Source organism: Molossus molossus, unplaced genomic scaffold, assembly GCF_014108415.1.
Source record: "Molossus molossus isolate mMolMol1 unplaced genomic scaffold, mMolMol1.p scaffold_m16_p_4, whole genome shotgun sequence".
NCBI classification, from domain to species: domain Eukaryota; kingdom Metazoa; phylum Chordata; class Mammalia; order Chiroptera; family Molossidae; genus Molossus; species Molossus molossus.
Window position 1 is genome coordinate 49,477,098 of NW_023425377.1, and position 72,089 is coordinate 49,549,186.

The 72,089-nt window shown below is 41.1% G+C and overlaps 1 protein-coding gene and 1 pseudogene across 1 annotated transcript; both read right to left on the reverse strand.

Annotated features, from left to right (window-relative positions):
• Positions 1–7,452: 7,452 nt before the first annotated feature.
• On the reverse strand, positions 7,453–48,873 carry BTNL9 (butyrophilin like 9). The gene is made up of 11 exons (XM_036240082.1): positions 48,740–48,873; positions 44,537–44,665; positions 41,686–42,033; positions 40,104–40,385; positions 33,213–33,344; positions 33,062–33,094; positions 32,762–32,782; positions 31,860–31,880; positions 31,598–31,624; positions 9,826–9,852; positions 7,453–8,956 (listed from the first exon to the last, which is right to left on the reverse strand). Exons 2-11 carry the CDS (start codon positions 44,622–44,624, stop codon positions 8,337–8,339), a joined length of 1,599 nt encoding a protein of 532 aa, XP_036095975.1. The 5' UTR covers positions 44,625–44,665; positions 48,740–48,873; the 3' UTR covers positions 7,453–8,336.
• Positions 42,597–43,507, reverse strand: LOC118615284 (annotated as a pseudogene).
• Positions 48,874–72,089: the final 23,216 nt, after the last annotated feature.

The following is a 72,089-nucleotide window of genomic DNA, read 5'->3' on the forward strand; positions in this document are numbered from 1 at the left end:
GTGTTGCTGGAAAAGACAAAGACAATAAGAGTTCCTCAGCCTGATGTAGACTGTGGCAGCTAGTATGTAAGGGTCCACTGGCTGGAGGAGGAGCCCCCAAGTCTCATCAGTATGGAGGTTCCTGAGCCTTAGCCCCTGTGGGACAGAGTTCCAGGCCAGGACTTTGGAAGCAGGTACAGTCACCAGCTTAAATGCTGCCTGGAGTGAGGGTGGCACTGCCATTGGAGCCTGGGAAGGAGGCAAGCAGAGTGGTGGGAGTGGTGATGAAGGCCTGGCTCAGAGCCTCAGAAGAAAAACCAAAGATGATGTCTCCTATGCTTGAGAAAGGCTGGGAGGACACCAGCATTATTAAGTTTGCGATAATTCTTTTAAATTGTTTAAGAAAATACTTGCTTTAATGTTTAAGAATCAGAATAGTTACATTCGGAACACTTTCTGAGTCAGTTCTTTGTGGATCTTAGAAACTAGTATGAAGTCTGAGGGGAGGCTTCATTCTGGAAAGTGTATCTTTTACAACACTTTCAAAGTGAAAAACATTTTTAGATACAAATTTTGTTTCACATGAACACACACTGATGAGCTGAGGCATTCTAGTTTCTTCAAGAGGAAAAGCAAGCATATTGTCCTTTGAAACACCTGCTGGATCTTCTGATGCTGTGTGTGCATATGAACCTGCTTTTATACATAATTATGCTTTAATTTTTAAATAATTTTTCACTTTATGGAGTTGACTTGCATTGGCCATAAGCTATAAATAAAAGAAATAAATATGTGAAATAAGTGGCAAAAAAAGGGAGCTGATTTCCTTTTAGGAGTAGGGGATGGAAGGAGATTGGAGTCAGTTGAAGGCCTGAGTTGGTAGGGGTAGTGAAACATTCATGCCAAGAGGCAATTTCCTGCCCTCTATGGAGAGGAGGCTGGAGCTATTTGTCACTACCCTAAGTCAACCTTAAAAGAATCAAATGTAACTTTGAGGGATGCCTTCAAGAAGAAGAGCTTGGCTTATCCTTTGAGACTACATGGAGGGACCTGGAAAGTATCATCCTAAGTGAAATAAGCTAAACAGAGAAAGACAAGTATTATATGATCTCACTTATTTGTGGAATATAATGAACATAACAATCTGAGGAATGGGGTAGTCCCAGAGATGTGGAGGTGGGGTACAGACTGACAATCCCCAGAAGAGGGGATGGTAGGGGAGAGATAAACCACAGAACTTATATGCATGTATGCAGGAACAGTGAACATGGACAACAAACTGGGGACAGGGCAGGGAGGGAGGGGGAGGAGGAAATCAGTGGGGGAAAAAGGAGAAACATCTGTAACAAAAATTAATTAATAAAAAAAAAATGAAGCCCTGGCCGGTTTGGCTCAGTGGTTGGAGCGTCGGCCTGCGGTTCAGAGAGACCCGGGTTTGGTTCCCGCTAAGGGCACGTACCTCGGTTGCAGTTTGTCCCGGCCCTGGTTGGTCGTGTGGGTGTGCGGGTGGCAGCCCCTCGATGTGTCCCTTCACATCGATGTTTCTCTCTCTCTCTCTCTCTCCCTCCCACTCTATCTGAACAAAAAATGGAAAAATGTCCTCGGGTGAGGATAAAAAAAAAAAAAAAATGAAGAGGAGCTTGGTATCTTGTTTGATAAGATTGTTGATCAGGCCCTGGCTGGCTTGGCTCAGCAGTTAGAGCATTGGCCCACAGACCAGAGAGTCCTGGGTTCAGTTCCCACTAAGGGCACGAACCTTGGTTGCAGTTTGTCCCCAACCCCAGTTGAGGTCATGTGGGTGGCAACCAGTCAATGTGTCTCTTTCACATCAATGTTTCGTCCCTCTCTCCCTCCTGCTCTGTCTGAAGATAAACACAAAAATGTCCTTGGGTGAGGATAAGAATTTTTTTAAAAGACTGTTGATCTGCCCAGAGAAAGAGAAAACTGGGAAATGTGGCCCTTGGAGAGAGCCCACCCAACCCTCTACTCAACAAGGCACAGACTCAAGGTGGGAGTTTCCTGGAGGTCAAAGATTATCTGAAAAGCTGGCCATACAGAGCCACTTTTCTGTACCCTTCCCAAGTGCACTATCTGTGGGTGAGGGGCTGGGCATCACAGAAGCATTGGGCATCCTGTGGAACAGATGGAGTAGAGGTGACATGTTCAGCCAACACTGGGGGAACTGAGCAGTGGGGAGGTAATGGCTACATCTCTCCTTGTATCAGTGCAGAGGGAACAGAAAGAGCTTATCAGAGGACGATGAGGTTTCCAGAGACAGAATTATCCCCTCTTCACTGCAGGTCTCCAGCCTGCTGGGGGTTGAAATGGAATATGAGATAAGAGTTTACAAACTGGACAGATCATTTAACAATGAACGTTATATGAACACTATGGGCTCTACCCAAGAAGCAATTGAGGAACATGAAAGGATTCTTGAGAAGTAATCAAAGGCAGTGATTTGAACACTCTAAAATAAAAAATAAAAACATATCATATCACTACCCTTGAGTATTAAGATGGTTCAGTCAGATGATTTTTACTGTATATTTTAAAAGGATTTTCTTGTTATTTTTTCCCATTGACATGAGGCAAAAAGTAAAGCAGCATTGACTCACTTTTTTAACTACAAGAGCAATTCATACACCCTGTAAAAATTGATGTACACCATAAAAATTGATGGTGACATAGTACCCCATACTATGAACAGACCTTATTTTATTTATTTGTTCTCCTAGTGGCAAGTAGTTAATTTCCAACCTCTGCTTTCACACTGATGCAGCGAACATCCTCTGTATCTTCAGGTGCTCATGTGAACACCTGAAAGACAGATTCCTGGATGTGGAACTGTTGGGTCAGAGGACATTCATATTTAGAAACTGGTAGACATTACCAAAATTTACCTCAAAATGGCTGGACCAATTTATAAGCCCATCTACAATGTGTGAGAATGCCTGCTCCATATGGATCTTTGTCTTCCATGTAAGATTCCTGTGGGGGCAACGGTAACTTGATTTGTCACCTCCTCAAGGTTAAGGTCCTCTCTCAGCTCTGATAGCCTTTGTGCTTTAGTTGTCCCCAGGCTACCTCAAGCAGAAGCCTCACAACCAGACATACCGAAAGTGTGTTTGTACACTGGATTGGGATCCATACCTAAGTGCTGAGCTCACTTGTCACAGTTCTGAGAGATAGCTGCATGGAAAATGTGAACAGTGGGAAAAACTAAATATATCATGTACTGTTTTTTTTTTTTTTTTTTAACTTGTCAGAGGGTCATGGGGCAGAGCTGGAAAGAGACAAGTGACTATTTGTAATGGTCCAGCCTCCCGGGTGGCCTCCAGCACAGCCTTTATGACGTACAAAATAAGTAGTAGAATGTTTTGTTTTTTTTTTATCCTCACTTGAAGACATTTTTTTTTGTTTGTTTTGGATTTATCTTCAGATAATATCGATGTGAGAGAGACACATCGTGTGGTTGCCACCCACATGACCCCAACCAGGGCCGGAGACAAGGTACGTGCTCCTAGCGGGAACTGAACCCAGGCTTCTCTGGTCCATGGGCCAATGCTCTAACCGCTAGGCCAAACCAGCCAGGGCAGTAGTAAAATGTTAATGTACCAATCAGCAACCTGAGTTAGAGGCTTGGGTGCTGTTCCCTCCTCAGCTCTTGTCAATTTTGCAAGAAAGATTTCAGACAAGAGACAGAAGTGTTGAAGCAAAGCAAGCAAATTTATTAAGAATACACTTAGCAAAAAGTACAAGTGGGCAACTCAGTCTGAGCTTGCACCTGGTTGGAGTTCAAGGGATTTTATATCCTTACACCACGGGGTTTCAAAGCTCCCCTGCTGGAAATCTTGGGTAGAAGACTAGGTTTTAGATTCCTTCTACATTGTTGTGGCTTGTCTTGGAATGATTGTACATACATCTGGTCATCTTGTTTGGCAGGTCCTAAGATGGCTGACTTCTTTGTTTAGTGGATGAGATAAACTCCCTTTATTCTCCCCTTAACCTCCTCATGCTCTAGCAGCTATCTTCTGCCTAACACCCCGCAACTGGTATCTGTCCTTGGGTTTAGCTGGCACAAATGACATTAATTGTGTCTTTGTTTTCTATTTTCCCAGGCCAGGGTGATTTAAGCTATGTAATCTCTGGTTAAGGAGAAGAGGTATAAACCATTTGCTCTCAAGTATTCTTGGTTGAGGAAGATAAAAGTCTTGCTTTCACAAGCTGGTTGCAAGCTGCCCAAACTGTTTGGCCTTAATTTTCTTCTGTTTTTCCATTCCACTTACCCAGGAAATTTTCTCGCTTCTTACTACCCTGACATATTAAGATCCCATCTAACCTTAAGGTTGGGCTTCCTAATATTTAAAATGCACTGATGGAACAATTGGTTATTTTAAAGTAATTTAATGTTGCCTTTTGTATCAGCTATATGCTTGCTTTTCCTATTTAATACATAACAATGATATTAAGGGAATAGATAATAGTTGCATATAGTCAAGGAACATATATTTTTTTTAACACTCATCCGAGAACATTTTTCCATTTTTTTGTTGTTGTTGTTCAGCTAGAGTTGGAGGGAGAGAGAGAGAGAGAGAAACATCAATGTGAAAGTGACACATCGAGTGGTTGCCACCCGCACGACCCAACCAGGGCCGGGGACAAACTGCAACCGAGGTACATGCCCCCAGTGGGAACCGAACCCCGGTCTCTCTGGACTGCAGGCCGACACTCTAACCGCTGAGCCAAACTGGCAGGGCAAGGGACATATTTTTAATGATATAAACACATTTGTTGAGTAGGACTCCCAAATATTTGCATACTAATGTTTATAGAAAATAAAACTTCCTTTCTGAATATTATAAGTGGCATGTTAATAAAGCTAAAATTGTATCATAGCAGATGACTGAGCATATTTTTATAAGCTCCAAATGTACTCATTTGATTTGTTATAGAAACAAATCATCATAGATGGCCAAATGCTCTGTGTAGAATTGAGTAAAACAATGGTGTGCGGGACCTGAGGTCTCACAAGAACCCAGCATGCATATCTCTTCCCAACTCGATCAGTGATGTCACACTTGCAGCTTGAAATCAGCCACCATGGGAGTATTTACAACATGGAAATCAACAATTGTTACAGATATTTTCCCAGAAAGCTAGGTATTAAACATTTATCAGATATCACTGCATTTATTTATCATTCTCTTTCTATATTACTATATTCTTTAATGATCCATTTGAAAATAACGTACACACATGTCTTATTGCCCCTTAGTACTTAAGTGTCTGTTTTCTTAAAATAAGAACATTTATTTTACATCAAAATCAGGAAACTAACATTTATCCAATATCACTATGTGACCTGTGGCCATTTTTCAAAAGTTTCTTTTCCTCCAAATGATATCTTATATAGACACAGGACCCTATCCAGGGTCACCTATGGTGTTTCATTGTCATTGTCGCTTTACTCTCCTTCAATCTGAAACAATTCCTTAGTATTGTCTTGGCTTTCATGACCTTGACATTTTTAAAGTCTCAGCCAGTTTGACTGATATTTCCTCATGATTTGTGGATTTTGAGGGCAGGAATATGTTAAAAGTGATGCTGTTATGTTCTTTTCACTGCATTGTATCAGGAGGTATGTGGTATAAATTTGTCATACCTTGTAATGTTAACTTTTGTCACTTGGTTAAGATGGTGTCTGCCAGCTTCCTTCACTATAAAGTTGATTGATAAGTGTTTTGTACTTCTAAATTAATTCAGGGATGAGCAAAAGTTGGTTTACAGTTGTGAATACATGAAACAGAGTTTATTCTTGTGTTATTGTTTATTAATTATTGCCTTTACTATACAAACAACTGTAAACTGACTTTTGCCCTCCCCTGTAAGCAGTTAGTATTTTGTAGGGGAAATACTGTGAGATCTCAATTGTAGGGTATAGCTTTCTCTCCCCCCCCCCCATTTATTTAATTATTCATACATTTATTTATGTATGTCAGTATAGATATACAAACTCTTGGGTTATTATTTTACTCAATCTTTAACTGACCTTAACTACTTTGATATTCAAATTTGGTCAATGGGAGTACTTTCAAGCTGACTTTTCTGTACAACTGACATCTTCTTGTCATTCTTTGAGCACTTCCTTCTGGTAAAAGATATTTTAGACCCATTCCAAACCCACCAAATTATTAACTCAATTCTGACACTATTTACCTAGAGATAGAATCAGATCCCATTGGTTAAGAGCTCAGTCCTACAAGACTGCCCTGTATTTCACACATCAATTGCAAATCCAGGTTGTAACTGTGTTTCTAACCAACTGGCATTAAATCAGAGGTTCCCACAACACTCTACTTGGGTTTGATGAATTTACTAGAGCAGGTTACAGAGCTCAGGAAAAACAGCTTATTTACTAGATTCTTGGTTTATTATAAAAGTATGTAACTCAGGAATAGCCAGATAAAAACCATAAATGGGGCAATGTGTATGGAAAGGGGTACAGATATTCCATTCTCTTAGTGCCACTTTCCCTGAATCCCCAAGTGGTCACCAACCTGGAAGCTCTGGAACCCAGTCCTTTTGGATTTTTATGGAGGCTTTATTACATTTGCAAGATTGATTAAATCATTGGCCACTGGCAATAGAACTCAATCTACAATCCCTCCCTGAGGCTGAGATGAGGGTGGGGCTAAGTTACATCTCTCTAATGACTAGTTGGTTCCCCAAGCAGCCAGACCAGATCCTCAGGGGCTTTCCAAAAGTCATAGCATTAACTAACATGAACTCTGGTGTATTTGAGAGGGGCTTGTTAAAATTATCAAAAGATACCCTTATTATGCTTATCACTTAGAAATTCTAAGGGTTTTGGGATCTTTGTGCCAGAATCTTGGTAAAAGACTGTAAATATATATTTACAAACACAAACAGGTGTGATATTGTGAATATATATGTGTGTGTGTATATATTCACAAACAGGTGTGATATTGTGTGTATATATATATACACATACACACACACACACATATATATATATATATATATTTTTTTTTTACAATATCACACCTGTTTGTGTTTTCCCTGCCCCCGACCCAGAGTCCATTATTTCTCCAAGGAACCTTGGTTCCTTTTAGTGGAAAATAGTATATACACACACACATACACAAAAAATATAAATAAACAAGTTCTGAGTGCTAGATGTGCTCATTGGTACTGGGATGCTATTGTTTCTTTCTTTTCTTTTTTTTTTTTTTATCCTTCACCCGAGGATATTTTTCCATTTTTTGTACAGATAGAGTGGGAGGGAGAGAGAGGAAGGGAGAGAGAGAGAGAAACATCAACGTGAAGGGACACATCGAGTGGCTGCCACCCGCACGACCAACCAGGGCCGGGGACAAACTGCAACCGAAGTACGTGCCCTTAGCGGGAACCAAACCCGGGTCTCTCCGGACCACAGGCTGACGCTCTAACCGCTGAGCCAAACTAGCCAGGGCGGGATGCTATTGTTTCTAAGTCCTCAAAGCAGAGCCAGGAACAATATGTATGCTCACACCTCCATTCATCCTATCTATCACATTTGTGTGTTCCATCTATCTATACATAGTAAAAACCATGAGCTCACAGAGTCATTCTTTCACTCTCTCCTTTCCCCTTTCTGTTTTTTATATTTTCTTTCTCTGAGAAACCCGACTCTCAACTCATTTGGTGAAATTTATTTGCTCAACTCCTTGTTGAGCAATTCTTGTCATTATTCTCTTTAATGTTCAAATTGTCCCACAATTGGTCAATGGAGCCTCCTCATCTTAGCTCCTATGTCGTTTTGCTGTGTCCCCATCAGGTTTTGAGCATGTTTGTACTTTAAGGCACAAAATAGTCCAGATTCACTTTGTGCTTTCTCAGTCCCAGCCCTGTAATCAGCCATTTCCCAAGTTCATTTAAGTGGGAATTGACATTTACAACTGGAATTTGAGCTCTAGGTGAATTCATTTCTTACGAACTAAAAAATACATACAAAAACATATATAAATATGCAAATTAACTGACACCTCTAATCCAATCACGTGTATACCTTCTTTCCCCTTCCCAGATCCCTTTCCTCTTTTACAGTGAGCATCCTGGGTCCCGGCAACATCAATATATTTTTACTCATTTGCTCAATCCTATAATACACACAGCTTTGGAATTGACTCTTTTTCTTAAAGAAGATTACAAACACACACATACACATCTACACACGCCAAGTCCCTCTCTCCGTTTCTTTTCTGCTGTACTGAGTCGCCTTTGCTGGCATTTTGGTGATGCTTCCTCCACTCCCAAGGAAGCTGCGTAGGACCTAGCCTTGTGGCCAGGAGAGTGCCTCACCACAGGTCCACTGCGGAGTCCGAGGGCTCATAAGGTTGTGCCCAGGTGTCACCGTCATCTTCTTCAGGGATGCGTGTCCCTCGAACTGGCAACGGGCAGATGGTGAGAGGATCCGAGTGTTCACTACCATCAGGGGCTCTGGGCCTGAAGTATGCACAGAGCGGTCCCGTGAAAGTGTCGGTGAAGGTAAAGATGTGGGTGCCGTCTGACACATTGAAAAAGGCCAGCTTTCCTGCTTCGTAGTCCAGGAAGATGCCCACGCGCCTGGGTGGCACACGCAGGGAGAGTGCCACACGCTGTGGCTCCAGGACAAAGTACTCGCAGCCATTCCACAGCCCCATCACCCAGTAGCCAGTAGCCGGGCTCAGGCGCACTGGCCCTGCACGTGCCACCCCCTCCAGACAGGCGCCCAGGAACCAGCGGCTGCGCCGGCCCACGTCGACCTCCCAGTAGTGGCGGCCAGCACGGAAGCGCTCATTGCTCAGCACACACGTCTGCTCAGGGAACCCCTGTAGGTCTCCCAGTACCACTGGAGCCTCACGGGAGGACACTCTCTTGCCATGCTGGGAGACCTCCAGACTGGGGTGTGCCGAGGCGGAATCCAGAGTCACATCCACTGTGCAAAGGCACTGGGTTAGTGCTTGAGAGGATGGTTCTGGGCCCTACCTTTCTCCTCCCCTGGACAGGTCAACATCTAGTTCTTGAGAAATTGGTGGAATATTTATTCGCACCCTCAACTCAAAATACCCTGAGACTGAAGTGGTGTGAAAGTCACCCTGGAGCATTTGAATGTGATAAGAGGAATCAATCCTATTTCTTTCCTGAATTAGACGTTTCCTGAATTTTATACTGGGTGCCATGGAGAGGAGAGCTAGCAAACAAGGAAGGCTCCTGGGAATAGAGGAGGACTCACTGCCTTCAAGTCTTGGTCAAGGGGAAGGAGCCTAAGGCTGGTGCTAGTTCCTGCTGGTCTCACCACCAGCGTGAACTAGAGAGCATGACAGAACTCTAGGCCTTGGTTTTAAAGCAATTTTAGGATTTTAAAACTGAAGGAGATCTAAGATCATCTAGTCTAGTGCCCTGTACTCCAGCACCATAGCTGCCAAAACACACTCATTTGATGGATGGTTAACTCAAAGGATCCCTTCTGTCAGATATCTGAAGATTCCTTACAAACTATGTATTCGCTCCTACAAACAGCCTTCTGCAGATGGAAAGACCCAGTAAAACCAAGAAAGATATATGCATGTGGGGACATGTATGTGGACATGAATGTATGCATTACATGTATGCACACAAGCATGCATATGTGCATATGCAGGTGTGTGTGTCATGTTCTATGTGTGCAAGTGGACTTGTGTGTCTTTGTGTGCAGGCTCATACTGGCTTCTAGAAAACCCTTCCTCTAATCTCAGATCTCTCCACCTCCCTCTATTTAAGATCCAGTCAACTTAAGTCACATCACAGTTCCTTGGTTTCAGTTACCTGCATATTTTTGGGCTGCTCTCCATTCTGAAAACAAACAGAGAGGACAATGAGGCTCAGAGAGCTGAGTCAGTAACCCTGGAACCTTGAGAGAGGTTCAAGATACATGAGGGACATAGTAACACTGAATAACCCCATTCCCACCATAACAGCTGGTTTAGGTCCAGACTGGCCTGAATCTACTACAGTATATTCCAGGGTATTCAGGATTGAGTAAGGGGGTGGTGTCAGTGCTGGGTTATTATACCAAAGCTGTGTGAAGGCTGAAGTTGTGCTAGGAATGGCAGGAGAACAGAGCATGTAGGCAAAAAGAACTAATACAAGCACCATGGGTGTCCTGAGGATGGAGAGAATGCCTCAATCTCTGAATGGCAAGCTCAGTCCCCAGGAGGCCCAGCAGAAGTTGGCTTCTGTCCTAACATGTCCTCTCGATAACCTGTCTTGCCTCCTTTCTTAATGTGAGCCATTCTAAGTAGATTTCCGGTCCATTTGCTCTTGTTCTGTTTTGCAACAGAAAAATCACCAAGTCACAAAATAGCAAAAACAATAGAAGACATTTTCAGAGCTCCATAAATTTACAGCAGGGCTTTTCAACCCTAGTTTTGCATGAAAATAACCAATAGAACTTTATAAACATATAGCTCTTGCATAGAATTCCTTAATTTTATAAAGATGCTGATTCTTCCTAAATTTAAATTCAAAGCAATCCTATGCAAAAGTACTTTTGGATTTTTTAAAAGAACTTCATAAATTTATTCTAAAATTTATATTTTAAAAGGGTTCATTAACTTTAAAAAGGAAGTGCAAAAGGAGAGCTTGTACTTTGAAGTACTGTCAAAGCAATAGTAGTAGAAACAATGACATAATAGGTGGCCAATAGACAGACCCATCTAAACATGGGAACCAAGTATGCACTAAAGGTGACACCCACATAAATGGGGAAATCAAAGATGATGTAGTAAATGGCATTGAAAAAATCGACTATCTATATGGAGAAAAATCACTGGATTATCATTTAATATCACATGTAACAGCAAAATTCAGATGGATTAAAGAACTATACATATAAAGAGAAAAAAGAAAGTATAAGAGAATTTTTGTGACTTAAATGTGAGGAAAGACTAACTACTTCAACAAAACACTAAACCATAGGTAAACAAGCCATAGGTAAAAATGTGATGAATTAGAGGGATTTCCAAGATGGTGGCAGATTAAGTGGAAGTTGCACTGACCTTCTCCAAGGACAAACCTGGAATTGAAACTAAAATACAAAAAAAAAAAAAAAAAAAATCATCCTGAATAACCAACTGAAAACTAGCAGGAGAGAACCATTATAACCAAGAACATAAAGAAGAGCCCACATTAAGACTGGCAGGAAATGTGGAGGCATGAAGAGGGCTGGCTGGGCTCCCATAGGCAGCAACTTTGTGCTGGAGAAAAATCTCAGCTGTGGGGGTTCCCCTTGAGAAGTCTTGGGTTTAAACCACAAGCTTGGCTCCCCAGCCCAGAGTAATGGAACTGGGAAAGGTGCCCACATAACATCTGGCTCTGAAAAGCACTGGGTGTTCTGTCCAGCAAGGAGAGATGGCTAGGAACACAGACACCTTCTTAAAGGAGCAATGCACTAAATTTCATTTGCAGCCACTCACCTTGGGCTCTGGCAGAGGCAGGGCAGAGTGGACTAGAGATGTGTGAGGAGAGTCTGGAGTTGGTGGTGCTGAGGAGAGAGCTGGGAAGGCAGCCACCAGGATCTCTGTGCTAAATTATTTCCCCACACTGCAGAAGCCATCTTTCTCAGGCAGACTTTTCTCATCGATGCAGCTTTAGCCACAGTTTGTGGCTTAGCAATTGCTCCCCCCCATTGGAAATTTTGTCACCCCACCCTGTGGAGTTTACAACATGTTGAGGACTACAACTTGAGGCTCATTAAGTGACTAAGACTAACAGTAAACCTACAGGCAGAGGCAGATCTCTGGATGATTTGAGTCCTTGCCTGACCTGCTCCTCTGCCTGGGGCTAATAAAAGCAGACCTTGGTGTTTTTCCATACACACTTAGCCCCAGCAGAGGGAACCACAAGCTGCAGATTGCTGACAGCTCCAGAATAATCAAAGCCAGTCACAAACAACGTCTGACACTGGCCTGCACCACAGACCCTCCAAAAGACCTAAAATCAATAAATCCAATGGCCAGCTTCAGTCATCAACAGAGCATAATCCAATAAGTTTCACAAGCAGTATAGTCACAGGGAGATATTGGCAGTCTCCAAACTCTGCTAAGGCAAATTGTGCTTCATGTGATAAGCACCTGCACAGCAGCCTGCACACTGTGTTGGGGGTTGAGCCTCACTGTCAGCCAGCCTAAGGGCAAATACCAGGGACAGATGAGCCAATAGTAATCAAGACACAAATACAACAGGAGGCCCACACCAAGCACACAAGAGATATTATTAGAGCACCTAGGTCTAGTGATTAAGGAGACTGTGCCACTGGGTCCTACGAGTAACCTACTACATAAGGCCACCCTATCATGACTGGGAGTCATAGCAGATCTACCCAATACAAAGAAAAAATCCACAAAGGCAGCCAAAATAGGGAGACAAATAAACAAACCCCACATGAAAAAAAACAAGAGAAATCTCCATAAAAAGAGCTAAATAAAATGAAGACAAGCAGTTTATCAGATATAGAATTTAGAGTAATGATTATAAGGATACCCAACAGCATGAAATAAAGATATAGAAACTATGAAAACAACCAGTCAGAAATGAAGAGTGACATAGCAGAAATAAAGAATATACTGGAAGGAATAAAGAGAAGATAGAGGAAGCTGAGAATAAGATCAGCAAATTAGAATACAGAGCAGAAAAAACATCACTCAATTAGAGTACCAAAAACAACAACAACAAAAAAACAATTTTAATAAACAGAGGACAGTTTATAGGAACTGTGGGACAACATCAAATGTAACAAATTCCACATGACAGGAATACCAGAAGAAAAAAAAAAAATGAGCAAGGAATAGAGAATCTGTTTGAAGAAATAATGGCTAAAAACTTCCTTAAAATGCAAAAAATTAAAGACAAGAGAATCTTAAAGGCAGCAAGAGAAAAGCAATGTGTTACCTACAAAGGAGCTCTCATAAGGCTGTCAGAAGATTTTTCAACAAAAACACTATAGGCCAGAAGGGAATGGCAAGGTAATGAAAAGCAAGGATCTGAAACCAAGAGAGAAAGGCTTTCATTCAAAAGAGAAGGTGAAATAAAGAGCTTCCTAGACTAAAGGGGGGAAAAAAGCTAAAGAAATTTATTGCCACCAAACCAGCATTGCAAGAAATGTTAAAGGGACTGCTGTAGTCAGAAGAAGAAATAAAGAGAGACATAGGCATAATGAATAGAAATGGCCATATAAGTACCTATCAATAATAACCTTCAATCTAAATGAATTAAATGCTCCCATCAAAAGACATAGGTAGCTGAATGGATATGATATGAAAACATAACCCATATATGTGCTGTCTACAAAAGACCCACATCAGAACAGAAGACTCATACATGATGAAAGTGAAAGAATGGGGAAAAAAAAATTCCATGCAAATGGAAATAAAAAACAAAACAAAACTAAGATAGCCATACTTTTATCTGACAAAATAGACTTTAAAATAAAGGTCACAACAAGAGACAAAGAAGGTCACTACATACTACTAAAAGATCAATCCAACAAGAGAATATAACCCTGGTAAACATATATGCACCCACCATAGGTGCACCCAAATATATTTTAAAACATCTGGAGAAATTTAAGAGACATCAACAGCAATATAATCATACAAAGCAATAGTTTAACACCCCACTGACATTACTGGACAGATCACCTAGACAAAAAAATCAACAAGGAAACAACGACAATAAATTACACACTAGAGAAGATGGATTTAATTGACATTTACAGAACATTACATCCCAAAGCTACAGAATGTACATTCTTCTCAAGAGCACATGGGATATTCTCAAAGGTAGACTACATGTTAAGAGACAAACTAAGTCTCAATAAGTTAAAGAAGATTGAAATCATATCATGCAAGCACCTTCTCAGATACAATGGCATGAAACTAGAAGTCAATTGCAATAAAAACACTACAAAACATTCAAACACATGGAGACTACATAGCATGTGATTAAACAATGAATGGGTTACCAATGAGATCAAAGAAGAGATAAAAAAAAAAAAAACCTCTTTGGATACAAATGAAACTGAACACACAACAACTTAAAATCTACTGGACACAGTGAAAGCAGTCTTGAGAGGGAAGTTTATAGCACTACAGGCTTACCTTGGGAAACAATAAATAGCACTAATAAACTATCTACCTTTTACAACTTAACGAATTATAAAGAGAGCAATAAGAAAAGCCCAGAGTAAATAGGAGGAAAGAAATAATAAAGATTATAGCAGAAATAAATAGCATAGACATTATAACAGCAATACAAAAAATCAAAAGCTGGTTCTTTGAAAAGAAAAACAAGGTTGATGAACCTTTAGCAAGAATCATCAAGAAACAAAATGAGAGGACCTAAATAAATTAAATCAGAAACAAAAGATGTGAATTAACAACTGACACCACAGAAACACAAAGTGTTGTAAGAAAATACTATGAAAAACTATATGCCAACAAATTGGACAACCAGGCAAAATGGACAAATTCCTAGAAACATGCAGTCTTTCAAATCTCAATGAGGAAGATTCAGAAAACCTGAACAGATCAATAACAACTAATGAAATTGAAGTAGTAATCAAACTCCCAGCAAACAAATGCTCTGGTCTGGATGGCTTCACACAGGAGTTTTACCAAACATTCAAAGAAGAACTAACACCTAACCTCTTCAAACTATTCACAAAATATAAGACAAATGAAGATTTCCAAGCTCAGTTTATGAGGCCATAACCAGATAATTCCAAACCCAGATAAAGACATTACAAAGAGAGAACATCTGTTTGGGAGAAAGCTCCCCCTCCAGCTCTCTCCCCGATGCCAAACAGCTCAGTTCTCTACTGTATGTCTCAGGTGCCTTTCAAGCTGACTCCCTCATGCTAGAACCTGGAGGGAGCAAGCCTGAGCAGGAAAAGGCATATGGTGACATAGTGAATGAAAGCTACACAGACCACCTCACAAAGCTACAGGACCAAACTGTAATAAACTAAAATAAAGACAGAACATGAAGAAAAACCAACTGAAGAGCAGCTAGAAGAGAGCCAGTATAACCAAGGACATAGAGAGGATGCTAAATTGAGCCTGCTGCCAGCAACAAATCGAGGCTCATCAAGTAACTGAGACTAATAGCCTCCAGGCAAATAGCTAGAGGATAACTGAACCTTTCCTTGGCTTCCAAATCTACCAAGGAAAGTAAGATTTGACAGTGGTGTTTAACGTGGGTCCTCCCAAACCCATCCAAATTCAGTAGAGGGAGCCACAACCAGCAGAACACCAACACCTACAGGGAAAATTGGGCAGGATCCAAAACCCACTGAGACCGCCAAAATGGTAAAACAAAGAAACAAATACTAAATGAAACAACAAGATCATTTTGCAGGAGATGAAATAGATGACATAGAATTAAGCAAAATATCAGAGGGAGAGTTCAGAGTAATAATCATGAGGAAAATCAACATCATAGGTAAAGATATAGAAACATTGAAAGCCAACCAATGGGAAATGAAGAATGACATAGCAGAAATAAAGAATACGTTGGAAGGAATAACAGCAGAGTAGAAGAAACTGAGATAAGATCACTGAATTAAAAGACAGAGTAGAAAAAATCACCCAATCAGAAAACCAAAATGAAGAAACAAGATGACAGCCTAAGAGAACTGTGGGACAACATGAAACATAACAATATCTGCATCATAGGTGTGCCATAAGCTGAATAAAATAAGTGAGGGTTAGAGAAACACCACAGAGCAGAAGGATATGGCATGAAGCAATCAAAGTAATGGGAAAAAAGGATCTCAACCCAAGACTGCTCTATCCAGCATGGCTATCATTCAAATTAGAAGGTGAAATGAAAAGCTTCCCGGACAAAAAAAAAGGCTAAGGGAATATATTAGCATGAAACCACCACTGCAAGAAATGTTAAAAGGACAGCTGTAATAAGCAGAAGAAATAGGAAGAGAAACATAACCAGAATAAACAAAAATGGCAATAAAGAAGTACATATCGATAATAATCATACATGTAAATGAATTAGACACTCTGATCATGACACAGAGTAGCTGAATGGATAAGAAAGTTTGACTGATATATATATTGTTTACAAGAGACCCACCTCACAACAAAAGACTCACATGGGTTGAAAGTAAAGGGATAAAAAATTTTTTTTCAAAGCAAAAGGAAAGGGAAAAAAGCTGGGGTAGCAATACTCACATCTGATAAAATAGATTTCAAAATGAGGGCCACATCTAGAGACAAAAAAGTCCACTATATAATATTAAAAAGGTCTATCCAATAGGAGGATATAACTTGGAAACCATATATGCACCTTATATAAAGCACCAAAATCCAATAAAAAAATTCTGGAGGACTTCAAAGAAGAAATTGACAGCACTACAATACAAAGACAGTTTTATTCCCTATATAAGTAGGGGACTGCAACACCCTGCTGCCATCACTGGATAGATCCTCTAGACAAAAAAATTAACAAGGAAACAGAAACTCTAAATGATGCACTAGATCAAATGGATTTAATAGATATCTACAGAGAATTACAACCCAAAACAGCAGAATTACATTCTCCTCAAGTGCACATGGGACATTTTTTATAGATCACATGTTAGGACACAAACTAAGTCTCTACAAGTTCAAGAACATTAAAATCATATCAAGCATCTTATCAGATAACAATGGCATGAAACTAGAAATCAATTACAGCAAAAACATTCAAGCATGTGGAGGCTAAATAGCATGTTATTGAACAATGAATGGGTTACCAAGGAGATCAAGGAAGAAATTAAAAACTTCCTGGAAACAAATAAAACTGAACACACAACAACACAAAATTTATGGGATGCAGGGAGAGCAGTCCTGAGAGGGAAGTTCATAGCCCTACAGGTTTACCTCAAGAAAGAAGAAAAATTCTAATTGATTTTCTAACCCTACAACTTGAAGATCTAGAAAGTAAAATTTATATATATATATATATATATATATATATATATATATATATATAATAATAGGGAATAAAACTGTCTTTGCTCACAAAAACAATTCAAAGGATCAATGAAACAAAGAGCTGTTTCTTTGAAAAGGTAAACAAGATTATGGGACCCTTAGTCAACTTGCCAAGAAACAAAAAAAGAGGACCCAATTAAATACAATCAGAAATGAAAGACAAGTAACAACTGACACCACAGAAATACAAAAGATCATTTAAAAAATTTTATGAACAGTCTGGCCAGTGAGGCTCAGTGGTTGAGCATCAATCCATGCACCAAGAGGTCACCAGTTTGATTCCTGGTCAGGGCAAATGCCTAGATTGTGAGCCCAATAACCAGTGGTGGGTATGCATGAGGTGGCCAGTAGATATTCTCTCATTGATGTTTGTATCTCTCCCTCTTCCTTCATCTCTCTCTAAAATTAATGAAGAAGATAATAAAATAAATATTATGAACAATTACATGCCAACAAATTGGACAATCCAGGTGAAATGGACAAATTTCTAAAAACACATAGTCTCCCAAAACTGAACTGACAAGAAATAGAAAACTTGAACAGACAATAACAATTAAGAAAATTGAAGATGTAATCAAGAAACTCCCAGCAAACAAAAGCACAGGGCTGGACACTTCATGGGGAAGTTTTATCAAACATTCGAAAAAGATCTAACACCCATTCCTCTCAAACTATTCCAAAAAATCCAAGAGGAGGGAAGACTTCCAAACTAGTTTTATGAGGTCAGTATAATTTTAATTCCAAAACCAGATAAAAACACTACAAAGAAAGGAAACTACAGGCTAATTTTCCTGATGAACACAGATGCCAAAATACATAACAAAATATTAGCAAATTGGATGCAGCAATACATCAGAAAAATTGTTCACCATGACCAAGGGGGATTCATTTTTGGGATGCAAGGATGGTATAATATTCACAAATCAATAAATGTAATATACCACATAAACAAAATGAAAGATAAAAACCATATGATCATATCAATAGATGCTGAAAAAGCATTTGACAAAATCCAGCACTCATTTCTGATAAAAATGCTCAGCAATGTGGGAATAGAGGAACCATATCTTGGCCATATAATGAAGGCCATATATAAAAACCTACAACCAACATCATACTCAATGGGCAAAATCTAAAAGCATTTTCCTTAAGAACAGGAACAAAACAGGGATGCCCACTTCCACATAATACTGGAAGTCTTAGCCACAGCAATTAGACAAGAAGGGAAAATAAAAGGAATCCAAATTGGAAAGAAGGAAGTGTAATTGACATTATTTGCAGATGACATGGCATTTACATAGAAAACTCTAAAGATTTCATCAAAAATCTACTAGAGCTAATAAATGAATTTGTCAAAGTAGCAGGATACAAAATTAACATTAAAAAATTGACAGCATTTCTATACACCAATAATGAACTCACAGGAAGCTAAACTAAAAAAGCCATTCCTCCCCCAAAAAACAAAGATACCTAGGAATAAACTTAACCAAAGAAGTAAAAGACATGTTCTCAGAAAACTACAGGGTATTAAAAAAAGAAATAGAGGAAGATATAAAAAAGTGGAAGCATATACCTTGTTTATGGATTGTAAGATTTAACATCATTATAATGTCCATACTGAAAAATAAGTGAATGGAAGCTACACAGACCATCTCCCAGGACCAAACTGAAATTACAACTAAAATAAAGACAAATCGCCAGGAAAAAGCAACAGAGAAGCAGCTGGAGATGACCCATATAACCACAGACAGGGAAAGAGGACATTGAATTGAGCCTGAACGGTCTGCGGAGACATGAGAGGGCGGGCTGGGAACCCACAGACAAGAGCTGTTTTAGCTGTGAGCAGCTCCCTTGGGGATAAAAATCCCAAGCCAGCTTCACAGTGCAGAGGGTTGGGACAGAGCACTAAATTAGCTACAGCTACTCACCTTGGGTGCTGGCACAGGGAAAAAAGACTGGACTGGAACTGTGTGGGGACACTCAAGATCTGGAGGGCACTCAGAGTTTTTGTTGAGTCACGGCCACACAGGACAGTATGCATCTTGCTCCTTCCTGAAACTCTAGGGAGAAGCAGCAGCCTCTTTCAGAAATTTAACCCCACCCAGCTGGGCCAAAGGAATGCAAATTTGTTTGCATTTGAGGCTCATTAACAACCAGAATCTGCTCCACCCTCAAGAAATCCTAATACGCTGAACAACTGAGGGAGTTTTTCATTCAGCTGAGGGCTACAACCCAAGGCTCATCAAGTAACTGAGTCCAATAGCCTCCAGGCAAAAAGCTAGAGGATAACTGAACCTTTCCTGGGCTTGCAAATCTACCCAGGAAAGTAAGACTTGACAATGGTGTTTAACGTGGGTCCCCCCACACTCATCCAAACCCAGTAGAGAGAGCCACAAACAGCAGAACACCAACACCCAAAGGGAAAATTTAGCAGGCTCCAAAACCCACTGAGATAGCCAAGATGGTGAAACAAAGAAACAAATCCCAAATGAAAGAACAAAAGAACTGTACTAAGATGAGATAAATGAAATGCAGTGGAACAAGTTATCAGAGGTAGAATTCAGAGCTATGATCTTGAGGAAGCTCAACAGCATTAATAAGGACATCAACATCATGGGTAAAGATAGAGAAACATTGAAAACCAACCAATTGGTAATGAAAAACCACCAAGAAGAAATGAAGAATGACATAGCAGAAATAAAGAATACATTGGAAGGACTAAACAGCACAGTAGAGAAGATAGCGGCGGGTAGGACCAGAGGAAGGATGAGTGTGTGAGAGAGTGTGAGTGGATATGAAGGTGGATGACCAAACCCGGGCAATGCAGAGCCACGGAACAGAAAGTTTCTGTGTTGTGGACGCAAGTAGCCAGCTACAGCGGTAAGCGGCCCTTCAGGGCGCTTCTCCCTGCACTGCGGGGAGGTCCCACCATTTTGGAAGATGCCAGGTCTTCCCTGGGAGGAGGCAGTGGGAGTGGCTAGGGCCCAGCAACCTGAGCTCACAAGCACACCTGGCACCGTGGGACCAGTGGACACTCTGTGTCAACACAGACCAGTGTACAGTAGTGGAGCTCCTAAAGTGCTGGTCGCAGAAGCCACAGACAGCTCGGAGCCCAGCACGATCCCCCATAATAGCAGCCTGATCAGAGTCGAGATATACCCCCAGCAACAGAGGCTGGGGAGCAGACATTCATCTCCAGGCAACAGAAGCACAGACCAGCAGCTGAGACCTATCCCGCAAAACTACAGCAAAAGCTGAGCAGGAGTTGAGCCCCATGGGGCAGCAGCACCCCCCAGTCACCAGCGGCAGGACCTGGGGCTCCACAGAGGTCTGTGCAGTTCATTAGCCCACAAGAGCAGTGGGAATCCAGAGTCCCAGAGAGACTAGTGTGATATAGCTGCCCACCCGTGGGAACTACAGGGTGAGAGGTACCAGAGACGCCTGTGCGACCCAGCAGGGACTGTATGATCCAGTTACATGCAGGACCTGCAGGGTGCCAAAGCACTAGAGATGCCTGTGCAACCCAAAAGACTGTGCGATCTAGTTACCACGGGACCTGCGGGGTACTGAAACACCAGAGAGGCATGTGTGACCCAGCAGGGACTGTGTGATTTAGTTACCCATAAAACCTGTGGGGTGCTGAAGCACTAGAGAGGCCTCTGTGACCCAGCAAGGACTGTGCCATCCAGTTACCAGCAAGACCTGCAGGGTGCTGAAGCACCAAAGAGGCCTCTGAGACCCAGCAGCCCATAACATAGGCATAGAGCCAGGTCCCCAAAGGGATCCAGCTACATGCAGGACCTGCAGGGTGCAGGGGCACAAGAAAGGCCTGGGTGACACAGCTGCACACAATATAGGCTTAGAGGGTGCTAAAATGGAGGCAGAGTGAATAGAACATATGTAGATGATCTCCCAGGACCAAAAGGGAATTACAACTAAAATAAAGACAAATACTCGGAAAAAAGCAACAGAAAAGCATCAGGACAGGACCATATAACCAAGGACACTGGTAGGATCCACGGAGGTGTGAGAGGGTGGCAGGCTGGGAGCCCACAGACAGCAGCAGTCTTAGCTATGAACAGTGCCCTTGGGGAATAAAGACCAAGCCCACTCCACAGCCCAGAGAACTGGGACAGAGCACTAAAATAGCCACAGCCACTCACCTGGGTGCTACAGCAGAGGGAGGGCAGACTGAGCTGGAACTCTGTGGGGGCACCCAAGATTTGGAGGGCACTCAGAGTTGTTGCTGAGTTGCAGCCACAAAGGCCAGTGGCCAGTGTGCTCCTTCCCAGAGTGGTGGGGAAAAGCAGCAGCCCCACTCTCAGAGATTCAGCCTTTCCCAGGTGAGGCAAAGAAATGCAAATTGAGGCTCATTAACAACCAGCATTTATCCCACCCTCTGGAAATCCTCGTATGCAGAACATCAGAGCTACATTCCAAGGCACTGAGTAACTGAGATGACTAACCATCAGGAAACAGCTAGAGGACAACAGAACCTTTCCTGTGCTTGCAAATCCACTCAGGAAAGTAAGACTTAATAGTGGTGTTTAATGTGGACCCACCCAGGCTCAATCAAACCCAGTAGAGGGAGCCACAAACAGAAAACCAACACCCACAGAGAAAATTTTGCAGGCTCAAAAACCCATTGAGATAGCCAAAATGGTGAAAAAAAGAATCAAATTCCAAATGAAAGAACAAGAGAACTCTATCATAGATGAGATCAATGAAATGCAGTTAAGCAAATTATCAGAGGTAGAGTTCAGAGCCATGATATTGAGGAAGCTCAACAGCATGAGTAAGGACATCAGCACCATGAGTAAAGATATAGAAACACTGAAAACCAACCATGCGGAAATGAGGAATGACATAGCAGAAATTAAGAACACATTGGGCCCTGGCCTTTTTGGATAAGCGCTTGCAGCGTGTGCCTGCGATCCAGAGAGACCTGGATTCAGTTACTGCTTAGGGCATGTACCTCAGCTGCAGTTTGTCCCCGGCCCTGGCGAAGTCGTGTGGGTGGCAGCAACTCAATGTGTTTCTTTCACATCAGTGTTTCTCTCTCCCTCCTTCTCCCTCTCCCTCTGAGTATTTGAACAAAAATGGAAAAATGTCCTCAGTGAGGATTAAAAAAAAAAAAAAAAAAAAAAAAAAAGAACACATTGAAAGGACTAACGAGCAGAGTAGAGGAAGCTGAGGACCACATCAGTGAATTAGAAGACAGGGTAGAAAAAAAATCAACCAATCAGAAAACCAGAAGGAAAAAACAATGAAAAAACAGGAAGACAGCTTAAGAGAACTGTGCGTCAACTGAAAATGTACTAACATTTGCATCATAGGAGTCCCCAAAGAGAAAGAAAATGGGCAAGGGTTAGAGAATATATTTGAAGAAATAGTGAAAGAAAACTTTCTTAACTTGGTGAAGGAAGATGGCATTCAAGTTCAAGAAGAACAGAGAACCCCAAGTAAGAAGAACCCAAACAGGCCCACACCAAGACATATAGGAATTAAAATGCCAAAAATTAAAGACAAAGAGAGAATCCTAAAGGCAGCAAGAGATAAGCCACAGGTTACCTACAAAGGAAACCTCTTAAGGCTCTCAGCCGACTTCTCAGCAGAAACACTACAGGCCAGAAGGGAGTGGCATGAAGTAATCAAGGTCATGAAAAACAAGGATCTGAATCCAAGACTACTCTATCCAGCAAGACTATCATTCAAAATAGAAAGTCAAATAATGAGCTTCCCAGACGAAAAAAAAAAAAGGCTAATGAAATATATTAGCACCAAACCAGCACTGCAAGATATGTTAAAGAACTGCTGTAATTAGTAGAAGAAATAGGAAGAAAAATATAACACTAAACAAAAATGGCAATAAATAAGTACTTATCAATTGTCACCTTAAATGTCAATGGTTTTAATGCTCCAATAAAAAGACAGAGTAGCTGCCTGAATAAGAAAGCATGACTCACATATATGTTGTTTACAAGAGACCCACCTCACAACAAAAGACTCACATAGATTGAAAATGAAGAAATGGAAAAAAATCTTTCAAGCAAATGAAAAGAAAAAAAAAAAAAAAAGCTGGCGTAGCAATACTAATATGTGATAAAGTAGATTTCAAAATGAAGGCCATAACTAGAGACAAAGAAGGCCACTATATAATATTGAAAGGATCTATCCAACAGGAAGACATAACCCTGGTAAACATATATGCACCTAATATAGGAGCACCAACATATATTAAGAATATTATGGAAGACTTCAAAGGAGAAATCAACAGCAATACAATCATTGCAGGGACTTCAAGACCTCACTGACCTTACTAGATAGATCTTCTGAACAAAAAAATTAACAAGGAACCACAGGCTCTAAATGAAGTGCTTTCAAATGGATATAATAGATATCTACAGAGAATTATACCCCAAAACTGCAGAATTCACATTATTCTCAAGTGCACTTGGGACATTCTCAAAGATAGACCACAGGTTAGGGCACAACTAACTCTCTACAAGTTCAAGAAGATTGAAATTATATCAAGCATCTTCTCAGATCACAATGGGATGCCACTAAAAATCAATTGCACCAAGAACATGCAAAGACATTTGAAAACATAAAGGCTAAATAGCATGGTATTAAGGAATGAATGGGTTACCAAGTAGGTCAAGAAAGAAATTAAAAACTTCCTGGAAACAATGAAAATGAACACACAACAACACAAAATCTATGGGATGCAGCGAAAGCAGTTCTGAGAGGGAAGTTCATAGCACTACAGGCCTACCTCAAGAAACAAGAAAAATTTCTAATAGACTATCTAACCTCACAACTTAAAGAACTAGAAAGCAAATAAAAAGAAAACCCCAGAGAAAGTATAAGGAAGGAAATAATAAAGATCAGAGCAAAAATAAATGACATGGAGACCAAAAAAAAAAAAAAAACACAACAATTTAAAGGATCAATTAAACAAAGAGCTGGTTCTTTAAAAAGATAAATAAGATTGATGGATCCTTAGCTAGACTCACCAAGAAACAAAGGGAGAGAAGCCAAATACACAAAATCAGAAATGAAAGAGAAGAAATAATAACTGACACCACAAAAATACTGAGGATTGTTAACAAATATTATGAACAATAATACGGCAATAAGTTTGATTATGTAAGCAAAATGGATGAATTTCTAGAAACAGATAGTCTCCCAAAACTGGACTGGGAAGAGATAGAAAACTTGAACAAACCAATAACAACAAAAGAAATTGAAGATGTAATCAAGACTCTCCCAGCAAACAAAAGTCCAGAACAGAATAACTTCACAGAGGAATTTTACCAAACATTCAAAGAAGAACCAATATCCATTCTCCTCAAACTATTTCAAAAAATTCAAAGAGAAGGAAGACTTTTGAACTCATTTTATGAGGCCAGCATAATTCTATTACCAAAACCAGAAAGAGACACTACAAAGAAAGAAAACTACAGGCCAATATACCTGATGAACATAGATGCCGAACTCCTAAATAAAATAGTAGCAAATCGAATCACGCAATAAATCAAATAAACTATTCACCATGATAAAGTGGGATTTATTCCAGGGATGCAAAGCTGGTACAATATTTGCAAATCAATAAATGTGATACACCACATAAATAAAATGAAAAATAAAAACCACATGATAATATAAATAGATGACGAAAAAGCCTTCGACAAAATCCAGCATCCATTTCTGATGAAAATGCTCAGCAATGTAGGACTAGAGGGATCATATCTCGATATAATAAAGGTCATGTATGAAAGACCTACAGCCAACATCATACTCAATGGACAAAAACTAAACTCATATCCCTTAAGAACAAGAACAAGACAAGGATGCCCACTTTCACCATTCTTATGTAACATAGCACTAGAAGTCTTAGCCACAGCAATCAGACATGAAGAATACAAAAAAGGGATCCAAACTGGAAAGAAGGAAGTGAAACTGTCATTATTCACAGATGACATGATACTATATGTAGAAAACCCCAAAGACTCCATGAAAAATTTACTAGACTTAATAAATGAATTTGGCAAAGTAGCAGGATACAAAATTAACGTCAAGAAATTGATGGCATTCTTATACACCAATGATGAACTCACAGAAAGAGAAACTAAGTAAACAATCCATTTACCACTGTGGCAGAAATCTTAAGATACCTAGGAGTAAACTTAACCAAAGAAATGATCTATTCGCAGAAAACTACAGGTCATTGAAAAAAGAAATAGAGGAAGATATAAAAAAGTGGAAGCACATACCTTGTTCATGGATTGGCAGAATTAACATCATTAAAATGTCCATACTACCCAAAGCAATCTAGAGATTCAATGCAATCCCCATCAAAATACCGACATACTTCACAGAACTAGAACAAATACTTCAAAAGTTCATATGGAACCAAAAAAGACTTCGAATAGCCACAGCAATCTTGAAAAAGAAGAACAAAGTAGGAGGGATCACATTACCAGATTTCAGCTTATACTACAAAGGCACTGTAATCAAAACAGCCTGGTACTGGCACAAGAACAGGCATATAGACCAGTGGAACAGAATAGAAAATCCAGAAATGGAACCAAGGCAATATGCTCAATTAATATTTGACAAAGCGGGCAAGAGCATACAGTGGAGTAAAGACAGCCTCTTTAATAAATGGTGTTGGGAAAATTGGACAGCTACATGCAAAAAAATGAAACTAGACCATCAACTTACATGCTACACAAGAATACACTCAAAATGGATAAAAGATTTAAATGTGACTCATGAATCCATAAAAATCCTAGAAGAAACTGTAGGCAACAATATTTCAGAAATCATATGCAGCAGAATTTTCACTGATACATCACCTAAGGCAACTAAAACAAAGGAGAAAATGAACACATAGGACTACATCAAACTGAAAATCAACAAATCATCAACAAACCATCGACAAATCATCAAACAAGTGTTGGCAAGGGTGTGGAGAAAACGGGACTCTAGTATACTGCTAGTGGGAATGCAGACTGGTGCAGCCACTATGGAAAACACTATGGTGTTACCTCAAAAAATTTAAAATTGAACTGCCATTTGACCCAGTGATCCCACCTTTAGGAATATACCCTAAGAGGCCTGAAACACCAATCAGAAAGAATATACGTACCCCCATGTTTGTAGCAGCACTATTTATAACAGCTAATATCTGGAAACAGCCCAAATACCATCAGTAGATGAATGGATAAAAAAGTCATGGTACATATACACAATGGAGTAATATGCAGCTGTAAGAAAGAAAGATCTCTTGTCCTTTGAGCAGACATGGTGGGACCTGAAAAGTGTCATCCTAAGTGAAACAAGCCAAACAGAGAAAGACAAGTATCATATGATCTCACTTATTTGTGAAATACAATGAACATACCAGTGCGAGGAATGGAGTAGTCCCAGAGATGTGGAAGTGGGGTGGAGACTGAAAATCCCCAGAGTAGGGGGTGTTGGGGGAGAAATAAACTCGAGAACTTATATGCATGTGTGCCTTAACAATGGACATGAACAACAAAGCTGGGGAAATGGCATGGAGCGCTAGGGAGGGGTGAATTAGTGGGGGGAAAAGGAGAAACATCTGTAACAAAAAGAAATTAATTAAGTATAAAAAAAAATTGGAAAGGAGAAAGTGAAACTGTCATTATTTGCAGGTGACATGATATTGTACATAGAAAATCCCAGAGACTCCATCAAAAATCTACTAGACATAATAAATGTATTTGGCAAAGTAGCAGGATACAAAATTAATGTCAAGAAATCAACGGCATCTTATACACCAATGATAAACTTACAGAAAGGGAAACTTAAAGACAATCCCATTTACCATTGCAGCAAAAATATTAAGATACCTAGGAATAAACTTAACGAAATATGTAAAGGACCTATTTTCAGAAAACTACAGGACATTGAAAAAAAAAATAAAGGAAGATATAAAAACGTGGAAGCATATACCTTGTTCATGGACTGGAAGAATTAATATCATTAAAATGTCTATACTACCCAAAGCAATATATAGATTCAGTGGAATCCCCATCAAAATACCAATGATATATTTTACAGAACTAGAACACATACTTGAAAAGTTTATATGGAATAAAAAAAGAAATCTTGAAAAAGAAGGACAAAGTAGGTGGGATCACAATACCACATATCAGGTTATATTACAAAGCTAGTCTAATCAAAACAGCCTCGTACTGGCATAAGAACTGGCATATAGATCAATCGAACAGTATGGAGAACCCAGGAATTGACCTAAGACATTATGCTCAATTAATATTTCATAAAGGTGTCAAGAGCATATGAACAAGAGCAATGAACAAGGTGGCTGATGAATGAAATAGACCCAGAGATGTAGAAAGGAGTATGATTCAGACTGACAAACCTCAGGGTAGGGGGGTTAGGGGGATGGAGGTGATGAACCAAAAAACTTATATGCATGTATGCATAACCAATGGACATAGATAACAATGCAGGGGGGTGGGGTGCAAGAATGGGAAATAGGGTGTTTAGGGGGGAAAAGGAGAAACATCTATAACAAATATAAATTAATAAAAATTGAAAAAAAAATGTCTATACTACCCAAAGCAAACTATAGATTCAATTTAATCCCCATTAAAACGCCAAAGACATATTTCATAGAACTAGAACAAAAATTCCAAAAGTGTATATGGAACCAAAAATGACCCCAAACAGCCACAACAATCCTGAATAGGAAGAACAAAATAGGAGGGATCACAATATCAGATATTAGGTTATACTGCAAAGCCATTGTAATCAAAACAGCCTGGTAGTGTCACAAAAACAGGCATATAGATCAATGAAACAGAACAGAGAACCCAGAAATGAACCCAAGATATTATGCTCAATTAATATTTGACAAAGGTGGCAAGAGCATACAATGGAGTAAAGACAGCCTCTTTAAAAATGTTGGAAAAATTTGACCGCTACATTAAAAAAATGAAGCTAGACCACCAACTTACACCATACATAAGAATAAACTCAAAATGGATAAAAGACTTAAATGTGACTCATAAATTCTTAAAAATCCTAGAAGAAAATGTAGGCAACAAAATTTCAGACATCACACACAGCAGAATTTTCACCAATACAATGCCTAAGGTAAGAGAAACAAAAGAAAAAATTAATAAATGGGACTACATAAAATAAAAAGTTTCTGCACAACAAAAGAAACAAGCATCAAAATGGAAAGGGAACCCACTATATGGGACAGCAAAATTGCCAATGATGCATCAGATAAAGGATTAATTTCCAAAATATATTGAGTACTCATACAACTCAACAAGAGGAAGACAAAAAATCCAATTACAAAATAGGCAGCAAACCTAGACACCTCATCAAATAAGACATGCAAATCACAAAGATACATATGAAAAATGCGCATCATCACTAATCATTAGAGAGATGACAATGCATAATCATCTCACACCTGCCAGAGTGGCTACTATTAACTAATCAACAAATGACTAGTACTGCCAAGGACGTGGAGAAAAGGTTACCCTAGTACACTGTTGGTGAGAATGAAGACTGGTGCAGCCACTATGGAAAACAGTATGGAGTTTCCTCAAAAAACTAAAAATGAAACTGCCTTTGACCCAATGATCCCACTTCTAGCATTATATCCTAAAGAAGCATGAAAGACTATCAGAAAGAATATATGCACCCTTATGTTCATAGCAGCATTATTTATAACAGTTAAGTTCTGGAAACAGCCCAAGTGGCCATCAGTAGATGAGTGGCTAAAAAAGTGTGGTACATTTACACAATGGAATACTATGCAGCTGTAAAAAAAAAAAAAGAAAGCTCTCCTACCCTTTGAGACAGCATGAAGGACCTTGGAGACTATTATGCTAAGTGAAATAAGCCAGTCAATGAATGACAAGTATCATATGATCTCACTTACATGTGAAATATAATGAACAAAATAAATTGACAAACAAAATAGATCTGGAAACATGGAAGTAGGGAACAGACTGATGAACCTCAGAAAGAAGGGGAGGGAGATAAACTAAAGAACTTATATGCATAATCCGTGGACACAGAAAATAGTGCAGTGAAGGTGGGAGGGTAGCGAGAGTGGGAGAAGGGGGTCAGTGAGGGAAAAATTTGGTATATCTGTAATACTTTCAACATTAAAGATACATTTTTTCGTTTTTTTTTTTTTTTTTCCTCACCCGAGGACATTTTTCGATATTTTGTTCAGACAGAGTGAGAGGGAGAGAGAGAGAAACATCGACGTGAAAGCGACACATCGAGTGGTTGCCACCCACACGACCCAACCAGGGCCGGGGACAAACTGCAACCAAGGTACGTGCCCTTAGCGGGAACCGAACCCGGGTCTCTCCGGACCGCAGGCCAACGCTCTAACCGCTGAGCCAAACCGGCCAGGGCAAAGATACATTTTTTAAAAGATAAAAAGAATGTGATGAATTAGATTTTATCAAAAGTAATGACTTATTTCAATAAGAGGCACAATGGATAAAGCTAACAGCAGGTAATATATTAGGAAAGTGAATTAAATTCACAATATCAAATACCAATGAGGAATCTTTACATATGTGTGTGTGTGTGTGTGTGTGTGTGTGTGTATGTGTATCCTGTAGTCAACAAGAAAAAGATAGCAAACCTATGTGAGAAAATGGGCAAAGGGACATGAATAGGCAATGTTCAGAAGAGGAATCCTCAACAGCCAACTAGCATATAAGAGATGCCTTAGTGTTCAGAGAAGTGCAGACTGAAAGAATCGTGAGAATCACTCCTCCCCACTAACTGGCAAACTTAGAAAGCTAGCTCACATGGAATGTGGGCACGTGGAGCTTTCATGCACTGCCAATGGCAGGATGATGGTGCTGCCTCCAGGGATTCCTCTGTCCCACTTAGTGACATACTCCCATGGATCATCAATTTCCTTTATGGGTATACATCCCAGTGAAATCTCCAGATTTCTGGGGATTTCAGGACCAGAAGGTGACATGCTTGTGTTGTTGTTTGTGGTGGTGTGGAGTTAGAGACAGGCTGGCAGCCTACTTCAGGAGGGTGGCTGGCTAAAATAAAGGGGTTGGCAGCAAGAAGTAGAAACGGACCAAACACACATGTGGCAGCAGGATGGATATTAAACCACAGTGATGAGAAAAGCCAGTAATAGCATGAAACTGTAAAAGTACTTTACATAAACTAAAATGCATGTGCACAAAACCGAAATTCACATTTTGGAAGAATACATATAATATAAGATAGATTTTAGACTAGATGCTTGATGGGGGAATGGAGGGTGATACAGGGAGAAATGTTTACATATAGGGTAACATGCCCACCCCAGACCCACAAGTCAGAGTCTTTGAAGGTGGGCACCAGGAGCCTCGGGGATTCTTATTTGCAGTTAGGATTGGCACCAATGGTTTACAGTATGCTTACACCTCAGGACAATATAAAAATTATAAAAAAGACAAAGAACCCAATTAAAAAATGGGCAGAGGAGCTGAATAGACACCTCTCCAAACAGGACATACAAATGTCCAAGAAACATATGAAGAAATGCTCAACATCACTAATCATCAGAGAGATGCAAATTAAAACAACAATGAGGTATCGCTTCACACCTGTCAGAATGGCCGCCATCAACAAATCATCAAACAAGTGTTGACGAGGGTGTGGAGAAAAGGAAACTCTAGTACACTGCTGGTGGGAATGCAGACTGGTGCTGCCACTATGGAAAACACTATGGTGTTACCTCAAAACATTTAAAATTGAACTGCCATTTGACCCAGTGATTCCACTTCTAGGAATATACCCTAAGAAGCCCGAAACACAAATCAGAAAGAATATTATGTACCCCCATGTTTATAGCAGCACTATTTACAATAGCTAGGATCTGGAAACAGCCCAAGTGTCCATCAGTAGACGAGTGGATTAAAAAGCTGTGGTACATATACACAATGGAATACTATGCAGTTGTAAGAAAGAAAGATCTCTTATCCTTTGAGACAACATGGAGGGACCTAGAAAGTATTATGCTAAGAAAACAAGCCAAGCAGAAAAAGACAAATACCACATGATCTCACTTATTTGTGGAATATAATGAACATAACAGCCTGAGGAATAGGGTAGACCCAGAGACATGGAAGTAAGGTACAGACTGACAACTCTTAGAAGAGTGAGTGGTAGGGGGAAGGAAGAGATAAACCACAGAACTTATATGCATGTACATATAACCAATGGACATGGGCAACAAAGCTGGGGATGGGATGAGGGGGTGGGGAGGAGGGTGTCAATGGGGAAAAAAATGAGAAACATCTGTAACAAAAATAAATTAATAATAAAAATATTTCAAAAATTTGTAAAAGCAAAACTCGAATATAACCTCTACCAGTGATATAGATTAATTTATGTTGAGTGAGGCTGTGGAATAAACCAGGATGAAATGTGGTTGGTTAATCAGAAGAGTGACTGGGATGCTGACATATAAAGTGGGCAATGTGAGGAAAAGAGACTTCACTCACCAGCCTGGCCTTCAGTCCTTCTCCAGTCTGAAACAGTTAAGAAAAACAAAAACAGAATTAGAACACCAGGCTCCTTCAGCTTCCCTTCTCACATGTCAAATTTGCACCCACTCCAGCCCCCCACCCTTTCTCCTTTCACCCACAAAGCCAGCAGGGTTCTAGCCTGGTCATCATACCTGGTTGGGAGATGAGAAGAACTTACATGGATAACCAGATGCTAAAAGGTGGACAAGAAGAGACAGTTCTAAGAGGGGCCACTTACCAAGCTCCGACTGCAGCTTCCCTATAAGCAAAATACACAGAGAAAACATCAGCCTTGGGCTGACTGGAACCATCTTCCAAAGACAATTAGACCACTAGGAAGATGTTCCTTAGTCTTGAACCACCGCTCACCTCAATCCCACCTGAATCTCTGCATCTTCCATTGGCAGGATTCCAATACTCATCCTATTCTTTGCTCTAGGGCAGAAATCCCAAAAGGGGCAGTAATGGGGATGAGGGTGGAGGGAGTAGGACTTGTTACTGAGGAGCTCCCAGGGCTCAGGTCTGGTTTGAAGAGGCTACTTTCATCTGCCCTGAAATCTCCAGCTTTCCTGAGCCTCAGAGTCACTTACAGGGTGTATTATTTAAAGGACTGGGAGAACATCACACTGAATTATTTCCCCTGGCTGGATGCAGAGACTGATAATTGGCCACTAGAAATGCATTTCTTTGATCTGTCCACCCCATCTTTTAAAAGTAAACGCTCCTGGGAAAGGCAGGACTATACACTAATTTAGACTATACTATATTTATGCTATACTCACTTTAATGCAAATTCAAGGTGCCACCCTTCCCAACGTCATTTGCATTAAAAATATAAGGATATCTTAGGAAGATGAACCAGTGGGAGTAAACGATTAATGGTGGAATTATAAGTGGCAGAGAAGGGGCTGGCAGGGTCTGTCCAGAGGGTCTGACACCAGACTTACTTGGCAGCTTCGCTAGAGCCCCTTTGAGAGTGAAGAGGTGGGAGGCGCAGAGGAGTGGATTAAGAACTAGATCTTTGCCATCTATCGCTGTCCAAAGGAAGCCTAAAATCACTGAAACCCTCCTTCCGCTGCGCACACCACGTTACCCCATTAATCAGCAGCCATCGCTGGAGGCGCAGCACCCAGAACATACCCAGCTCAGCTGTGAGTTTCCCTGGAGAAGAAACGAAGAAAGAAATCTCTATCAAAGAACGCTGATGCCTCGCTTTCCTAAAGTGCACAGACTGGGTCCCTGTGCGTTCTGGGGACCAGGCTGGCTGGACGCGCAGGAGGAGCGGGCACCAAGGCGAGGGAGCCAGAAGTGCAAACCTCTTCCGCATGTCTCTCTACCCTGCTCCCAAGCTACCCGGTCTGACCTCCTCCCCTGTTTGCCCCAGGGCCCTCTTCTGCTAGGCAAAGGTAGGAGCGGAGAGCGCGCCTCTTCCCGGCTCACCTTTGTCCTTTTCCGCCTGCTCCTTCAGCTTTTCTGAAAGGAAAAAGGAAGGGAGCGGACATGGGTGCGCGGTTCCCGGTCTGTCCCACTGCTTCTCCCTGCCCCGCCCCCAGCAGAGCTGGCGCCGGAGGGCGGCCCCGCCTGCCGGTACCTTGAGACAGGCGTTGCTTGTGAAAGAAGTACAGTGTCAGCGTCGTGAGGAGGGCCAGGAGGAGCGGCAGGCCACCCAGCAAAGTCGCGAGGAAAGCTGTCTTCCACGGGGATGGTCCGGGTAAAAATACGTCTGGAAAACACCCACAGGGAGTTGTCTTGATTTAGGCGCCACCAAATACCCAGTTACGGATGCTTCAGAATGCCCTGTGCTGTATGGAAAACCTTACTAGTGACATGGTGCAGAGAATAGCCATCTGTAAAATGGGCGTGACAGCGCTGCCCTCGCTCTAGTGAATGTGGAGATCAGAAGAACTGCGGCGGGCTTGAACTAGCTTCGCCAAAAGGGAAAGCGCTGCAAACTGAGGGATGGAGAGAAGAGGAACTGAGGGACTCCACCTTCGAAAGGCTGTGACCAGTTTCCTGACCTCCCGCTGCTTCTTCCCAGTCCTGCCCTGCATCTGAATCCAAGGTGTTTTGTTGATATGCAAAACCCAGTGAATCATTGCTCTCCACCTGAAATGTTGAATTCACAACCCATCTCTGATTCTTGCAAACAGGTGGCTTCTACTTCTCATCACACCTTTGGAAGTCTTGATAGCAAAGCCTCCAGGGGCTGATTGACAGTCCCCTCTTTCCTCCCCAGGTTCCCCAGGGAGGTCTCTGCAAACAGTAAACAGATAGGTACAAAATGGAGAATAACCCTTTAGAAACTCTTATGGCAATTTAATAGAGTAATTTTGTGTCTGTTGAAGATAATTATAAAAAATTGTTGCTTTTAGGACTGACCAGTCCCACACACACGTGTGGCGAATAAAAATCAGGAGGGATACCTTGGCTGTTAAGGTCATCCCTGAGGAGCAAGGGGTCCTCCTCCCACATCCGGTGCCCAGCTTTGGGTTCCAGTGCCAGGGAGAGAGGTCCCCATAACTTCTGGCTGTAAAAACCAGCGGGATTTGAGACAGGGAGGCTGAGGCTGCTGGAGCCCCAGGCACTTCCTCTTTTTTTTCTTTTCTTTTTTTTAAATTAATTAATTTATGTTACAGATGTTTCTCCTTGTTCCCCCACTGATTCCCCCCTCTCCATCCCTCCCCAAGCTGCCCCCACCTTTGTTGTCCATGTCCATTGTTCGTACATACAAGCATATAAGTTCTGTGGTTTATCTCTCACCCCACCCCCTCTTCAGGGGATTGTCAGTCTGTACCCCACTTCCACATCTCTGGGACTACCCTGTCCCTCAGACTGTTATGTTCATTATATTCCACAAATAAGTGAGATCATGTGATATTTGTCTTTCTCTGCTTGGCTTGTTTTGCTTAGGATAAAACTTTCCAGGTCCCTCCATGTCATCTCAAAGGATAAGAGATCTTTCTTTCTTACAGCTGCATAGTACTCCATTGTGTATATGTACCATGGCTTTTTAATCCACTCATCTACTGATGGACACTTGGGCTGTTTCCAGATCTTAGCTGTTGTAAATAGTGCGGCTACAAACATGGGGGTACATATATTCTTTCTGATTGGTGTTTCAGGCTTCTTAGGGTATATTCCTAGAAGTGGGATCACTGGGTCAAATGGCAGTTCAATTTTAAATTTTTTGAGGTAACACCATAGTGTTTTCCATAGTGGCAGCACCAGTCTGCATTCCCACCAGCAGTGTACTAGAGTCCCCTTTTCTCCACACCCTCGCCAACACTTGTTGTTTGATGATTTGTTGATGGTGGCCATTCTGACAGGTGTGCATGGCCCTCACACAGGACTTACTCCAACCCATTCTTGCTGAGCTCCAGCTCCAAGGGAGGCAACTTGAAAGGCACCAGACAGATGCGTGGAAGAACTGAGTTGTTTGGCATCAGGGTGAGAGCTGCAGAGGCAGCTTTCTCCCAGAGACTTACTGGCTGAGGCCTTTGTTTCTTCGGTGAGCCCTTCCCCCACAGGATGGCAAACTGGCTCACACTATTTGCCCTTTCCTGGTGATTCCCTGAGGCCCTGCCCCACCCAACTTGTGGGCCCACCCAACCTGTTTCCAGTGGCTATACCACCATAGGATTGACCTGCTTTGGTTTCTGCTTCAAATTATCCTAAATTCTCTCAAACAAGCAGCATCTGGCCACAGGAAGCCACTCGTTAAGTGGCCCCAGGCCTGGCACTAGAAGCAGGCAGCCTTGGTTCACAGCTTGGCTTTGCCTAGGCACTTCCATACCTAGCACAAGAAGCAGCCACCAGCAGGTCACTTTGTAGCTTATGCCTGGTGGCCCAAGGTTAGAACATAGGCAGTGACTGACCTTGCCTCAGAACCAGCACACACAATGTACAGCTTCAGACCATCAAAGCACCACCACCCAACCACCTCCACAAGTGACACACTCAGGGAATGGACTCAGTGGGTACCAGAACCCTACTGAAGTAAGTCTTGCTCTGTATGGTGGGCTCCTGCACAGCTGATCATCCAAGGTAGTCAGAGGTCGGTGGTTAGTGGGCACAGCCAGTCCTTGCAGCTGATCAGCCTGAGTAAATCCCTCCCATTGATGTGCCAACAGCAATCAAGGTTCAATTACAACAGAAGGGTATAAAGTCCACACAAGGGATCTACTTCGAGGGCCCAGCTGGGTGACCAGGGATGCTATGCCACTGGACCCCACAGGACACCTACTACAACAGGCCATCCTAGAATGCCTAGGAAACATAGCAATTCTACCTAATACATAGAAACAAATACAGGAAGGCAGCCAAAATGAGGAGACAAAAAAACATGACCCAAATGAAAGAACAGAACAAAACTCCAGGAAAATAACTAAATAAAATGGAGATAAGCAATCTAACAGATGCAGAGTTCAAAACACTGTTAAGAAGAATGTTCAATGAACTTAGTGAGAATTTTCAGGAACTTCAAGAGACTACCAAGGAACTTAGTGAGGACCTCAAGAGCATAATAAAGGATGAGTCAGAAATGAAGGATACACTAACTGAAATAAAAAATAATTTATAGGGAATCAATAGTAGAGTAGGTGAAGCCAAGAAGCAAACCATCAATTTGGAATATAAGTAAGCAAAAAGCACTCAATCAGAACAGCAAAAAGAATAAAGAATCCCCCCAAATGAGGATAGTATAAGGAGCCCATGGGACAACTTCAAGCATACCAACATTCACATCATGGGAGTGCCAGAAGGAGAAGAGAGAGGGCAAAAAACTGAAAACCTATTTGAAAAAATAATAACAAAAAGCTCTCCTAACTTGGTGAAGGAAACAGACATGCAAGTACAGGACATACAAGTACAGACAGTCCCAAACAAGATGAACCCAAAGAGGTCCATACCAAGACACATCATCATTAAAATGCAAATGCTTAAAGACAAAGAGACAATCTAAAAAGCAGCAAGAGAAAAGCAGTTAGTTACCTACAATGGAGTTCCCATAATGCTGTTAGCCCATTTATTAAAAGAAACTTTCCAGGCCAGAATGGAGTGGCAAGAAATATTTAAAGTGATGAAAAGCAAGGACCTACAACCAAGATTACTCTATCTTGCAAAGCTATCATTTAGAATCGATGGACATATGAAGAGTTTCCCAGACAAGAAAAAGTTAAAGGAGTTCATCACCACCAAACCAGTATCATATGAAATGTTGTTGGGTCTTCTTGAAGAAGAAGGTAAAAAAAAATATGAAAAATAAAATGGCAATAGATACATATCTATCAACAAATGAATCTACAAACAAAATGAGCAAACAGAACAGAGACAGATTCATAGACACAGAAAACTTTTTGTTGGTTCCTAGATGGGAGAGGGGTTGAGTGAAAAAGATGAAGGGATTAAGAAGTAATCCCTAACAATTGGTTGTTCATTAGCCTTCTTAAGGGAAGGGGGGAGGTGGGGCTGAAAGAGAGAAACCAAAGAACTCATATGCATATATGCATAACCAATAGACTCAGACACTAGGAGAATGATAGGAGTGGGGAGGAGGAGGTAAGGGGAGAAATAAGGAGGGACATCTGTAATACACTCAACAATAAAAAAAGTTTTTTAAAAATTGTTGCTTTTAACTGAGTGGTCTTTTAAAATACTTTTTCTTTTTATTGTGATTACATATACATAACATAAAATGTACTATCTTTACTTCTTTGGTTAAGTTTATTCTATGCAACATTGAAAAAAAGAAATAGAGAAAGATATAAAAATGTGGAAGCATATACCTTGTTCATGGATTGGAAGAATTAACATCATTAAAATGTCCATACTACCCAAAGCTCTCTATAGATTCAATGAAATCCATCAAAATACCAATGACATATTTCACAGAACTAGAACAAATACTCCAAAAGTTTATATAAAACCAAAAAAGACCCCAAATAGCTGTAGCAATCTTTTAAAAGAAGAACAAAGAAGGAGGGATCACAATACTGGATATCAGGTTATACTACAAAACCACTGTAATCAAAACGGCCTGGTACTGGCATAAGAACAGGCATATAGATCAGTGAAACAGAATAGAGAACCCAGAAGTGGACCCAAGACATTATGCTCAATTAATATTTGAATAAGGTGGCAAAGCATACTACAAAGTAAAAACAGCCTCTTTAATAAATGGTGTTGGGAAAATTGGACTGCTACATCCAAAAAAATGAAGCTATACCACCAACTTACACCATACACAAGAATAAACTCAAAATGAATAAAAAACTTAAATGTGACACATGAATACATAAAAATCCTAGAAGAAAATGTAGGCAACAACATTTCAGACATTATATGCAGCAGATTTTTCACTGATACAATGCCTAAGGCAAGAGAAACAAAGGAAAAAAGAACACATGGTACTACGTCAAACTAAAAAGCTTCTGCACAGCAAAAGAAACAACCATCAAAATGGAAAGGGAACCCACTATATGGGAGAGCACAACTGGCAATGAGACATCAGATAAGGGGTTAATCTCCAAAATATATAGAGTGCTCATACAACTCAACAAAAGGAAGACAAACAATCCGATTCAAAAATGGGCAGAGGATCTAAACAGACACATCTCCAAACAGGACATACAAATGGTCAAGAGATATGAAAAATGTTCAATGTCACTAACCATCAGATAGATGGAAATTAAAATGACTATCAAGTATCATCTCACACCTGTAAGAATGGCTGCCATTAACAAATCAGCACACAAGTGCTGACAAGGGTGTGGAGAAAAGGGGACTCTAGGACACTGCTGGTGGGAATGCAGACTGGTGCAGCCACTATGGAAAACACTATGGTGTTTCCTCAAAAAATTAAAAATTGATCCGCTATTTGACCCAGTGATCCCACTTCTAAGAATATATCCTGAGAAGCCTGAAACTCCAATCAAAAAGACTATATATACCCCTATGTTCATAGCAGCCCTATTTACAATTGCTAAGATCTAGAAAAGCTTAAATGGCCATCAGTAGATAACTAGGTAAAAAAGCTGTGGTACATATATACAATGGAATACTAAACAGCTGTAAGAAAGAAATCTCTCTTATCCTTTGAGAAAATATGGAGGGACCTGGAGAATATTATGCTAAGTGAAATAAGCCAATCAGAGAAAGAAAAATACTACATGATCTCACTTATTTGTGGAATATAATGAACAAAATAAGCTGATGAACAAAATAGACCCAGAGACATAGAAGTAGGGCACAGACTGACAAACTTCAGAACAGGGGGATGGGAGAGGGAAGGGAAGAGATAAACCAAAGAACTTATATGCATGTATGCATAACCAATGAACATAGACAAGAATGCTGGGAAGTGGAATTGGGAGGAGATTGTCAATGGGGGGAAAAGAAAAAACATCTGCAACAAAAATAAATTAATTTTAAAAATGTGCTATCTTAACCATTTTTAAGCTTACAGTTCAGTGGTATTAAGTGGTTCACATTGTTGTGCAACCACCAGAACTTTTTTCATCTTCCCAAACTAAAATCTGTCCCCATTAAAAACTAACTCCTATTCCTATGAATTGACTATTCTAGGTACCTTATAAAAGTGGAATCCTACAATATTTGTCCACTAGTGTCTGACATTTCACTTAGTACAATGTGTTCTTTTGTTTTTAATTCTCTAACACTGCATTTTTATTTTCTGGTACAAAATTATTGGGCCACACAGATTGTTCCTTCAAGGCTATGTTAGCTAGAAGAGCTGAGAGAAGAGCTGAGAGCAAAGACTCGGGGTCTGATGCCACCCTGACCAACTACTCTTGATCTTATCCCTGTTCCCTCTTTTCCCACCTCCTTCTGCTCCTCCAATAGCTACACATTCCCATCTCAGGACCTTTGCATTTGCTATTCCCTCTACTTGAATGCCCCCCTAACAGATATCCATGTGGCTTATACCCTCTATGAACACAAATCTAAAAAGAAAAAAAAGGAATTCCCCTGGTATAAAAAAGGAAAGAGACTTCCCCTTTCCCAGACCATTTCCTTTGGCAAACTTGTAAACCTTTTCTCTATTTTTTTTTAAGATGTATACAAATCCTTTTGAATGCTAAATATGCCTCTTGCCAGCTTTACAACCCAAGAATGTTTCTCTTCAGGAGCTCAGAGCCATCCATGAGGAAGCACCTCTACCTCTGTGTCCTGGGAGTTTAACTAAGGCACCTAGCTCCAAGATGTAACGACATTCTTATCATAAAGATATAAAATGTTTTATCTTTCCTTTGGATAAAGACAATTAGCTAACATAGCCTTGGCTGGGTAACTCAGTTGGTATCATCCCAATATGCCAAGGTTGTGGGTTCAACGCCTGGTCAGGGCACAAACAAGAATCAACCAATGAATACCATAGCATTGTGACCTTATACATGGATTTTGGGATGATGGACATGGAGGATGTGATGATTAGGAAGATAAAGGTGAGCCAGCACCCACTGACCTGCTATTTGGACCACAAACTCTTTCTTTTGGAACAGAAGGGGGTTCTGGATGGAGCAGGACACGTTGCTGTGGGCCCCTCCTTGGACGACCACAGATGTTTCCAGACTGAACAGGCCCTGGGCATCCTGGATGATGGCTTCAAACTCTGGAGGCAGGCATCGTCCCCGATGGTCTCTCCACTGAGCCTGGGGCTTGGGGTACCAGCCACTGGAGATGCACCTGAGCTGAATGCCCCCTTTTTTGAAGCCTTCAAGGGAGATGTGAGGGTCTGACCCCATTGCTAGGAGAGGCAGGAGGAGTGGGAAAAAATTAGGTTCCTTCTCAGAAGTTGTGGGTGAAGCTTATCATTTGCAGTCACCATAAGGCATCACTACCTGTAAATGCTCTTCACACAATTCTGGGCTCATAAGCCTCCCCCTATGGATTGTAAATGACAGTCTGAATCAGTGGTGGCATGTAGGCAGAGTACTACCCCTGAAGAACATTTGGAAATATGGAGGGGGGCCATTTTACTCAAAAGGGCTGCTGACATTTAGTCATATTATGCAAGGGACAGTCCCTGAGAATGAAAAATAATTCCTTCCCAAATTTCAACAGATTGTCTTCTCTCTCTCCTGAATCCCACCAGAGATCAAGTACCTGTGATATATGTACTCTTTTATGGTCCTATCCTTTATGTTTTAAATATGCAAAACATTAATATGGTTTAAATGCCAATACTTATAGAAAATGTATGTCAGGAAAGCCCCAGACCTTTCTCCATCCTTTTTGTCCTATTGAACTCTCTCCCCTAGGTAATTAATTTCATTAGTTTCTAGTTTATTCTCCCTGTGTTTCTTTTGTGCAGTGTTTCTTCTTTCTTACACAAAAGTTTACATATTATAGAATGTTTTAGGCATCTTGCTTTTATTTTGTCCTAACAACAACCTAGAAATCACTGCATACCAGTTCATAGAGCTACTCCTCATGTTTTTAGCTGTGTAGTATAGGATTACTTCATATGTGATGGGCTATGCTCAGCATTTATGCTTGCTCATTTAGGTTCTTTTCACTAATTTGCAATTGCAAATAATGCTACAAAGATTAAAATTATACATATGCCTTTTCATATTAGCTGTAGAAGGTGTATCTTCAGGCTAAACTCCTAGAGGTGAGATTGGGGTTCAAAAGGTAGGCACACAGATAATCCTGTTACTGCATTGCCAAATTTCCAGGCACTGGAGCTTTGTAACTTGGAACTTTGTCAACATGGTGCAAAGCAGAGGGCCTTCTTTCCCACAGCTCCAAGAGTGTGTGGTTGAGTTTTTAAAATTATGCCAGTCTCATGTCGGTGAGACTTTAATTTGCCTTTCTCTCATTATTAATGAAAGTGGCCATTTTCCCATATATTTAAGGGCTAGTTGTGTATCTTTTCTCATGAACAATTTTTGTTGTTGTTGTTCATTTTCTAATTTTTTAAAAAAATAGAGCCATTCATTCCCCTGTTCTTGGTGCTTCCTTATCTACTTTTCAGCAAGCAGCTCTGTCCAAATGGACACTTTCCTACATATCCCCTGCTGGAGCCTTGATAGTTCACCCACCTGTTACCTCCAGCTCCCAGACAGCTTCCCCAGAGAAGTCCTTGGAGAGGAAGCGGCACCCATAACGTCCCTGGTCTGCGGGGACCACGCGATGGAGTTGCAGGATCACAGTGCCATTCGCGATCTCGTCCTTGATGAATTTGGTCCTGTTCTGGAACTGCGCCATCTGCCGCTCGTGGACCTCCTGCCGCTCCTGGTACAGGTACACCACGTCAGAGACCTGGCTCCGGAACCATCGAATCTCCATGTGCTCTGCGTCTTGGTATGGGAACAAGTGGCACAGGAACTCCACCTCTTCCCCGACGTTTGCCAGGATGGATTCCCCAGGGCCAATCACCTTGACCTCCTCTATGATGAGAAGCCAGAACAAAAACAGCTCTCCTCAAATGTGAGGTTTTATCAAGCCCCTTTGCAGCTCAGAAATCTACAGTAAACCATTCTAATGAGGAAGGTGAGACACTTTACAGGACAGCCTGTCAGGTTTCTTAAACAAGTAATTTTCATGAAAAAAGTGAATTGGAAATTTCTGCATAATGGGAATAGATGTTTTATTTTCTTTCTTTCTTTCTTCTTTTTTTGCTTTGTCTGATTTTCTATTTTTTATAATATACATGTATACAGCTTCTGTAACAACAAAGGGTATTAAAATAATCTATGAGCCTCCTTGTTTGTTTTTTATTTTTTATCTAAATGTCAAATTCTGCCTTGAAGACTTTTGGGGGTACAGTATTGATAGTGCATGACAAGGTGGGGTCTGTAAACCTCTCCCCTTATTCAGGGCTTTAGAGATAGAAACTGTGGAGATCAGGAGATTCTCAGTGTGTTGAGGGATCAGTTTTGGGCAAGGACTCCCCAACAGCTGAGGGCCTCTCTTCTTCTCACCCTCTTGCTGTAGCCAACTAATTTTCAGATCAGGAAATGAGCTTGACAAAGTGGTTATTGAGGGCAATGCCAGCCCAAGAATCAAAAGTGGAGGAGTAGGTGTCACTAATAAAATTGCAGAAGACAACCTGGTCCTCAGTATAGCCCTGGACTTCCTTGAGGTGGCCCTCTGATGCCTGCTTCACTACCTTCTTGATGTCCTTGTATTTGGCAGCTTTCTCCAGGCAGCAGGTCAGATCCACAACTGACACATAGTGGGTGGGGACATGAATGGGCCATGCCAGTGAGCTTCCCACTGAACTCAGAGATGACCTTGCCCACAGCCTTGGCAGTGCCAGTAGAAGTGGGGATGATGTTCTGGGCAGCAGTTTGGCCATCATGCCACACTCCCAAGAGGGGCCATCCATGGTCTTCTGGATTGTGGTCAGGAGTCCCTCCATGATGCCAAAGTTGATGACCTTGGCTGGGGGAGTGGTGTGGAGTTGTTGGTGGTACATGAGGCATTACTGACAATCTTGAGGGAGTTATACTTGTCATGGTTCACATCCATCACAAACATGAAGGCATCTGCAGAAGGGGCAGAGATGATGACCTTCTTGGCTCCACCCTTCAAATGAGCCTCAGCCTTCCTCAAGGTAGAGAAGACACCAGTGGACTCCACAACATATTCTGCACTAGCATCACCCCATTTGATGTTGGTGGGATCTTGCTCCTAGAAGATGGAGATTGACTTTCCATTGATGACAAGCTTCCTATTCTCAGCCTTGACTGTGACTTTGAACTTGCCATGATTAGAATCATACTGAAACATGTAGACCATGTAGTTGGGGTCAATGAAGGGGTCATTGATGGTGACAATATCTACTGTGCCAGAGTTAAAAGCAGCCCTGGTGACCAGGCGCCCAATCTGGCCAAATTTTTTCACTCTGACCTTCACCATCATGTCTCGGAGTTGCAGCTGGCACTGTGCAGGAAGACAAGGCTGTGTGATGAACAGGAGGAGCAAAGAGTTCTGCCTTGGAGATTTCTATTCACCAGGACCTTTCATTTGATCATTCTCTTTCATGGTGTCACCATCTGCTCCCTCTAGTTTCTGCAATTTCCATGAGTTGCTATTCTTGCTGCAGTCTTTTGTACAGACATTTCCTGCCACCCACCCTGCCTCATTCTTCTCTCTGCCTTCTGTGCACCTGCTTTCCTTCCTTTGAAGATAAACTAAAACCTAGGTTTATCTGAAGCTTAACTAAAACCTTACCCCCAAACTCTCCCTTCATAGATCCCTCCCACCTTTCATTTTGCTGGTGGAGCAAAATGGTGGTGTCTTATTTGTTAACTGCATTTGAGACTCCCTTGTTGTCACTGGGTGAAATCTCTACACCCTTCTAATTAGCTTCCTTCCCCAGCTTTTCTCCCCCACACCTGATATCTGGCCCTTTCTCTGGGTGCACCCTACCTTAGTTTACTCTCCATCTGCCATTTTTCTGGGTAATATGTATTCTACAAGGCTCTGCCCAAATAATTCCTCCTGTCTAGAGCTCTTTTTGATTTGGGGGGGGGGGCAAATGACTCTATTAGCTGGACTCCTAAATCTTTGGGTACATTTCTTTTGCACACTGATCACACACAGCTGGGCAGATAGATTTAAAAATATTTTCCAACTGGTTCAGCCCAAGCACAGACCAGTAAGAGTTTCTTGGCACTCTCTTGTTCCGCCCTCACCATGCTTGCAAGCTCTGCGGTCATGGGGAGTGTGTAGGAATATGCTGGGTGGCTGGAGAGATGGTGGAAGAGCTCTGTGGGGCTGGATGGAGCTTGGGGTCAGTGGCTCTTTAACCAATGGGGTAGAAGTCTACTTAAATACTAGCACCTCACATGGCTACAAAATCTCAGCCTTGGGAGTACCTAAGGAGTAGGCAGAAGTTGATATGCTCACTTCCTGGCTGGCTGGGCGGCAGATCAAGTACCCTACCTGAGTTTGACTCCCCAGGCTGGAAGAAGAGGAGAAAGTGGATGAGGAAGAAGAGACTGCTGGGCTGAGATACTCGCTGAAAGTCCATGGAGAATGGGAAATCTACAATCTCCTCAGCAGTGGGGCCACCTGCAGGGGGACAAAGAAATGCTGGGGTGACACAGGAGAGATGGAAACCAGCCCATCAGGCCAGAGTTCTATCAGTGCCTCAATTATCTTTTATCTCATTCTTTTTTTTTTTTTTTTTTTAATCCTCATCCGAGGACATTTTTCCATTTTTTTGCACAGACAGAGTGGGAGGGAGAGAGAGGAAGAGAGAGAGAGAGAGAGAGAAACATCGACGTGAAGGGACACATCGAGTGGCTGCCACCCGCAACGACCAACCAGGGCCGGGGACAAACTGCAGCCGAGGTACGCGCCCTTAGCGGGAACCGAACCTGGGTCTCTCAGGACCGCAGGTCGACGCTCTAACCGCTGAGCCAAACTGGTCAGGGCTCTTTTATCTCATTCTTAACAATGCCAGTGCCTGGCTTCTTTTAAACAATAGCCAGATGTGAGAGCTGCTTCTAATTTTACCAGGCAGCACTGCTAATGGCATCACTGGCCTTGCTCAGACTCACAAAGTCGCATGGGGTCAGGGCCAAAGAGTTCCAGAGGAAGCAGCTTCTGAGGTTCACATTGTTTTAGAGCCAGAAATAGAGACACACAATGTACTGGAGCTCAGCTAGGATATACTGACTTTCCACAAAGGAAAGTCTATAAAAACTCTCACATGTATTTTCACTCTCCCTGAACAACCTTGTTACCAGCCTAGAACATCCAGTCCCACAAAACAAATGAACAAACACAGAGTTCTAATCTTTCAGAAATGACATATATGCCTGGCGCCTGCTAGCCAACTTCAAAACACATCTGGGATACCTCCCTCCAGTCCTAGAATCTCAGATGTAGCTTCCAGAAGGTTAGCTGGTGACTGTCCCTGAGTCTATAGTATCTTTGAAGCCACAGTGATGATGTGATTCCATTTAGCTATTCTCCCATCTTTAGTCCTGGAAACCCAGCCCCAATACAGGCAAGGGCTTTCCATCTTACTCCTGACACCCCCTTGGGACTTGAGAAATGTCTCGCAGTCTTATAACCAGTGAGTGTGGGCCGCCGATGCATCTTGGGAGATATACGACCCTCTTCACATTTGTCTTCTGCTTAGTTGTAGAACTTTAGACAGATTCTGTAACTAGCAGAACCTCAATTTCTTTGCTTGAGCAATGGAAGAAACCAATGCCAACTCAGAGAGACATTAAGCCTCTTATGGATTGGCTGGGTGCTTTAACTAAAACTCAGTACCTCCTCCCTCTGTATCCACCATCCAAACAACCACTCTCCACTATCTATCTACTTCCAGAACCTGCATTCCTCTCCTTTCACTCCATCATAGCACTCCAAGGGGAGGGTGAACCCCGTGAAGTTTCTACTCTCATCATCCTCAGCCTCCCTTCTCCCTCCTTCTGCCACCTTCCAGTATTTGGTTTTCCTTTTCACACAGACCTGTGAAATGGCACATGCTCCTGGAGTCCTGTGGCTGCAGAGCCACAACTGCTCTGTCCATTGGCAGGGTTTAGATAAAGGACTTGAAAAGTTCTAGGTCATTCAGCAGAAGAGGGGCCAGAGGAGGTGTGTGAGTGACTTAATGGGAGAGGGTAGACTCCCCAGGTGATCCCTGAGCTGAAAGGACCTAGGTTGATAAAAACACAGTGTGGGTGGGAGGTGATAGCCTGTGAGGCAAGTGGACCCTGCCCTCCTAGAGCTCACATGCAGATGAGAAGGTAGAAGGGGAGGCAAGTTAGACTGGCTTGACTTATGCTTCAGTAGGGGCCTCTGGGAGGGAGGAAGTCAGAGTCCCTTCTGAAGGGGTCCTGGCTGTTTTAGTAGCCAGCAGCTATTGGAATGACTATTCACACAATAACCAGCAGAACAGAGGCCTTGGGCCAGGGTCTAGGCTCTGGCCAGACAGTCCAGCCTCTCACCCTTTTGGCTGATGTCAGGAACATGTAGGTGTCTGGCCTGGAAACCAGCAGTGAAGAATCCCAGAATAGGGAGTGTGTTTTCTCTCCCTCTGCCTGTTCCCTTCTCTTCTCTTTTGGGCCTCAGTCTTTTCTTCTAGACTCTTACATAGAGCCTCAGGAGAGCAAAAGCATGAGGGCCAATCAGCACCAGCCAATGTCTTTGAAACAAGAGGGGCCCAGGACATCTTACAGATCCATTTGGATTGGCCAGGTTCTGAAAATTAGTCAAGTTCTGTGTTAGTTGTTAACTTGAGTCCACCCCATGGCAGCCATGGCTCATTAGGCCCACAGCTGGGAGAGGATGTGCCTCATTGGAGGAGCACATGCCCTGATATTCCTGGGCAGGGGAGGCTGCAACCTCCAGATGTTTGGGCAGTCAGTGTGTCCCAGACCCTGAAATTACTGCAAGACTGCAGTTGTCTGTTTTGATTCACCCATATGATTTCTGTCATTGAGGCTATAGGAGGAGAGGGTCACACACACACACACACACACACACACACACACACACACACAGTAATAAAAAATTAGCACAGATTGAGAGCTTAGTATCTACCAATCAGTTATCTATATCAAAGTATTAAGATTATTATAGCCACAGACAAGAAAACTGAGGCACAAAGAGGCTAGGTGATCAGCCTGTACACAGCTAGGTGGTGGTGGAGTGGGGGTTCACTCCAAGCTTTGCACTCCTCTGAATATAAATTTTTCATCAGCTGTGCCATGTGTCAGGACTGGGTATACCCTTAGTCTCCTGTCCCCAGACCATCATGTTCCCTGCTAGGGACCACCTGACCATAGCACTTGCCCTGACAGCATCTCTTGTGCACTGAAGAAGAGGCTTGAATCCTCAGGTGTCAGCCCCAAGACCAATGGATCAACCAACAAACCAACAAATGAATAAAAAAAATCTAAAACCCCACTCAAAGCTGGAGTCTTCCTTAGAGCCTATGAGCAGCATCTTCTCAAACAGAAGGCACATGCCCTGTGGCCTTGTTGCTCCCAGCACACAGAGACATGCCTTGAAAGCCTTTAATCTTAGGGAGACATCTGGCAGTTTCCTGAAGGGACTTCAGGGGGGCTGAATGCCCTATGGTAACCACCAAAGTCACCCTTTCCCCACCTGCTAACTGAAGCTCATCCATTCTGACCTCTGTGGTATAAAGGGTTTGTTCCTCCCTGGAAACACAAGTACCCTGTAAGGGGAACACTTTCCCATCTCAGCTATTTACATCACAGTGTAAATGAATTTCTTCTGGTTCCAGTGAGGAGGTTTTGCTAGGGGAAAGGTGAGTATCTGGATGCATTGAATATTTGGAGAAGATGGAGGAGCCAGTGAGGAGGAGGATGGACAGAAAGGGGGGTCTCAGGCAGGAGCTAAGTTTTACTGGTGGGTACATTCTCCCTATTCTTCAGGGAGCCTCTGGAATGTTTCCTCCTGAAGACACAGGGAGGAATAAGGCTTGTACACAACTGGTGCTAAAGAAATGCCACACCCTACACCCAAGGGAAGCCCATTTTTCTCCTCATTTCTTTCCTTCTCATTTTCTTCGCAGCCCCACTCTAACCCCATTCCAGTTTCCTCCTCCTGCATCTCTAGTTGCTAAGGAACACCTGATGATCTCATGATTGCCAGTCTCTCAGCTCTTGTGTATCTCTTTAAGGGTTATTCTTTGCTTTTGTTACTTTCAAGAGCCTGGGCTATGTAGCAGCAGTGTGCTTTGCCCTTCTCCCATTCCCAGTGTCCTAAGCTGTAAGCCCCAGGAGTAGGGTTTTGTCACTCTTGCACCTTGGCCCTCCACAAGCTGTCAATCAGATCTATGCTCACTAGCTTGCTTTGGTTTGATTTCAGTAGGCCCCAAGAGTTTCTACCCCAAGTCTCCAAAGGAGATAAACCTCCCCAAAAAGCAACACTCAGTGAGGCTGGAGGAAAAATGAGACAGGTCAGATTCTTGCCTCCACAGGTAACTGCCTGACAGGGCATCTCTCCATGGCCACCCTCCAAACACCCCACCCTGCAGCCAGGCTCCACTGGTAAGATGGAGCCAACTCATCTAGGCTCTTTCCAAAAGCCATCATTATCTGATTCTCATTTCTGAAAGGTGGAGGATTAGACAGGCATTGAGAATGAGCCATGTACCTGGCAGGTTCCAGCAAAGGGTCCGAAATGGCAGAAGAGTCCTGTCAATCCCAACTCTGGTGCAAAGGAGATGTTTGTTGTAAAGAGTCTTGGTCCCAGTTGAGGAAGCCAGTTCATGTGTGACAGAATTACCCAACGACCTTCCACCTTAAGACACATGCTGTTTTCTCTGCCCTTTGCTATGAAAAAACAAGAAAGATACACAAAAGGAGGAAGTCCCTGTCACATCCTGTCTCTGAGGCAAATCATGAATTGAATTTCCACAGAAAATGTCTCTCCATTTAAAAATAGGGGAAAGGTATCTGGGAGTTTTGTAGAGACTGCAAACTGCTGATGCTCAGAGAAGCAGGGTTGGGGGCGTGCTCAGCCGGCTGACTGAGATTTGGGGCTCCAGGGAGGCAGGTTGGCCATTTCTAGTTAGCCCCTCACTCCTCAGCATCACAGAAAAACATGCAGAATGGACTGAAATATCAGTAACTGAGGGTTAGGAAGGATCTGGTACCCAACTCTTAATCAACTCTACCGTTTTCTGTAGGGCTACGGCATTAGATAGACTGGGGTCATTGCCATAAGTAAAACTGTAAAATCTGGTCATATACAACTTGGAAATAAAGTGGTACATAAATTTGGAATTTTGATAATGCAGTAGAGCTCAAAAAAGAAGTAGCCATTACCCTACTCCACCCTTTTGTGCCATAAGCTACTGTACAACTTTGGTATTCGTGAGACACAAGCACAGTGTAGCAAGGTTTCAGCCACCTGGCTGCAACCCATACTGACATTCTTCCTAGGTCAGAGCACTGGCAAATGACAGTCTAGCACCTGTAGGATACACAGCCCCAGGGACTCCTAGAAATGCCTGCTGTTTTGGGGAGGACTTATGCAGATGCAAGGCTCTGGGTAAACAGGTGAAGTAGGTAACCCTTTATGTCCAAGCAGCTGGTGTATGCATCCTGGGTTTATGCATGCATAAAGATGTGCTAGAACAGCACAAGGGGCTGAGTGGTAAGCTCAAGTGGTGGATGCAGGTCCCTGGAGCTGGAAGACACAGAAGGGTTGAGGAACAGATTAAATTTTAAATGGACAGTAACCAAAGAGCGGGATTAGGGAAGTGATAAAGGCACAAAGAGGGAGATGGCAATTTTGAGTGGAGGGAGAGGGTTAGCCATATGTGTGGTAGAAAAAGGTTATGGGCCTGTTGGGAGAGTTTATGAAAATGGCCTGTGGAAGGGAAGGCTGGACAAGAATAGATGAGACCAAATGTCCAAGGTCTTTTCATGCCACACAGGGAGAAGAATGTTGTTCTATGAGCAACCAAGAGCCCTTTGAACATTTGAAGAACCTGAAGTAATTCAGGCTGGAGAAGAAAAATGGCAGCTGTATGGAGGAGCTATTTGGAAATGTTAATCCAGGCTTTTCATTGCCCTTCTCCTGGGGTCTTCCATGATACCTGGAGACAGGTGAGACTACCATAGTAAGAATGCAAAGGTAGCAGGCAGAGTCCACTTCTGTGGTCCCAGACACGGTCCTGCTAAGATGTGGGAGAGACTCCACCTGCCAGCACCTGCATGTCAGGGCACCTCCATTCTAAGGCCTCAGGAAATGCATAAAGTCATGTAGCCAAAAATAATGAAGGCAAAAAGAACAATGGTTAAACTACCAGAGAGCTCTAAGGGAAGGGAAGAACCCTCACCTGCCCTTGGAGAGTAGAGAACCAACCCCATTACAGCTTCTTCAATGGGTCATTTAGGCAGATTCTTTTTAAAAAAATTTTTTCTTTATTAGTTTTAGAGAGAGAGAAAGGAAGAGGGAGAGAGAGATAGAAACATTCATAACAGAGAACATTGACTGGCCACCTCCTGCATGCCCCCCACTGGGGATTTGGCCCACAACCTGGGCATGTGCCCTGACCCGGAATCGAACCAGCGACCTCCTAGTGCATGGGTCAGTGCTCAACAACTGAGCCACACCAGCAGACTAAGCAGATTCTTTTTGGTGTCCATCAGCCCTCATAATGAGGTCATTTGAGGGAATTCAACAGTAGTACAAAGGCCATCTCACACACAATATGGGGCACTAGAGGAGATGGAATAAAAGTCATGCTAAACACACATGTAGATGACCTAATCCTTCTCTTTCTTTCTTTCTTTCTTTCTTTCTTTCTTTCTTTCTTTCTTTCTTTCTTTCTTTCTTTTCTCTCTCTCTCTCTCTTTATTTCTTTATTATTTTTTATCCTCACCTGAGGAAATGCTTATGCTTATTGATTTTTTAGAGAAAGGGAAGAGAGAGAGGGAGAGAGGCATCAATGTGAGAGAACATTGATTGGTTGCCTTTTATATGCACCCGCCAGGCCTTGGAGAATAGAGAACCAACCCCATTACAGTAACCAAAGAGCGGGATTAGGGAAGTGATAAAGGTATGTATCCTAACCTGTAATTGAACCCATGTCCTTCCAGTGTATGGGATGATGCTCCAACCAACTGAGCCACACTGGCCATAGTTTAATCCTTCTCTCCTCCCAAGGAAAGTTGGCAAAAGAAATGGGCAGTTAGAGCAGCTTAAGATAAACTTGTGGGCACAGAGATGAGCATGGAAGAGTGGAGAGTTACTTCAATTCTTTTATTTTTTTTAAAATTAATTTATTTTTCTTACAGAAGTTTCTCCTTTTTCCCCCAATTGACACCTTCCTCCTTATCCACCAGATAAGCCCGTCCCCGGCTTTGTTGTCCATGTCCATCAGTTATGCATACATGCATGTAAGTTTTGTGTTTATCTCTTCCCTCCCCCCAACACCCCCTCTTCTCAGGGTTGTCAGTCTGTACCCTACTTCCACATGTCTGGGTCTACCCTATTCCTCAAACTGTTATGTCCATTATGATATTTGTATTTCTCTGCTTGGCTTGTTTTGCTTAGGATAATACTTTTCAGGTCCCTCCATGTCGTCTTAAATGATAAGAGATCTTTCTTTCTTTCTTTCTTTCTTTCTTTCTTTAATCCTCAACCGAGGACATTTTTCCATTTTTTTGTTCAGATAGAGCAGGAGGGAGAGAGAGGAAGAGAGAGAGAGAAACATCGATGTGAAGGGACACATCGAGTGGCTGCCACCCGCACGACCAACCAGGGCCGGGACAAACTGCAACCGAGGTACGTGCCCTTAGCGGGAACCGAACCCGGGTCTCTCTGTACCGCAGGCCGACGCTCCAACTGCTGAGCCAAACTTTCCAGGGCGAGATCTTTCTTTCTTACAGCTGCATAGTACTCCATTGTGTATATGTACCACCACTTTTTTATCCATTTGTCTACAGATGGGCATTTGGGCTATTTCCAGATCTTAGCTATTGTAAATAGTGCTATTACAAACATGGGGATACATATATTCTTTCTGATTGGTGTTTCAGGTTTCTTAGGATATATTCCTAGAAGTGGGATCACTGGGTCAAATGGAAATTCAATTTTTAATTTTTTGAGGTAACACCATAGTGTTTTCCATAATGGCTGCACCAGTCTGCATTCCCACCAGCAGTGTACTAGAGTCCCCTTTTCTCCACATCCTCACCAGCACTTGTTGTTTGATAATTTGTTGATGGCGGCCATTCTGACAGGTGTGAGGTGATACCTCATTGTTGTGTTAATTTGCATCTCTCTGATGATTAGTAATGTTGAGCATTTCTTTATATGTCTCTTGGCCATTTGTATGTCCTTTTTAAACAGGTGTCTATTTAGCTCCTCTGCCCATTTTTTCATTGGGTTCTTTGTCTTCCTTTTGTTGAGTTGTATGAGCACCTATATATTTTGAAAAGTAACCCCTTATCTGATGTGTCATTGGCAATTATGCTCTCCCATACAGTGGGTTCTCTTTCCATTTTGATGCTTATTTCTTTTGCTGTGCAAAAGAAACAAGAAATCGATGTAGTCCCATGTGTTCATTTTTTTCCTTTGTTTCTGTTGTCTGAGGTGATGTATCAGTGAAAATTCTGCTGCTTATGATGTTCAAAATTTTGTTGCCTACATTTTTTTTCTCTAAGATTTTTATGTATTCATGGGTCACATTTAAGTCTTTTATCTATTTAGAGTTTATTCTTGTGTATGGTGTAAGTTGGTGGTATAGCTTCATTTTTTTTTGCATGTCGCAGTCCAATTTTCCCAACACCATTTATTAAAGAGGCTGTCTTTATTCCACTGTATGCTCCTGCCACCTTTGTCAAATATTAATTGAGCATAATGTCTTGGGTCCACTTCTGGGTTCTTTGCCTGTTCTTGTGCAAGTACCAAGTTGTTTTGATTACAGTAACTTTGAAGTAGAACCTGATATTTGGTATTGTAATCTCACCTACTTTGTCCTTCTTTTTCAAGATTACTGTGGCTATTCGAGGTCTTTTTTGGTCTCATATAAACTTTTGAAGTATTTGTTCTAGTTCTGTGAAATATGTCATTGGTATTTTGATGGGGATTGAATTGAATCTATATATTGCTTTGAGTAATATGGACATTTTAATGATATTAATTCTTCCAGTCCATGAACTTATTGATTCTTATTGAATGCCATTGATTTCTTGTTAAAATTTTGTATCCTGCTACTTTGCCAAATTCATTTATGAAGTCTAGTAGATTTTTGATGGAGTCTGTAGTGTTTTCTATGTACAATATCATGTCATCTTCAAATAGAGACAGTATCACTTCCTCCTTCCCAATTTGGATACCTTTTATTTTTTCTTCATGTTTGATTGCTGTGGCTAAGACTTCCAGTACTATGTTAAATAAGAGTGGCAAAAGTGGGCATCCTTGTCTTGTTCCTGTTCTTAAGGGAAATGCTTTTAGTTTCTGCCCATTGAGTATGATGTTGGCTGTAGGTCTTTCATATATGGCCTTTATTATGTTGAGATATAATCCCTTTATTCCCACATTGCTGAGCATTTTTATCAGAAATGGGTGCTGGATTTTGTCAAATGTTTTTGCAGCATCTATTGATATGATCATGTGGTTTTTATCTTTCAGTTTGTTTATGTGGTGAATCACATTTATTGATTTGCAAATATTATACCATCCTTGCATCCCTGGGATGAATCCCACTTGGTCATGGTGAATAATTTTTTTGATTATTTGCTGTATCCAATTTGTTAGTATTTTGTCATCTATGTTCATCAGGGACATTGGGCTGTAGTTTTCTTTCTTTATAGTGTCTTTTTCTGGTTTTGGAATTAGAATTATGCTGGCCTCATAAAACAAGTTTGGAAGTCTTCCTTCTTCTTGAATTTTTTGAAATAGTTTGAGGAGAATGGGTGTTAGTTCTTTTTTGAATGTTCTGTGAAACTCCCCCATGAAGCCATCCAGGCCTGGACTTTTGTTTGCTGGGAGAGTCTTGATTACCCCTTCAATTTTCTTAGTTGTTATTGGTCTGTTCAAGTTTTCTGTCTCATCCCGGTCCAGGTTTGGGAGACTATGTGTTTCTAAAAATTTGTCCATTTTGCTTAGATGATCGAATTTGTTGCCATATAATTGTTCATAGTAGTTGTTAATAATCCTTTGTATTTCTGTGGTGTCAGTTGTTACTTCTCTTTCTTTTCTAATATTGTGTATTTAGGTTCTCTGTCTTTGTTTCTTGGTGAGTCTAGTTAAGGGTCCATCAATCTTGTTTATCTTTTCAAAAAACCTGCTGTTTGTTTCATTGATCTTTTGAATTTTTTTTTTTTTTTTTGGTAACTACATCATTTATTTCTGCTCTGATCTTCACTAGTTCCTTCCTTCTACTTGCTCTGGGGTTTTCTTTTTGTTTGCTCTCTAGTTCTTTACATTGTGAGGTTAGGTAGTCTATTAGAAATTTTTCTTGTGTCTTGAGGTAGGCCTGTAGTGCTATGAACTTCCCTCTCAGAACTGCTTTCGCTGCATCCCATAGATTTTGTGTTGTTGTGTGTTCATTTTCTTGGTTTCCAGGATTTTTTAAATTTCTTTTTTGATCTCCTCAGTAATCCATTCATTGTTTACTAACATGCTATCCTCCATGTGTTCAAATGTCTTCGCATGTTCTTGTTGCAAGTGATTTCTAGTTTTATGCCACTGTGATCTGAGAGGATGCTTGGTATGATTTTAATCTTCTTGAACTTGTAGGCACTTAGTTTGTGACCTAACATATGATCCATCTTTGAGAACGTCCCATGTGCACTTGAGACGAATGTGAATTCTATAGGCTTGGAGTGTAATTCTCTGTAGATATCTATTAAATCCATTTGGTCTAGTATTTCATTAAGAGTTTATGTTTCCTTGCTAATTTGTTGTCTAAAGGATCTATGCAGTGATGTCAGTGGGGTGCTGATGTCCCCTGCTTTGATTGTATTCCTGTCAATTTCGCCTTTGAAGTCCTCCAGAATATTTTAAATATATTTTGATGCTCTTATATTGGATGCATATATGTTTACCAAGGTTATATCCTCCTGTTGGATAGGTCTTTTTAATATTATGTCATGCCTTTCTTTGTCTCTAGTTTGGCCTTCATTTTGAAATCTATTATATTAGATATGAGTATTGCTACCCCAGGTTTTTTTTCCTTTCTGTTTGCTTGGAAGGCTTTTTTCCATCCCTTCACTTTCAACCTATGTGAATCTTTTGTTGTGGGGTGGGTCTCTTGTAAACAATATATGTATAAGTCATGCTTTTTTATCCATTTAGCTACTCTGTGTCTTTTTATCGGAGCATACAGTACATTTACATTTAAGGTGATAATTGATATGTACTTATTTATTGCCTTTTTTGTTTAGTGTGATTATATTTTTCTTCCTATTACTTCTACTAATTATAGCAGTCCTTTTGACCTTTGTAGCCATGATCGTTTGGTGCTGTTATATTCTCTTAGCCTTTGTTTTGTTTTGTTTTGTTTTGTCTGAGAAGCTCTTTATTTCATTTTCTATTTTGAATGATAGCCATGCTGGATAGAGTAGTCTTGAATTCAGGTCCTTGTTTTTCATGGCCTTAATTACCTCATGCCATTCCCTTCTGTCCTATAGTGCTTCTGTTTAGAAGTCAGCTGAGAGCCTTATGGGGGTTCTTTTGTATGTAACCTGTTGCTTATCTTTTGCTGCCTTTAGGATTCTCTCTTTGTCTTCAATTCTTGGCATTTTAATTGCTATGTGTCTTGGTGTGGGCCTGTTTGTGTTCTTCTTAGTTGCGGCTCTCTGTGCTTCTTGAACTTGAATGCCTTCTTCCTTCACCAAATTAGGGAAGTTTTCTGTCACTATTTCTTCAAATGTATTCTCTAACCCTTGCCCATTTTCTTCTTTTTCGGGGACTCCTATGATGCAAATATTATTACATTTCCAATTGTCCCATAGTTCTCTTAAGCTGTCTTCCTGTTTTTCAATTGTTTTTTCTTTTTTGTTTTCTGATTGGTTTATTTTTTCTACCCTGTCTTCTAATTCACTGATCTGGTCCTCAGCTTTCTCTACTCTGCTGTTTAGTCCTTCCAATGTGTTCTTTATTTCTGCTGTCATTTTTCATTTCTTCTTGGTGGTTTTCAATTTCCAGTTGGTTGATTTTCAATGTTTCTATGTCTTTACTCATGCTTTTGATGTTCCTACTCATGCTGTTGAGCTTCCTCAAGAACATGGCTCTGAATCTAGCTCTGTTAACTTGCTTAACTGCATTTCATTTATCTCATCTCTAGTAGAGGTCTCTTGTTCTTCCATTTTGGATTTGTTTCTTTGTTTCCCCATTTTGGCTATTTCAGTGGGTTTTGGAGCCTGCCAGATTTTCTCTGTGGGTGTTGGTGTTCTGCTGTTTGTGGCTCCCTGTACTGGGGTTGGATGAGGGTGGGAGGACCCACGTTAAACACCACTGTTAAGTCTTACTTTCCTGGGTAAAGTTACAAGCCCAGGAATGGTTCAGTTATCCTCTGGTTTTTTGACTGGAGGCTATTAGTCACAGTTACTTGAAGAGCCTTAGGTTCTTAGTTGAATGAAAAACTCCCTTAGGTGTTCAGAGTTAGGGGATTTTCAGAGGGTGGGGCAGATGCTAGTTGTTAATGAGCCTCAATTTGCACCTCAATGGCCCACTGGATGGGGTTGAATCTCTGCAGTAAGATGGCCCAGTCCTGTGTGGCTGCAACTCAGCAAAAGCTCTTAGCACCCTCCAAATCCCATGTGTGCCCACACAGTTCCAGTCCAGTTCGCCCTCCCTCTGCTGGAGCCCAACGTGAGTGGCTGTGGCTATTTTAGCGCTCTGTCCCAGCTCTCTGCATGGTAGAGCGGGCTTAGGAGTTTAACCTCGAGGGCACTGCTCACAGCTAAGACTGCTGCTGTTCGTGGGCTCCCAGCCCCCCTCTCATGCCTCTGCAGTCCTACTAGGATTGATTTAGTGTCCCTGGTTATATGGTCCTCACAAGCTGCTTTTCTGTTGCTTTTTTCTGATGATTTGTCTTTATTTTAGTTGTAATTCCAGTTTGGTCCTGGGAGATGGTCTGTGTAACTTCCATTCAGTCTGCCGCCATTTTGGAATCCCTCTTCAATTCTTGAGTAAAAATTAAATGTCTTCCCTCATCTTCAGATTCATCCAGGAATTTTGTCACCTCTATCTCCACCTCTCAGTGCTCATCCTGGCTTTTCCTGCCTTGTCTCTTTTTATTCTTGGCTCCTAGTTTTCACCGGGCAAGCACATGCAGCTGGCACTTACACCCTCATGTTTTGTGTATGGCATCCTTCCCACCTCTTCTTGCAGCCAATCCATGCTCTCTTTCTCCAAGATCCTGCTCAGAAGTCTTTCCTCAAATGACTTCTAAGTGAACTTCGACTCTCTCTGTGCAGACATTTTTCTTTCTTTTAAATTTGTCCAGTATAGTTGGAACGTGTGTAAATATCTCAAGGGGCACATTTGCAAATGTCTTTATGTGGCTGTATTTTTTTTTTCATCTACAATTCTGGCTCCTGGAGTTCAGGGACCAAGTCTCTTTGGCTCCTCATGCATTCTCATAGGCACCAGCAGAAATTCTTCCTCACAAAGAATGCTATTCAGTAACATGGGTTGACACATAAAAGAGGAGACCATCATTAAGGGAGATGGTTCTTGTTCTGCACTGTTCAGGAGAAGAAGGAACTGATTTGCCAATTTCTCAAGCTCTCCCCCTCCAGCCCAAAGTGTGGGACCTTGAACCTTCATTGTTATATTCCTTCCTTTGCTGTTCTCCAAGGAAATAAGGCTGTAAGTCTTGTGACTGTCAGCTGGCATGGCACTCACCACTGTGCTTTTGTCACACAGGTAGTGAAACACACACACACACACATTGAGAGAGAGGGAGAAGCCCACTGATTACTGTCTGAGCTGCAGGCACTCATCTCTAGCTGGCTCCTGAGGAATGTAAGGGGTGGATAAAGCTGCACACACCCTTCCACTGTCCAACTAGCATAAACTCTTTTTGCTAGTCAAAAAGGTCAATAGGCATTTCCCACTTCAGAGGAATTCCTTTGCATTAAATAATTAACTGGTGTCCTCTCTTAACTTGCACAAGTGGCTGGGACAGGGAACTCAGCTTTCACGCCTTATGCCATATAGAATAAGGTGCCATCAGCTGAATGCAGGCCCTATGAGAACAGTGTTCACAAGAATCCTGTCCATTTGGAGGGGACATTGGGTGGCTTTGATGGGTATACCTTAATTATGCTTTTTCAAAGAACCAGCCCAAACTCAAAATTTGCCAGAGACTGAGTTACATAAAGATGTTGTTATGAGATCAGGTGATGGAATGTGTTCTGAGACTGGGTGAAAAAAAAAGAGGTTGTAATGGGGAAAAAAATGATTAGTTCATTTCTTTAAAATGGTGCTTTACACCCAAGGGCATTAAACCTTCCCCAGCATGGGGTGGGCTGTGCTGCATTAGCCATACACTCCCTGGCTCCTTCGGCAAATAATTAGCACCTTTTTGTTCTGTTAGGAGAAACTATTTTAAGAAAAATTATTTAAAATTTCTAAATAAGGCTCAAAGGTGGTCAATGCATGCTTTCAATGTCATGTGGGAGCACTGGCACAACTAAGGACTATTTATTTATTGGACTGGACATTTTGATCACTATTTACTATTCCTTGAAGGTCCCAGGCTTTGTATACTTGCATAGCTGACTTGTGAATTTTTGTCCAGTAGAGTTGCAAATAACTTCTAACAGTAAAAATAGTCCCAAAGGTATTGTCTTGTGAGACATAAGGCAGCAATCTCATACCAACATCTACATTAAGCTGCCTCTAAATATCTAATTCCTCAAGTGCTTTTTGAGCCAGCCCTTACCATATTATTGGTTCTCTCATAAATTAATGGATTGAACAAAATATTTGGCACGTGTTTATTTTATATTTGAATGACTCACGCTGTAATTTTTTTTTAATTATACTTTGACAAATCATTAGCTAGAAACAGCTTTTCTTAAAAGGACCCTGACCCTGGCCCTAATAAGACCCAACAACACTGGCCCCATCAACATTGTGTGCTCATCCCTGCCTTGAGCCCCAATCCATCCATGACGAAGCCAGGATAAAGGGTCATCAGGAAAATGCTGCCAGAAAAAATGGGCATTTTTTTTTAAATAGGATTCTTCTTTCTCCCAAAGGGCCTTCTTCTGTCTCTAGATGTCCTTTGTAGAACACCCTTCTTTCTTCCTCCTATCTTCTTCCTTGTTCTTTCTGGACTAGCTTTCTACATGTGTAAGATTGACAATGTCACTATAAAGATTTTATTTCTTTTTATTTTTTATCCTCACTTGAGGACATTTTTGCATTTATCTTCAGATAAGGTGGGAGGGAGAAAAGGGGAAAGAGAGAGAGAAACATTGATGTGAGAAAGACACATCGAGTGGTTGCCACCCACACAACCCCAACCGGGCCAGGGACAAACTGCAACCAAGGTACATACCCTTAGCGGGAACTGAACCTGGGAGTCTATGGTCTGCAGGCCAATGCTCTAACCACTGAGCAACTGGCCAGGGCTATAAAGACTTTTTAAAAAGAACATTCATAGCCTGCGTTGACTACCCAACTCTGCACTTAAATCATTGGGCCTAGGAGCTGGTAAGTATTCAAATCCCTAGCCAAAATTGAGCAGGTATGTTTCCTTCACAAGACCCAAGAGGACAAATGGTAGCCCCTTCTGAAGTTTGAGACTAGGATCAGCTATTTTGAGTAACTGCCTCAGGAAAAAAAACAAAAGGGGAACATAATTCAGAGTTGACCTGGTCTGGTGATACTAAAATGTTTGCCCACTATTGAGTTGGGGGTGAGGGGGGGTTGCTGGCATTGGGGAAACCCTCAGCAGATGTGGGTATCCAGCCAGACCCTTTCCTGTGCTAGTGGGCCACTTTTCTCAACAACCACAACTGGGACAACACACCTAGTCTTGAGCAGATACCAACAGGGAAAATAAAAGTGAAGGAAGAGACTAGAGAGAGCAATGAATTCCTCCACAGAATGTAGGATATGAGGAGACCAAACCCCTCACTGCACAGTCCAGAACCCAAAGCTGCTGAGTGTGAGTTCACAGGTCTAATAGAGAGGCAGAAATTCCAGGTGGCCACACACCTGAGAAGATGCATACCATATGCTTGGGTGCAGTTTTAAGAACCTGCTTTAGGGAGGGACAGCAAGGCCTAGCCATGGGCACAGTGTCCCTGTGCAAAGTTCACTCCACATTGTTCCATTTCTATTGCCCTGTTTCCATCTTGTCCATATTGATTTCTGATATGCAGAAATTAATTGTTACAAAAAATGCTGCAGTGACTAGTGTGTTCTGTGCATTTGTGCATTTATTTCCTTAGAACAGATGGAGATTGCTGGATAACAGGAAACATGCATGTAAGGGTTTGATGACTACCCTCCAAAAATATGGTGCCTGTTAGTACTTCTAGCAGCAGGGATTATGGTGCCCATCTCTGTACACACTTTTTATTCTTATCTTTTTATTTTTATTTTTTAAATCCTCACCTAAGGATTTTTTTTTTCATTGATTTTTAGAGAGAGTGGAAGGAATGGTGGGGAGAAAGAGAGAGAGAGACACATATTGATTGGTTGCCTTCTGCACTCCATGGCTAGACCTGGAAATCAAACCTGCAACCCAGGTCCATGCCCTTGACCAGGAATCAAACTTGACACCCTTTGGTACATGGGGCTATGCTCTAACCACTGAGCAACACTGGCCAGGGCTCTGTGCACACTTTTAATAAATACTGATGTTAAGTCTTCTGCATTTTCCTAAATTTATTTTAGTGTGCCTTTTCCTATACCTAGTGAAGTAGAGCATTTATCATGTTTATAATCTGTGAGTTGCCTATTCTATCTCATGCTTATCTTTATATGGGACTGTTCACCTTTTCTTATCAAGTTATAGGCATTCTTTAGATATTTTAGATATTGATTAGAATTATTTCCTGTAATAATTGAGGCAGACATTTTACCTATTGTTTATCTTTTTATTTTATATTTGGTATCTTTTATCTTAGGAAGATGTAAAATGTTAATGAAGATAAATATGTCAATTTATTTTATAGCTTCTATTTTATGTTTATAATAAAGACATGATTTAAATTTTAAGAATATTATACAACTATTTCTAGTATCTTTTTCTAATAATTCTTAGGTTTTGTTTTAATTATATTAATCAGGTGTGTGTGTGCATGTGTGTGTGTTAGAGAAATATAAAGTTTCCAATGGGAAGCAAATATCATATCACCTTTTAGAAAAAAAAATACCAGTTTTCCCACCAACTGAAGCTACATCTTTATTACCTACCATAAAATATTGGGCCTGCCTCTAATATGTTTTGTTTACCTACTTATCTATTCCCACATCAGCAACACACTGTCTTAGTAACATTTTGATATCTGAAGCATCTCACTTCTGATTATGCTTCATTTTCTCAAGTGTCTAAGTAATACAGTCATATGCAGCATAACAATGTTTGCATCAGTATGGAACCACAAATACCACAGTGGTCCCATAAGATTATAATGGAGCTGACAAATTCTTATTGCCTAGTGACTTAGTACCCCATTGCAATATTGTAGCAAAACACATTACTCACACGTTTGTGATGATGCTGGTGTAAGCAAACCTACTGTTCTGCCCATTGTATAAAAGTATAGCACATGCAATTATGTACATAACATAATACTTGAACATGATAATAAATGACTGTTATGGTTTTTGTATTTACTATACTTTTTATTGACATTTTAGAGTGTGCTCTTTCTACTTATAAAAAAAATGTTTACTATAAAACAGTATTCCATGTTATGCAAGCAGCAGCCTCATACATCACCTAGTTACCATGTCTCTTGATTGCATCATGTTCTCCTGTGCTTCATTTAACCTTGTGTTGTTTTGTACAGTAACATGTGGTATAGGCTTGTAGCCTAGGAGCAACAGGCTATACCATATAGCCTAGATCTGTGTAAGTGCATTCTATGATGTTCTCATAATGAAAAATTGCCTCATGATGAATTTCTAAGAATGTATACCTCTTGTTAACTGTTGAAAGACTATATTTACATATTTGCTCTTCTGTCTGAACTTCAGAATCATCTCTATTTTTCAAAATAAATATCTGAGGATTTGGATTGAAGTGACTGATGTCCTTATGGTAGTCTCCTAGTCAAGAATTCAGTCCAGAGGGTGCCAATGGGGTAAAAAAGGAGAAACATCTGTAACAAAAATTTAATTTAAAATAAAATAAAATAAAATAAAATAAAAAACAAACAAAAATTCAGTCCACTTTTGTCCTTCAATACAGATTTTTAGTTTTCTTTTTCATGCACATTAACTTTTAAAATTCCCCCGACCCCCTAGATTTTATTTCACAGATTGCATGGTCATTATAAATGAGATTTTTAAAAATGTTCTAAACACTTCACAATATATGTAAAACAAACCACTACGCTGTATGCCTTAATAAAACTGGAAACACAACAACACAAAACCTATGGGATACAGCAAAAGCAGTTCTGAGAGGAAATTTCATAGCACTACAGGCCTATTACAAGAAACAAACAAACAAAAATCTTTAATAGACTACCTAATCTCACAACTTAAAGAACTAGAAAACAAACAAAAAGAAAACCCCAGAGCAAATAAAAGGAAGGAACTAGTAAAGATCAGAGCAGAAATAAATGACATAGAGACCAAAAAAACAATTCAAAGGATCAATGAAACAAAGAGCTGGTTTTTCGAAAAGATAAACAAGATTGATGGACCTTTAGCTAGACTCACCAAGAAACAAAGAGAGAGAACCCAAATACACAAAATCAAAAATGAAAGAGGAGAAGTAACAACTGACACCACAGAAATACAAAAGGTCGTAAACAACTACTATGAACAATTATATGGAAACAAATTAGACAATCTAAGTGAAATGGACAAATTTCTAGAAACACATAGTCTCCCAAAACAGGACTGGGAAGAGGTAGAAACCTTGAACAGACCAATAACAACAGAAGAAATTAAAGATGTAATCAAGACTCTCCCAGCAAACAAAAGCCCAGGCCCGGAAGGCTTCACGGGGGAGTTTTACTGAACATTCAAAAAAGAACTAACACCCATTCTCCTCAAACTAATTCAAAAAATTAAAGAAGAAGGTAGACTTCCAAACTCGTTTAATGAGGCCAGCATAATTCTAATTCCAAAACCAGGAAAAGACATTACAAAAGTTCATATGGAACCAAAAAAGACCTCAAATAGCCACAGCAATCTTGAAAAAGAACAACAAAGTTGGAGGGATCACATTACCAAATTTCAGCTTATACTACAAAGCCACTGTAATTAAAACAGCCTGGTGCTGGCACAAGAACAGATATATAGACCAGTGGAACAGAACAGAGAACCCAGAAATGGAACCAAGGCAATATGCTCAATTAATATTTGACAAAGGTGTCAAGAGCATACAGTGGAGTAAAGAGAGTCTCTTTAATAAATGGTGCTGGGAAAATTGGACAGCTACATGCAAAAAAATGAAACTAGACCATCAACTTACATCAGACACAAGAATACACTCAAAATGGATAAAAGACTTAAATGTGACTCATGAATCCATAGAAATCCTAGAAGAAAGTGTAGGCAAGAAAATTTCAGATATCATATGCAGCAGAAGTTTTACTGACACATCACCTAAGGCAACAGAAACAAAGGAGAAAATGAACACATGGGACTACATCAAACTCTAAAGCTTCTGTACAGCACAGGATACAATCATGAAAATGAAAAGGCAACCCATTGTATGGGAAAGCATCACTGCCAATGATATATCAGATAAGGGATTATTTCCAATATATAGAGAGTGCTCATACAACTCAACAAAAGAAAGACAAAGAACCCAATTGAAAAATGGGCAGAGGAACTAAATAGACACCTCTCCAAACAGGACATACAAATGGCTAAGAGACATATGGAGAAATGCTCAACATCATGAGACAACAACAAATGCTAATCATCAGAGAGATGCAAATTAAAATAACAATGAGGTATCACCTCACACCTGTCAGAACGGCCGCTATCAACAAATCATCAAACAACAAGTGTTGGCGAGGCTGTAGCGAATAGGGGACTCTAGTACACTGCTGGTGGGAATACAGACTGGTGCAGCCACAATGAAAAACGATATGGTGTTATCTCAAAATATTAAAAATTGCACTGCCATTTGACCCAGTGATCCCACTTTTAGGAATATACCCAGGAAGCCTGAAACACCAATCAGAAAGAATATATGTACCCCCATGTTCATAGCAGCACTATTTACAATAGCTAAGATCTGGAAACAGCCCAAATGTTCATCAGCAGACAAATGGATAAAAAAGTGGTGGTACATATACACAAAGGAGTACTATGCAGCTGTAAGAAAGAAAGATCTCTTGTCCTTTGAGAACACATAGTGGGACCTGAAAAGTGTCATCCTAAGCGAAACAAGCCAATCAGAGAAAGACAAGTATCATATAATCTCACTTATTTGTGGAATATAATGAACATAACAGTCTGAGGAATAGGGTAGTCCCAGAGATGTGGAAATGGGGTACAGACTGACAATCTCCAGAATAGGAGGTGTTGGGGCAGATGCTGGTTGTTAATGAGCCTCAATTAGCATTTCATTGGCCCACATGGTGGAGTTGGATCTCTGAGGGAGAGGCTGCTGCCTCTCCCCAGAGCCCTGGGAAGGAGAAATATGGCCTCCGTCCTGCATGGCAGCAACTCAGCAAAAGCTCTGAGTGCCCTCCAAATTCCAGTCCAGTCTGCCCTCCCTCTGCCAGAGCCCAAGGTGAGTGGCTGTGGCTTTTTTAGCCTCTGTCCTGGCTCTGCACTGTGAAACCGCTTGGGAGTGTAACCAGAGGGCACTGCTCCCAGCTAAGGCTGCTCCCGAGCTACTCACCATGGTCTCCCAGCCCCAGTCTCACGCCTTCGCAAGCCTACCAGGATCAAGTCAGTGTCCCTGGTTATATGGTCCTCACTAGATGCTTTTCTGTTGGTTTTTCCCGTCAATTTGTCTGTGTTATAGTTGTAATTCCAGTTTGGTTCTGGGAGATGGTCTGTGTAGCCTCCGTTCACTCCGCCGCCATTTTGGAATCCTCTAAGACTAAATTTCTAAAAAATGTTTTATTGATTTTTTTAGAGAATAAGGAAGGGAGAGAGAAAGAATCGCTGATGTGAGAGAGAAACATCAATTGGCTGCCTCCTGCACGCCCCCTTCGAATGCTTTTTAAGTGTCTATTGATATAATCATATGATTTTTATCTTTCTTTTTGTTTATGTGGTGTATCTCATTTATTGATTATCAAATATTGTACCAGCCTTGCATTCCTGGGATAAATCACACTTAGCCATGGTGAATAATTTTTTTGATGTATTGCTGGATCCGATTTGCAAGTATTTTGTTCAGGATTTTGGTATCTATGTTCATCGGAGATATTGGCCTGTAGTTTTCTTTCTTTGTAGTGTCTTTTTCTGGTTTTGGAATTAGAATTTTGCTGGACTCATAAAACAATTTTGGAAGTCTTCCTTCTTCTTGAATTTTTTGATAGTTTGAGGAGAATGAATATTAGTTCTTCTTTGAATGTTTGGTAAAATTCCCCCATGAGGCCATTTGGGCCTGGACTTTTGTTTGCTGGGAGAGTCTTGATTACATCTTTAATTTCTTCTGTTCTTATTGGTCTGTTCGTTTTCTATCTCGTCCTGGTCCAGTTTTGGGAGACTATGTGTTTCTAGAAATGTGTCGTTTTCGCTTAGATTGTCAAATTTGTTGCCATATAATTGTTCATAATATTTGTTAACAATCCTTAGTATTTCTGTGGTGTCAGTTATTATTTCTCCTCTTTCATTATTGATTTTGTGTATTTGGGTTCTCTCTCTTTGTTTCTTGATGAGTCTAGCTAAGGGTCCATCAATCTTGTTCATCTTTTCAAAGAAGCAGCTCTTTGATTCATTGATCCTTTGAATTGTTTTTTTGGTCTCCATGTCATTTATTTCTGCTCTTATATTTACAATTTCCTTCCTTCTACTTGCTCTGGGGTTTTCTTTTTGTTTGCTTTCTAGTTCTTTAAGTTGTGAGGCTAGATAGTCTATTAGAAATTTTTCTTGTTTCTCGAGGTAGGCCTGTAGTGCTATGAACTTCCCTCTCAGAACTGCTTTCACTGCATCCCATAGGTTTTGTGTTGTTGTGTGTTCATTTTCATTGGTTTCCAGGAAGTTTTTAACTTCTTCCTTGATCTCCATGGTAACCCCTTCATTGTTCAATAACATGCTATTGAGCCTCCATGTTTTGAAATGTCTTTGCATGTTCTTGTTGCAATTGATTTCTAGTTTCATGCCATTTGATCTGAGAATATGCTTTATATGATTTCAATCTTCTTGAACATGTAGAGACTTAGTTTGTGTCCTAACATGTGGTCTATCTTTGCGAATGTCCCATGTGCACTTGAGCAGAATGTGAATTCTGCAGTTTTTGGGTGTAATTCTCTGTAGATATCTATTAAATCCATTTGATCTAGTGCTTCATTTAGAGTCTGTGTTTCCTTGTTAATTTTTTGTCTAGATGATCTATCCAATGATTTCAGTGTGCTGTTGAAGTCCTGTGCTATGATTGTATTGCTGTTGATTTCTCCTTTGAAGTCCTCCAGAAGATTTTTAATATATGTTGGTGTTCCTATATAGGGTTCACATATGTTTAGCAAGATTATATATTCCTGTTGGATAGATCCTTTCAATAATATGTAGTAGACTTCTTTGTCTCTAGCTATGGTCTTCATTTTGAAATCTACTTTAACAGATATGACTGTTGCTACCCCAGTTTTTTTTTTCTTTCCATTTGCTTGGAAAATTTTTTTCCATCCCTTCACTTTCAACCTATATGAGTGTTTTGTTGTGAGGTGGGTCTCTTGTAAACAATATATATGTGAGTAATGCTTTCTTATCCAGTCAGCTACTCTGTGTCATTTTATTGGAGCATTCAAACCATTCACATTTAAGGTGATAATTGATATGTACTTATTTATTGCCATTTTTGTTTAGTGTGGTTATATTTTTCTTCCTATTTCTTCTACTAATTACAGCAATCCTTCTAGCATATCTTGAAATGCTGGTTTGGTGTTAATATATTCCCTTAGCCTTTTTTTTTTTTTTTTTTTGTCTGGGAAGCTCTTTATTTGACCTTCTATTTTGAATGATAGCCTTGCTGGATAGAGTAGTCTTGGATTCAGATCCTTGTTTTCATTACCTTAATTACTTTATGCCACTCCCTTCTGTTGAGAAACACTCCCTGTAGTGTTTCTGTTGAGAAGTCAGCTGAGAGCCTTATGGGGTTTCCTTTGTAGGTTACCTGTTGCCTATCTCTTGCTGCCTTTAGGATTCTCCTTTTTCTTTAATTTTTGGCAACTAAAATACTGTGTGTGTTGGTGTGAGCCTGTTTGGGTTGTTGTTACTTGGGGCTCCTGTGCTTCTTGAACTTGAATGCTTTCTTCCTTCACCAATTTAGGAAAGTTTTCTGTCACTATATCTTCAAATATATTGTCTAACCCTTGCGCATATTTTTCCTCTTCAGGGACTCCTATGATGTGAATGTTATTATGTTTCCAGCTGTCCCACAGTTCTCTTAGGCTATCTTCCTGGTTTTTAATTGTTTTTTTCCTTTGGATTTTCTGATTGGTTGACTTTTTCTACCCTGTCTTCTAATTCACTGATTCGGTCCTCGGCTTTCTCTACTCTGCTGGTTAATCCTTCCAATGTGTTCTTTACTTCTGCTATGTCATTCTTCATTTCCACTTGGTTGCTTTTCAGTCTTTCTATATCTTTACTCATGGTGCTGATGTCCTTACTCATGCTGTTGAGCTTCCTCAAGATCATGGCTCTGAACTCTACCTCTGATAATTTGCTTAACTGCATTTCATTTATCTCATCTATGATAGAGTTCTCTTGTTCTTTCATTTTGGATTTGTTTCTTTGTTTCCCCATTTTGGCTATCTCAGTGGGTTTTGGAGCCTGCCAAATTTTCTCTGTGGGTGTTGGTTTTCTGATGTTTGTGGCTCCCTCTACTGGGTATAGATGAGCCTGGTTGGGCCCACATTAAACACCACTGTCAAGTCTTACTTTTCTGGGTAGAGTTGTAAGCCCAGGAATGGTTCAGTTTTCCTCTAGCTTTTTCCTGGGGGCTAGTAGTCTTAGTTACTCAGTGCCTTGAAATGTAGCCCTGGTATTCTGCATAAGAGGATTTCCAGAGGGTGGGATAGATGCTGGTTATTAATGAGCCTCAGTTTGCATTTCTTTGCCTCACCTGGGAAAGGCTGAATCTTCGACAGGGGTGCTGCTGCTTCTCCCCACAGCTCTGGGAAGGAGCACACTGGACACTGTCCTTTGTGGCTGCAACTCAGCAACAACCCTGAGTGCCCTCCAAATCCCGGTGTCCCAGCTCCATCTGCCCTCCTTCTGCTGTAGTCCCCAGGTGAGTGGTTGTGGATATTTTAGCACTTGTCCCGGCTCTCTGCACTGTGGAGCAGGCTTGATCTTTATTTCCCAAGGGCGCTGCTCACAGCTAAGATTGCTGCTATCCATGGGCTCCCTGCCCACCACCCTCTTGCACCTCCACTGATCCTACCAGTGTCCCTGGTTATATGGTCCTGTCCTGCTGCTTTTCTGTTGCTATTTTCCTAGGATTTGTCTTTATTTTAGTTGTAATTTCTGTTTGGTCCTGGGATATCATCTGTGTAGCTTCTATGCACTCTGCCTCCATTTCTACATCCTCTATGCCTATTTTGTGTGCAGCTTGGTCACACAGGCCTCTCTGGTGCCCCCGCATCCTGCAGGTTCAGTGGATAACTGAATCAAACAAGGCTTTTGGAAACCTGGCTCTATGCCTATGTTATGGGCTGTTGGATCACACAGGCCTCACTGGTGCTTCAGCACCCTGCAGGTCCCATGGGTAACTGGATGGCACAGTCCCTGCTGGGTCACACAGGCATCTCTGGTGCTTCAGTGCCCTGCAGGTCCTGCAGGCGGACAACTGTATCGCACCAGTCCTTCTCGGGCTTTGGCTTCCCACTGATCTTGTGGGCTGCTGGGTGGCACAGGCTTCTCTGGTGCCCTAGCACTCTGCAGGACCCACGGGCAGCTGGACCGCACCTGTCCCCCTGGGGATCCAGCTTCCCACTGCTCTTGTAAGCTGCTGGCAGCTGGGGTGTGCTGCTACGCTGTGGTGCTCAACTCCTGCTCACCTTTTGCTCTAGTTTTTTGGGATGAGTCTCAGCTGCTGGCCTGTGTTTCTGTTGCCTGGGGATGGATGTCTGCTCCCCAGCCTCTGTTGCTTGGGGTATATCTTGACTGTGATTGGGCTGCTACTATGGGGGATGTTGCTGGGCTCCTGGCTGTCCGTGGCTTCCACAACCAGCACCTTAGCAGCTCCACTACTATGCATTGGTTTATGTTGACACAGAGTGTCCACTAGTTCGATGGTGCCAGGTGTGCTGGTGAAATCAGGTTGCTGGGCCCTAGCCACTCCCACTGCCTCCTCCCAGGGAAGACCCGGGATCTTCCAAAATGGTGGGACCTCTACGCGGTGCAGGGAGAAGCGCCCTGAAGAGCTGCTTACCGTGGTAGCTGGCTGCTCCCACGCACAGCACAGGAACCTTCTGCTCCTGGTCTCTGCACTGCAGGAGTTTGGTTGTCCACCTTCATGTCCACTCACTCTCTCTCACACTAGCTCACTCTCTCACACACTCACCCTCCCTCCATTCCTGCCCACCGTCATCTTCCTCCTGATCTCCATTAAGTCTTTTCCTTCTATTCCTAGCTTACAAGGAGGAGTTTTAACATATGAAATGGGCCCTGGCCAGTTTGGCTCAGCAGTTAGAGTGCCAGCTCGCAAACCAAAGAGTTGTGGGTTCGATTCCAGTCAAGGACAAATACCTCAGTTGCAGTTCGGTTCCTGGCCCTGGTCGGGATGGTGTGTGAGGCAACCAGTCTATGTGTCTCTCTTACATCGATGTTTCTCTCTCTCCCCCCACCCCACTCTGTCTGAAGATAAATGGAAAAATATTCTTGAGTGAGGATTAAAAAATGATAAATAAATAAGTAAATGAAATATGAAATGGTTGTTAAATTTATCAGTTGTTTGTTAAATAATGATTAACTTGATAGTTAATAAATTTTGACCTTACTGAAATGAATTTCACTCACAGAACTCCCAAATGCTGAATAATTCTCATATTTCTAAAATAAATTCTAGTTAGTCATGGTGTATTACTCTTCTATTCTGCTCTGTTTGTATACTGGTACTGAATTTAGGGTTTTCTACATTCATGAGTCAGGTATATAATGTTATATCATTTATCTTTCTTTCTCTCTGCTCAGAATTATCATGATCTAATTTAGATAAAAGATTGTTCAGTCATCTTAGAATAAGTAAGGAAACTTTCCATCTTTTTTGCTAAAAAAATTTTAATATATCACAGAACTCTTGGTTTCATAGAGTAACTTAGATAAACATGTGGACAGAGGCTTTGTGGGGAATATCAGATGTATAACCATTCTAAAAAATGTATTCTGATGGTATCAAAACAAGTCAATTTTGGTCATTTATACTTTCCTTGGGAATTATTCATTTAATCTATATTTTTATATTTATTAATTTAAACTATCTATTGTTATAATTTTTTATTGTTTTTGATATTCTTTATGTGTTTCTCCTTCTTCTTCCTTCCTCTTCTCGTTTGAAGTCTTGCTAAACCTAGATTATTTTTTTATTAATTAATTTTTGTTACAGATGTTTCTCCTTTTTCCCCTGCTGATTCCCCCCTCCCCATCCCTCCCTGCCCTGTCCCCAGTTTGTTGTCCATGTCCACTGTTCATGCATACATGCATATAAGTTCTGTGGTTAATCTCTCCCCCACCACTCCCTCTTCTGGGGATTGTCAGTCTGTACCCCACTTCCATGTCTCTGGGACTACCCCATTCCTCAGACTGTTATGTTCATTATATTCCACAAATAAGTGAGATAATATGATACTTGTCTTTCTCCGTTTGGCTTGTTTCACTTAGGATGACACTTTCCAGGTCCCTCCATGTAGTCTCAAAGGATAAGATCTTTCTTTCTTACTACTGCGTAGCACTCCATTGTGTATATGTACCACAGCATTTTTATCCATTCATCTACTGATGGACACTTGGGCTGTTTCCAGATCTTAGCTATTGTAAATAGTGCTGCTATAAACATGGGGGTACATATATTCTTTCTGATTGGTGTTTCAGGCTTCTTAGGGTATATTCCTAGAAGTGGGATCACTGGGTCAAACAGAAGTTCAATTTTTAATTTTTTGAGGTAACACCATAAACTTAGATTATTGTATTGACATTCTGAAAGAAAAGCTGTTGTTTTCCTGTTTGTTTGTTTTTTTAACAGGTCTACCTATTTTCATATTTCTTTGATATCTTTTTATCTTTTAGGGATTTTTTTTCTTGTATATTTTTTGGTGGTCATTTCATTGTTTTGAAATTTTTATTTATATGCCTTTATGTGACATTATTTATTTTGTATCTTTGTTGCTTTCTAATAAGGCTAATAAGTACATATAAGGCTAATCATTATTCTCTGTGTATATCTAGACCAAATCCCATATATAATTTATTTATTATTGTTTATTTCCAAGTAGTTGGTAATTTTAGTTTTATTTTTCTCTTCAATGAAATAATTATTTAGAATAACAGTTTTTGTTTGGTTAGTTGTCTATCACTTTGTTTGTAAACTTTCTCTGTGAAGGAGGCCCTCTTGAGGGCATTTCAACTATAGAAGCTCCTACCCCTTAGCCATTAAAAAAAAAAAAATTACTCCAAGTAAGCACTTGCAACAGTGTTTGGCATAAAGTTC

Excerpts from the sequence above, each read along its gene's own strand:
- BTNL9 (XM_036240082.1), bottom strand. The coding sequence starts at position 44,624 with ATGGACTTTCAGCGAGTATCTCAGCCCAGCAGTCTCTTCTTCCTCATC. Across the intron at positions 33,345-40,103 it reads GTTTGTGGTCCAAATAGCAG|ACGTATTTTTACCCGGACCA; the intron begins GTCAGTGGGTGC and ends GGTGTTTTCCAG. Across the intron at positions 31,881-32,761 it reads GAAACTCACAGCTGAGCTGG|GGAAGCTGCAGTCGGAGCTT; the intron begins GTATGTTCTGGG and ends TTTTGCTTATAG.